We start from the raw sequence: 72089 nt of genomic DNA on the forward strand, positions 1-72089 counted from the left end.
AGAGTAAAATTGTTCTTTTTGGGTCCAAGGGCTGCAGACAGTTTGTGAGACGACCCCCAAACTCTGAATTCTAGCCACAGTTCACAGTGAAACAGTGACAAACATGGTGGTGCAAGCATCATGATATGGGCATGTTTCTCCTACTATGGTGTTGGGCCTATATATCGCATACCGGGTATCATGGATCAGTTTGGATATGTCAAAATACTTGAAGAGGTCATGTTGCCTTATGCTGAAGAGGACATGCCCTTGAAATGGGTGTTTCAACAAGACAATGACCCCAAGCACACTAGTAAATGAGTAAAATCTTGGTTCCAGACCAACAAAATTAATGCCTCACAGATGTGAAGAAATCATGAAAACCTGTGGTTATACAACTAAATACTAGTTTAGTGATTCACAGGATTGCTAAAAAAGCAGTCTGAAGATAATAATTTTGAGTTTGTAGCATCAACAGCAGATGCTACTATTATTGTGAACACCCCCTTTTCTACGTTTTTATGTAGCCGTAAGAGTGTGCATATCATGAATGCTTGGTCTTGTTGGATTTGTGAGAATCTACTGAATCTACTGGTACCTTGTTTCCCATGTAACAATAAGAAATATACTCAAAACCTGGATTAATCTTTTTAGTCACATAGCACTACTATTATTCTGAACACTACTGTATATATGGATGACACAAGACAGTGAAAAACACTTATTTCCATTGTGGTCCATTTAAAAATCAAATGACAAAATAGAAGTAATAATAATAGTGTGTATAATAACAAGAACCTAAGCAATTAATAAATATATTAAGACAGTAAATTAACATAAAAAATATGTAATTAAAAGGAAAGAGGAGTTGATTTCTTCCTCTAAAAATGGTTGTAGTCTAAGGTGGAAGGTTCTGAAAACATTCTGGACTCACACACCAGTCCAACTCATTATAGAAACGTGTTAATTTTTACCACACTTGAAAAATGTCAGCTACCTATTTTACAAACACTACCCAATCTAGAGCCTGTGGATCCCCACGGAAAACACGCTAGTTTAGATGTAATTCAGATTAAATTTAGATCAAAACCAGATCTAATTCAGTTCATAATTACATCTGATTCAGGTCCACATCAAATCTCAAACAGATCTAATTTTGGCATTTGAATTTGGATAAATAATTTCTAATTTGCATGTGATAACTAGTGATGATCTTTTTTTGTGACTGGTGTGAACATGCCAAATTAGTTTTCTTTTTATACTGATTTTAGCTAATTCCACACATGAGCCATTTACTGTATGTATTTATGTCCGCCAAGGACATCCAATCATTGGCATTTATTTATTTATTTGTCTGTCTGTCTTTGAGCAGGATTTGTTAAAACTACTGCACAGATTTTAAATTAATTTTTCACCGCAGCTAGATATTAGGCCATGAAAGAACCCATTACATTTTGGAGGTGATCTGGATCCAGGTTCTGCAAGATTTCACTTTATAGACTTTGAAGGATTACATCAAAACAACTTCACAGATTCTCACCCAATTTGCACCACAAATAGATATTAGGGCATGGAAGACTCCACTGAATTTTGGAGTTGATTCAAATCCGGATTGGCAAACGTCAGAAATCTCAGATTGCTTGGATTAGTGGTTAGCACTGTTGCCTCACAATAAGGAGATTGTTCCCACGATCAAAAAAGATGCTTGTTTAAGGTCTGTTCCTTTCTCTCCCTCTGACCAAGGCAGCGTCTCTACATCTGGAGTTGGTCCCTGGGCACCGGACTGTGGCTGCTCACTGCTCCTACTGGTTGGAATGTGTCTAATGGTAATTAGGATGGGTTAAATGCAGAGGACAAACTTTATTAATGACAAATAAAGGAAATTATAAATTATTATAAAAGGGATAAGATTTTGATCTGACTTAGAAAGCTGTATCTGATTTAGATCAGACCTCTGGTGATGTGACCGCTGTGAGAACAGTCACTTCAGATTCAGTTACTCATAAAAATGAACGTGTAAAGTCGTGACAACAGTCAGACCTGGCAAAATCCCTGATGCAGGTCAGTCCATTCTGGAATGTGATCACAGCACACGTTGTGTCCATAAGTAACATTCAAAGTTTTTTCCAGACTATAAACCTAAATGTATTAATTGAATTAAATTAATTGAAAAGAAAGTTATGACACTTTATAACTCAGGTCCAAACACTTTCTACTAATTCTAATGAATATTATGAACATATGACTTTGGCAATGTGTACTGAATCAAATACAAAAGCATTCAGGTAACAAATATGCAGAACCACTAGGAGAAGCACTCTTAAACAGACGGAGGCCATGATTCCCATCACAGACTTTGGTTACAGTGTGTTGCCTCTTGCCTGGGCAACTTTGGAGTTTGTCTTACGACACAAAGCATTGCAGATAAAATCACCGGCCTCGATAACTTTGTCAATGTTGACTCCCTGAAAAAACAAAATAAACACAAATATCGAAATGTTATATCTCTTGTGTGAACAAGTTAGGAGCAGAAATATTGCCAGAGATGCATATAAATATAGGGCTTTGAAAATGCCACAATAAAAACAAAACTGAATGACACTCAGTAGTGTGCGTGCCTCTTTTACAGTTGACTAGTGGAATCTGCACACAAAAATTAAATTCATGATTCAAATCACATGGGAGACTTATCGCCCGGATGACTCCCGGTAATAAATAAAGACTGCCCATAAAGGTAAATGCAACAGTTTGGTGTGTGTGTGTGTGTGTGTGTGTGTGTGTGTGTGTGTGTGTGTGTGTGTGTGTGTGTGTGTGTGTGTGTGTGTGTGTGTGTGTGTGTGTGTGTGTGTGTGTGTGTGTGTGTGGTGGTTGGGGACTTGGAAATGTTCATGTTTCCATCCCCCGACTTGTCTAAAGAAAACTGGCAATAAAACTGATTATTATTTACAGGTTTTATCACGTTTTAGAGGTTTGCTTTCAGTTTGAGTTTGGGGAAGATAATTTTACGAATTTTTATTATTTATTTTTGTATTTCTTATATTTAAAATGGCATAAACAAATTAAAATGTGTGAAATTCCAAGTGTTACAATACTTTTGGAGGGCACAGTATCCTGACCTTATGATGAGTGCAAAAATGAGTGTGGTATTATTACCTTTTTGTTTAAGAATGTTTAATTTTCACTGTTGCTGCACTTTGTGTCATATCGTATATCATATTGATATGAAAATTCAGTAATGTATATGTTCTATTATACATCGCAAATTTAAGGTAGAACTCTACTAGTGTTTACTAAGATACATCTAAATATCTTTTTAAAAAAAGAGAGTCAAGCCACTTAGGTGCCTGGTCTTGAGAACCAGGGATGGTAAAATGGTAAATGGAAAATGGACTGCATTTATATAGCGCTTTTCCATCTGCATCAGACGCTCAAAGCCCTTTACAATTATGCCTCACATTCACCATGATGTCAGGGTGCTGCCATACAAGGTGCTCACTACACACCGGAAGCAATAGGGGATTAAAGGCCTTGCCCAAGGGTCCTTAGTGATTTTGCAGTCAGGCAGGGATTTGAACCCATGATCTTCTTGACTCAAGCCCAACACCTTAACCACTAGACCATCACCTCCCCTAGGTAGGTTGAAAAGCTTTTTTATCCCATGGGAACTCTCCCTACCCACCTAAGCGGCTCAAGAATATAGACAGCATGTATATACGTAAGTGCAATTTACATGACAATTTATATGACAATATTGAGATACAATAATTTGGCCATATTGTACAGCCCTACTATCAACTAGCTGAAAACTTTGAATATTAATTTGCATCTACATTAAAAAAAAATGCTTAAAGTGGCAGGGGGTTAAGAGGGCTGTAATTAGGGGGGTCAGCTGAAAAGCAAAAAAAGAAAAATGCTTAAAAAGGTGGGGAGTATGGGGGGCGGAGCCCCCTCAGAAGCTGAAAGCTTTTTGTCATGCTCATGCTCATGCTCCCAAGAACCATTTTACTGAAAGAAGTCTGAAGGACCTAAAGGACATGGTTAGATGGCGAGGAGCTTTTCCAGGTATGTGAGAGGCAAATAAAGAAAAATGCTTAAAAAGGTGGGGAGTATGGGGGGCGGAGCCCCCTCAGAAGCTGAAAGCTTTTTGTCATGCTCATGCTCCCAAGAACCATTTTACCAAAAAAAGTCTGAAGGACCTAAAGGACATGGTTAGATGGCGAGGAGCTTTTCCAGGCATGTGAGAGGCAAATAAAGAAAAATGCTTAAAAAGGCAGGGGGGTTAAGAGGGCTGTAATTAGGGGGTCAGCTGAAAAGCAAAAAAAGAAAATTGCTTAAAAAGGTGGGGAGTATGGGGGGCGGAGCTCCCCAGAAGCTGAAAGGTTTTTGCCATGCTAATGCTCCCCTGAAGCATTTACTCAAAATAAAGTCTGAAGGACCTAAATGACATGGTGACATGCTGACGAGCTTCACTCATTCATGTCCATGACATATGTGTATTACATGTTATATTATTATTATTTTTTTAAACTTTGTAATGTTTTATCCATTGAGATCCCTGCATTATTTCTTTAGTATTTACAGTTTTTCAGGGTCTTCTATACTCTAAAACTGAGCCTAATAACTAACAACCATGATGCCACCAACCAAAGGAGCAAGACTATAAACATTATTTCCCTGTTTTAAAATCAATCACATTTTCTGATTATGAAAACCACACACACACACACACACACACACACACACTCATCCAGTCAAACATCAGAGTCTGCACCATGTGTTCTTTTCAAAAGCATTGGCATTCCATTTCATGAACTGGAGTCTTCACAGCTGAATCCAATCAACATACAATTCCCCAGGTCCACATTAAGGGTCCAAATTGCTCAAGTGCCAATCAGAGCCTTGGAATCGTTTAAAAAGGCCACTGTTAGTTTGCTTGTGTTGGAACAATAGATGCACAAACACCAGCAGTTAGAGGAAGAAGGCACAGGCTAGGAAGGGGAATGGGGCATGTACTGGGACAAGTAGCTCCTGGTGACGGAAATTATCAATATAATATGATTATACCCAACATCACTGACTTGTGAGTAGGGGAGTCACCATACATGTATTTGTATTGAACTGTATACACAGATGACAGTTTAGTGCACAGAACTGTACGACTCTGCACATTATACACACGTGTGTATTTGTTTCCATTAGTCACAGACATTTAACCAAGCTGCACTGCTCACGTCCACAGACTGTGTTCCTCTAGTTTTATACTTTGTGCAGGAGGTGTGGCCAGACCCCTCAGTCTGCAGTCTGTGGTTGAGGCATTGCCCACACAGAAATAGAACTTTTCCAATACAAATTTTTATTTTCTCATTTTCAAAAAGAGTTCTGTAAACACAGCACCATTTCAAGAAATATCTCCATCCACATGAAACCAAGAGGAACCATCTGAAAATCCCATAGTACATATTCCAGGCCTGTATGTAGGATTTTCTTAAAAAGAAGTATTAAAGTTAAGTGACAATTTGCCAGAAGGTACATATGAGATGCAAGTGTAGATTTGATGTTTTGAAGAAAGAAAATCGTTCTCTGTACCACTTCATCATGAAGCTGTATAAAAGGGGATACAAAATGCAAAACATGCACTGTGCACAATTTCTCCAATCACAGCCACAGAGAAAAATCAGAGCCGCCTCAAACACCTCATACAGAACGTCACTACAACCATTCGCGCACACCAGCAGCCGAAAGACAGCAAGTGCCCATTCGACTGCTCTCTCGGTAGGTGTCAACCAAATTCCAGGTGTTGCACATGAACACCCAACACCACTCACTGGACACTTAGAAATGACGGGGCTATTTACGCTCCCAGCACAAGAGTATACAGCAGCTGACCACATTCAAGCTGTTTGTGAAAATTGTCTAAGTACAACACGAGTGTGGCATAACCTAGCAACAAATATGTGACTGTGCTGAACTGAGGTGGGATGGATTATCTCGGCAAAGGAGAAATGCTCACTAACACAAATTTAGATAGGTTATATTATATATATTTGAGAGAAATAGGTCTTTTGTGTATGAACAGAATGTTTTAGATCTTTGAGTTCAGCTCATGAAAAAAATGGAGAAAAAACAAAAGTGTTGTATTTTGTTGTATTTTTGTTCAGTGTAAAATAATGTAAACATCCAAAATAAAACTGGTGTTGAAAATTCTTTGCTCTGTTTAAAAAAAAAAACATTGGAAAACTGAAGAAAATGTAAAATTTCATGGGGGACTAATAATTTTGTCTTCATCTGTACTTTGTCATTCCAATATTAAGTTTTACCAAAACACAAACATGCATGTGTAAAAGTTAAATGCTTAATATTGAAATTGATACTGTAGGAATATGCATGAAATAACAGTTTTTTTTCCGATGATGATACCACACAAGTGTCACGAGAATAGCTCACCATATTTATTGCGTAAACTTCTCCCCACTGGTTTGAGTTACATTTCTATGATGTTTACCAGTTTTCTGTTTTAAATGACATTTTCTTTTCACTTAAATTCAGTCAGTTTTAATCCATAACATTGATGTTAGGTCCAGTAACATGTGCTGATGCCACACTCCAGAACCTCTCTAGATCCTGGATGGCAACCACCTAGGTAGACATCTGGTCCATCCAAACCTCTCAAACGTAGCCATCTTTATTCCTCACATCTTCAGCTTAAAGTTTTCCAATAGTAAAACAGTTTAAAGAATAGTTTGCACACTTTTTCCAAAATTCTTAACACATTGTGTTTTACAGAAATACACTATAGAACCGGAAATACACCATGTGGTCTTGCATAGCTTTTTTTTGCAAAATACACAACAACCACCAAAACACATCATACCTTTCCCAAAAGTGAAATACGTAGACATAACGATTTCCTATGCTGTTCTCCAGCCAGACTGGGTAACAGCTGGTGTTTAACACTGACTGAGAGCAGCATTCATGGATTTCAAATCAAGTGGTGTCCGAATGCATTTTGTATCAAAGCAATTCAGAAGTATCCAGTTTAGTTCAAATAGTTTACTGATATGCAGATCACCTTATATGTTCTGAAAATGTTAAAATGATCTGAGACAAGTGTGAAAATGATTACAAAATGTTCTGTCAGCCACAGATCAACAGAATATTGAGGAAATAAAAATGGTGAAGACTGGCATATTGTTCATTCTCTAAAGAAGTTACACTGGGGAAAACCATAAGATGCACTATTCAATATAGTAACAGTTTAAAGTTGTGTTCTCGCCCCTGTGTAATGCCTCTTTATTGTGTGTGTGCGTGTGTGTGCATGTGTGTGCGCACACGCAATATTTGGCTACAAAATTTGGTTTAAATGTGAGTACCTGGTTTTGAGAGGAGAATTCGATTTTGACATCAAAGATTGAAAATAAGGGTTCATGAGTTTTGGAAAATAAAGTATAATGTCAATAATAATAATATAATAACAACAATAATAATAAAACAAGTCAAATTACATAATGTAAAAAAATTAAACTTTTATTCTGAATCTGCTCCAGTGATATCTGCTTTGGGCCATATGCCTTAAAATTATATATATACGAGGTCTGTCAATAAAGTATAGGTCTTTTTTATTTTTTTCAAAAACTATATGGATTTCATTCATATGTTTTTACGTCAGACATGCTTGAACCCTCGTGCGCATGCGTGAGTTTTTCCACGCCTGTCGGTGACGTCATTCGCCTGTGAGCACTCCTTGTGGGAGGAGTCGTCCAGCCCCTCGTCGGAATTCCTTTGTCTGAGAAGTTGCTGAGAGACTGGCGCTTTGTTTGATCAAAATTTTTTCTAAACCTGTGAGACACATCGAAGTGGACACGGTTCGAAAAATTAAGCTGGTTTTCCGTGAAAATTTTAACGGCTGATGAGAGATTTTGAGGTGATACTGTCGCTTTAAGGACTTCCCACGGAGCGAGACGTCGCGCAACGGTCCCAGGCGCTGTCGTCAGCCTGTGTCAAGCTGAAATCCTCCACATTTCAGGCTCTATTGATCCAGGACGTCGTGAGAGAACAGAGAAGTTTCAGAAGAAGTCGGTTTCAGCATTTTATCCGGATATTCCACTGTTAAAGGAGATTTTTTTAATGAAAGACGTGCGGGCGGATTGCAGCGTTGGCTCGCAGCCGCCGCGACGCTCCGCCACAGGAAAGCCATCAAAAGCCGCTTGGCTTTTACAAATGGTTATCAACACGGAGGTGTCCTGTGCCGCCGCACCGCGCCGGCTGCGTCCCGACGCGCGGACCCGTCCGCACGTCTTTCATTAAAAAAATCTCCTTTAACAGTGGAATATCCGGATAAAATGCTGAAACTGACTTCTTCTGAAACTTCTCTGTTCTCTCACGACGTCCTGGATCAATAGAGCCTGAAATGTGGAGGTTTTCAGCTTGAAACAGGCTGACGACGGCAGCTGAGAGTGCTGCACGACGTCTCGCTCCGTGGGAAGTCCTTAAAGCGACAGTATCACCTCAAAATCTCTCATCAGCCGTTAAAATTTTCACCGAAAACCAGCTTAATTTTTCGAACCGTGTCCACTTCGATGTGTCTCACAGGTTTAGAAAAAATTTTGATCAAACAAAGCGCCAGTCTCTCAGCAACTTCTCAGACAAAGGAATTCTGACGAGGGGCTGGACGGCTCCTCCCACAAGGAGTGCTCACAGGCGAATGACGTCACTGACAGGCGTGGAAAAACTCACGCATGCGCACGAGGGTTCAAGCATGTCTGACGTAAAAACATATGAATGAAATCCATATAGTTTTTGAAAAAATAAAAAGGACCTATACTTTATTGACAGCCCTTGTATATATATATATATATATATATATATATATATATATATATATATATATATATATGTGTGTGTGCGTGTGTGTGTGTATAACACATAGGTGGATTGATAACCTCCTTGTTCGAGGCAACATGCAATTAAATGTTTGACAAAATGTTAATATCATTTTATATAGCCATAATTATATTGTTAAGCTTCTTTTTTGTAAAAAAAAATTATCCTGTTTCAAAGTTTAATTAATTAAATAATTTGTTTCCCTTATTTTCATATTTATTTATGGCTTTTTTTATTTTACAGTGCCACTTTGGACACCTCAAATATAACTGGCACTGTAATAGAAAAGGTGACTGCGGTTCCACAGTCTACCAGCAGAGGTAGGGATTGTTAAATAAATTGAAACACGGTTCAAGGAGCTGTGAACTCATGTAACTTACACAAAGCCGGTGATATTGTAAAACAAACATTTGGAGCTGAGATTGCTTGCAGAATGTTTTGTTTATATGAAAGAGCTATGTGAGTGAGACCGAAGTGATGGGATTAGAAAGACTTAAAACCTGGCTGGTGTACTGCGCGCAGAAACACTCACTGTCTCAATGCCCATGCCGTGCAGCATGTAGAGCACATCCTCTGTTGAAACATTGCCAGATGATCCCTGAGCGTACGGACAACCTCCAAGGCCGCCTACCGCTGAATCCACTGTACAGACCCCCATCTGCACACAACGCACAACAGACACATTCAGCACATTCTCTTCAGGTAAAAACCGAGATGCGAATAAAGACCCTTGTTCTGTACGACAGCGGCGTGCCGTGCCAGGCCTGCGGACATGTTTTACAGCTGTTTGGGACGACTGTGGGCAGATGAGTGGGTAGAAAATGTCACAGTATTGCTTAGTCATCCTCTTTGTCAGTATCAGCCACACGAGCACCGCATAATTACAGCCGCGTTTGTACAGGAGGAACGTTGTAATTGCTGGACAGAATATTCCATATGTTTCTGATTCTCCTGGTTGCTGGTGTTTTCACAGTGTGTCTCTGACCGTGGTCACACAACGAAGAAGTGTTTTCTTTCGATGGTATTTTCTCCACTGTGCCAACAATACAGCACAGTATTTATGCAACACACATGCACAATTACCTGTGAACTGTCATAAAATAGTTCCTCCTAAGGAGGATATGTTATGGAGAGGACTCAAAAAGTCTTCAACCCATTTCTACGATCTGGTTTAGATGGAACCCACTGGATTTTTGTGTTTCACTGTATTCTGGGAGGGATCCTTGAAACTTGCAACACGTTAATGTACATTTTGTCACAGGTTAATTTTATTCCAAATTGTTTTTATATACATGAATATTTTTTATATTTTTTTCTTTTTTGTGAACAAACAAAATGTTCAGCACAACTTTGGCCTACACAATCAGTATAAAGAGCAACAGAAAAATAAGGAGAAAACAGATCCAAAAAAGACAAGACAGGCCAATGTAAGAGAGAAGGTGCACAAAGTGGAGTTCAAAATGAATCCAGAGTGTTAGAGTAATTATGCGCCTGACTGTATATCATCACAATATAATCATAATATCATCGTATTAACACCAGCACAACTTATATATTTATATTATGTTGTCCCAACGTATATTATCGTTTGTTCTGCATCACGTCATATGCATGCATATATCTTTTGCACCATGTAGTTTTGCACGTCTCTGTTGGGATTACGGCCTTGAAGCTGACAAAAGATTTGCTGGTCTCGCGTCCATTCATTTTTAAGTGTCCGTAAGGGGTAATGTGTTTTGACCCTGACACAGAGTAATACTCAAAAATACTGACACCACTGTAGGGTTTGAAAACTGAAGATATGGGGTCCATATCAAACATTGTTCATTATCCTGCCAATTTGCTTTAGTAGGAGGTTTATCATTAATCCATGACATAAAAATATTCTTCCTTGCAGCTTGTGAGTATATCATACAGTCCACCAACGCTATTGATTTGGATGACCCAAAAGCAGAGACAGTGAATTCATGCTAATTGCCACACAAAATATTACACTGGTCAACAACAACAACCACAAAACTATTTTCTTGCATGGACTTTGAGAACTGATTTAGGGTTAGGGCCCCTTCACACATAGCATAAATAAATACAAATCAGGGCGAATCACAGTGAAACAGCTCATATAAGCGAACCACAAAAACATCAAGCCGACGGGCAGGCGTGAACAATCCCACTGTGATGGTTTTGTGCACGCAACGTGTCGTGCACGAGCGTGTACGAAACTGTTGCAGCGGGAACACAGTGCAAGCAGTTGGAGCATGTGTAACCACATCACGCAGCTGCTGTGAAAAAAAATAAATAAATAAAAAACATGCCACCCACAGGATTCAAACCTGCAATTTACAAAAGCTCTGACTGCCAGCCAGAAACGTTACCACTGCGCTACCATAACTAGCCTGTAAAAGGTGCGGAAAAATGCCTGAAATCAACAAGGAGATGGACGCATTTAAAAAAAATAAAACCACACACTATAAAAAACCACCACATTTTATTGAATCCCTCTTACCAAGTGGACAATACAAGTATGAACCATATGTTCCTCTGTAGATGAGCAATGGTAACAGACGTACAGTCATGAAATAACATAAATGAAGCAAGGCGCTCTAATCATGTCCACATCTACTGGTCTGATGAGTCCAGCCCTGCAGCCCGATACACATGTCTTGTGGACAGCATGCTGCAAGACACACACCGTCTCATGTGGAACAGAGCTCACATGGGTGACGTGACATTCAGATCGCCCACTACGTGTTATGATCTTATGGTCCATATCACGTGGGGCAGCCTGTCAATGTGCGCACCGTGCTCTCACTCGCTGCAGCCTGTCACAACAGCAATATATGTTTTTATGTATGTCCACGTGAGGACAGCAAGCAGACACACGCGTGTCACAGTGGACAGATGTTAGGTCATGTCCATCCAAACACGATACGTGTTCTCCAGCCATGATGTCCAGAACCAGAGATCTCAATAGCAACTGCTGTCGGCAGACACACCCCCTGTCAGTTCAGCACACACAACGTGTCACTCTCTTCTGTGTTATGTCAGCTGTCAGTGAGTCTCTGGTCAGCAGCTGACAGGCACCTCGCTGTGCTGTGCGCACTCAGACCTGCCTGTCCAGCCCCCATGTGATCATGTCTGGGCAGCATACATATCAGTATTTTATGCAATGTCCCCCCACCCCCAGCACACCATGAGCCACACATACACCACATGTGTTTCGGGGGGGGTGTGTGACACGTGCAATACACATGCAGGCCACATGTGTGTTGCTTTTTGCAAAGCAACACACATGGGGGCACTTACACAATTTCACATCCAGCTCGAAAGTGATCGTCTGCTGACTGTTTTCGTGCTGACAGCATGAATGGCCACACATTTTCTAATGCTGCGTTTACTCATAGGCAGGACAAATGTCATATTTGCATCATTCTTGGTACATTCCTGACATTCTTAACGTGACTTAATGCATCTGAATAGGTTTCTTAATAGTGCGCTGGTGCGTGATATGAGTGATTTTTGTGGATCATGTTTTTGGCTGTCAAAAAAAATCTTCCACGAATGTCACGCACCACACTCATTTCGGCTCATGTCGTGGAGGTCACAACTGAGCACGTTGATCCATCTTGATTAGTGGTGATCCTTAATAGAGCATAACAGCGTTCTTCTCTGATGTGTGCACAATTAAACCCTATTGCACCGCATTCAGTTTCATTGCTGCAGTATGCTGAAGAAGGACAGTGACGCCAAGTCGGCTAACAGTTTTGTTCCAATGCTCCTCAGCGCACTCCTGCAGGTGTTCCTGCTGCTGCGCCTGATGTTTGGGACAACGTGCGAGACGAGAGTCACATGGAGCCACACATCTGGCTCTCTCTGTCTCCTCCTCTCTGCACCACTCCATGGCACAGAGCCCAACTAAGCATGGCAATCACAAAGTTTTTCTGCTGTGGATTTTGAGGAGCAAACCAGAGCAATCTGAATTGTTCAGCAGCTGATAGATGAATATGGGTGTGTGTGGAGACAATTCGCCTCATTCACAACAATGCGCAATAGCGCGCAACAGCACGGAACATTAATCTTGACCATGCGTTATGGTTCCTGATAATTCACCAGCAACATGTGCCATTAATTATAACACATGGTAACAGGTTGCAGCAGTTCCTGAGGACACCTGACACCTCTGCCTCAAATCATCACATTCGTGATCAGCGGACAAGAATGTATACTTCGTAGCATTCGTGACTTGTCATCGTTATGTGTAAAAGCAGCATAAGTGTCAGGTGAGTGGTGTTAAATGTTCATGTGTGTCACCTGGAATTTGCCCGACACCTGCCGCGAGAGGGATCAAATGGGCTCTCACAGGGCACACTCTGTCTTTCAGCTGCTGGTGTGTGCAAATAGTTGTAGCAACAGGTGTACCAGGCGTTGGAGGCAGCCCCGATTTTTCACAATTAGCCTGCAATTCATCCTTCGTGTGCTAGTCGACTTATATCATGGTTATGTGTGAAGGAGCCATAATTTTGGGGTGCTGAATCCGAATCTGAGCTCAGATTTCCTCTATTGCATCACATTTTTTTGCAATCTGCATGTTCCGTATCGATTGCTCATTCACTCATGAGTTTGATGCCACTAATCATACACAAAAGCAGCTTCAAAAGCATAGTTTTTAAACCAGGTTTGCAAATTGTGAACAAAAGCGTAATGCTATTTATGGCATCGAAGAAGTGTGCGAGACTGCAGCTTTTGCTTCAATGCTTGATATGAGAAATATGTTTTCATATCTCAAAAATGTGATCCGATTGCTAAAAACTAAAACCAGGTTCAGCTTCAGCACCCCCAAATTACCCCAAAATCCATTGAAAGACTCCATGCAAGAAAAATCATGTTGGCCAGTATTCTCATATCTTGCAAAATATCTTTGCAGTTTGTTTGAAATTCAGGAGAGGACCAGATACAATAAGTCCCCACTGAGATTTTATGTTTTAACCACAATGGTCTTCATTGGGAGAGACCTGCAGACAATGTAAGATTTTAACCTGCCACAGTCTAGCATGGATGTTGTCTATGCATTCTCCAATATCACATCCCATTGGTCCTCATCAATATTCACTCAGAGTTCACTTTGCCACACCCATGCCATGCCCTTCACATCCAACATCTCTGTTTTACTGAAGATATCATAAAAATGGATTATTGATTTTTTTTTTTTTTTTTTTAGCTGACCTTGAATGAGTACAACCCCTGGCAAAAATTATGGAATCACCGGCCTCAGAGGATGTTCATTCAGTTGTTTAATTTTGTAGAAAAAAGCAGATCACAGACATGACACAAAACTAAAGTCATTTCAAATGGCAACTTTCTGGCTTTAAGAAACACTATAAGAAATCAGGAAAAATAATTGTGGCAGTCAGTAACGGTTACTTTTTTAGACCAAGCAGAGGGAAAAAAAATATGGAATCACTCAATGCTGAGCAAAAAATTATGGAATCACCCTGTAAATTTTCATCCCCAAAACTAACACCTGCATCAAATCAGATCTGCTCGTTAGTCTGCATCTAAAAGGAGTGATCACACCTTGGAGAGCTGTTGCACCAAGTGGACTGACATGAATCATGGCTCCAACATGAGAGATGTCAATTGAAACAAAGGAGAGGATTATCAAGCTCTTAAAAGAGGGTAAATCATCACGCAATGTTGCAAAAGATGTTGGTTGTTCACAGTCAGCTGTGTCTAAACTCTGGACCAAATACAAACAACATGGGAAGGTTGTTAAAGGCAAACATACTGGTAGACCAAGGAAGACATCAAAGCATCAAGACAGAAAACTTAAAGCAATATGTCTCAAAAATCGAAAATGCACAACAAAACAAATGAGGAACGAATGGGAGGAAACTGGAGTCAACGTCTGTGACCAAACTGTAAGAAACTGCCTAAAGGAAATGGGATTTACATACAGAAAAGCTAAACAAAAGGCATCATTAACACCTAAACAGAAAAAAACAAGGTTACAATGGGCTAAGGAAAAGCAATCGTGGACTGTGGATGACTGGATGAAAGTCATATTCAGTGATGAATCTCGAATCTGCATTGGGCAAGGTGATGATGCTGGAACTTTTGTTTGGTGCCATTTCAATGAGATTTATAAAGATGACTGCCTGAAGAGAACATGTAAATTTCCACAGTCATTGATGATATGGGGCTGCATGTCAGGTAAAGGCACTGGGGAGATGGCTGTCATTACATCATCAATAAATGCACAAGTTTACGTTCATATTTTGGACACTTTTCTTATCCCATCAATTGAAAGGATGTTTGGGGATGATGAAATCATTTTTCAAGATGACAATGCATCTTGCCATAGAGCAAAAACTGTGAAAACATTCCTTGCAAAAAGACACATAGGGTCAATGTCATGGCCTGCAAATAGTCCAGATCTTAATCCAATTGAAAATCTTTGATGGAAGTTGAAGAAAATGGTCCATGGCAAGGCTCCAACCTGCAAAGCTGATCTGGCAACAGCAATCAGAGAAAGTTGGAGCCAGATTGATGACGAGTACTGTTTGTCACTCATTAAGTCCATGCTTCAGAGACTGCAAGCTGTTATAAAAGCCAGAGGTAGTGCAACAAAATACTAGTGATGTGTTGGAGCGTTCTTTTGTTTTTCATGATTCCATCATTTTTTTTCCTCAGAATTGAGTGATTCCATATTTTTTTCCCTCTGCTTGGTCTAAAAAAGTAACTGTTACTGCCACAAATTTTTTCCTGGTTTCTTAAAGCCAGAAAGTTGCCATTTGAAATGACTTTAGTTTTGTGTCATGTCTGTGATCTGCTTTTTTTCTACAAAATTAAACAACTGAATGAACATCCTCCGAGGCCGGTGATTCCATAATTTTTGCCAGGGGTTGTAGCTTCTCTACTTCTGAGGTCTCAGCATTAATTCTAAAAGTTGTTTTTCTCAGTATGAAGTCTTCAATATCTGAAAAAGTGATGCCTGGAGATACTCCATTTATGAGTATCCAAGTGATGCACCTACAAATAAATCCCTTTTTTAAATCCCATAGGATACCAACGCACTATACACATTGTCGATCATACCAGGCAAAAAAAATCTGGGTTACCTTGAATTGGGATCAAATCAGACCTCTGCTCAATTTTTTTCCTGGAATGAACCACGCCTTTAAAGAATTGCAGGCAATAGGATTGTTGTTACCAAGACTCCTAGCCGACTTTGTTGTAATGTATAGATGGTTTGCTGTGTCACTTTGGAGGATGGCCACCCAAACCCTAAACCCACAAGTTTCCAACATTTTTACCAACATGGCCTCCCTGTGGGAAATGCTCTCTTTTCAACTTTGGTCTCTGTAGCCATCAATAGAGACATCAAAGACATTCCCCTCCTCCTTAGCTTTCTGAATTTCCCAGAGAGAGAGAGAGAGAGAGACATCATCGACACTGATAGATACCCACAAGAAGATGATAAGAGACTGGCCAAGTGGAGTCATTAATGTTGACGTAGCTGTTGTATCTCAGTGAACTATGTGTGCCACTGAGTGTAGTCTTGTTTTAGTGATGCCTTTTGGGTAAAATGTGTATTTTTTGGTCTTCATGAACAAACATTACATACAATATAGTATAGGTCCCTTATAGGTCCCTCCTGAGGTTGTGTTTGTGATGCAGTTTGTTTGTTATTATTATTAGTAGTAGTATAATATATGTGGTGCCTGCGTCGCATTCTGCATATCACCTGGCAAGACAAGATCCCCAACACAGAGGTGCTGCACCGTGCCAACATGGACAGCATGCACTCCGTGCAGTGCGACAGGCGCCTTCGATGGCTTGGTCATGTAAGGCGAATGGATGCAGGCCGCATTCCAAAGGACCTCCTCTATGGCCAACTGGCAGAAAGCTCTCGGCGGGTTAGGCGCCCAAGACTGCACTTTAAGGACGTCTGCAAGAGTGATATGCAGAACTGTGGTATTGACATCAAGACGTGGGAGAGCCTAGCAGACGAACACTCTGCTTGACGCATTACTGTGAGGCAGGGTGTGAAAATTTCAGAGGAAGCGCAGAATACAACCGCCGCCCAACAGAGAGCCAGGCAAAAGGAGCGGAAGCAATCGGCACAACGGTCAACATCTTTTGACTGCACCAAATGTGACAGAGATTGTCACTCATGCATCGGCTTGCACAGCCACTCCAGGAAATGCAGCTGACCAAAGGAGCTACACCATTGTCTCTCGAGACGGACAGATGCCGACGATATTAGTAGTGGTATATAGTAAGATATTTCAAACACACAAACAGATTTCAATTATATTTCAACTTTAGACCAAGAAATAATGCATCACATTTCTGAATCAGACACAGAGCCCAAATTATTATTACTTAAACAAAGAGCACCTTTGGTTTTTCCATAAATTTTAATTTGTATTGAAACTTTACATTAAATAAAGTACATCTGATGTGCATTTCAAAATTATAACAAATTTTATTGCTGGTTGAGTTCTCATTTTGGGGGATTCCAAGAGAAATATAAGGATTTGTTTGCAGGCATATGAAGGAGAAAGCACATGTGAGTCTTATCTTGCATGTCCATCAGATATCCAGCAAAAAACATTTATTTGAAATATGTTAAAATATATATCCTAAGTTCTTCCCAGTGAAATCTCTGGTCACTTGTGTTGGCTAACTGTGTCTGCTGCTTTCTGTCTGTTGCATGTTTTCTGTCCTAAACACCCCCCACCCCCCCCACACACACACACACACACACACACACACAAAATACAGAAGTGTTGCCAAGGTATCTTGTCAACAGACAAATGTTGTACCTTTAACAGTTTCTCCAGTCACATCCGCACACTACTTCAGAATTGTGTGGATGTCTTGTTGGCTCACCTTTTTGCACCATCACTCAGTTTTTGAGAAATACGTAGTCTAAATTTGCCAGAGTATACCATACTGTATGTATTTCTTAATGCATGATGTAAGACGCATTCATTGACTTGAAAATGTACATGTATCCATCTCCTGAGTTGTCTCAAGAAAACTGGCTATAAATGTGATGGTTTGTATTAAAAGTAATCCCTTTTTTGGTCCTATTATTTATGAGCTTTGAAGTCTGACAAATGTTCATAATTCACAAATAGATAGACCAATAGTATTCCAACCCAGTCTCATGGCATGTCGTGATTCAGCAGCACGAAATATACATTAATTAATTGGTTCGGGATACTGTCACGAAAAGTGCAAAATGTTCATCATGGGAGCACAAATTTATTGTAACGCATTCCGTGACGGCTGCACGAAATTAAAAGTGAAGCGGGGGGTCCTGTGATTATGGTGAGGGTTGGGGGTAGGGTTAGTAATAGTGAGTTTAAAAAAACCTGTCACGAAAATTTTAATCATTTTGTGATGAAGCATAAAAAAAAAAAAAAACCTTGAGACTGGGCTGTGTAAAACCCCTTGAATTAAAGTGAGCAGTCCACACTACAACCACATCATGATTACTTAATTTCAGTTCTGCTGTGGTTGTGTACAAAATTACAAGAATCATGTCACTGTCATGTCACTGTCAAAAAAAAAAAAACCCAACAACAACAAGTGTGATGTTTTTCCTGTGAATGTGAACATTCCACTGAAACAAAATTACAGATTGCACTGAACCTCCCAGCCAGGGTAACCTTTGTCATCGCATCAACGTGTGATGATGCCTTCACTTTTCAGAGTCATTACAGAGAAAAAGGTCTCAGGATGTTTACCACATGTCTGTGTGCTTATCATGAGAATATTAAAGATGCTTTCAACTACCGTGGCAGGGCCAGATGTCAGAGAATCCCCACAGAGCGCCAAAATTAACACGCTAATCCTCTCCTGGAGGACTTTCATCCCCACCGAGCAGAATAGGCAAACAAAATTAAAAGAAGCTTTGTTTCTTTTTGAACAATGCTGCTAATTGGTGGCTTTGCCTTCAGACAAGAGCCCACTTCTTTTAGAGGCAGCCTCAGTCTGCCGTAATTGCTGTTTGTGTTGGCAAGGGTAGAGAAGGAGGAGGAGGTGCAGTTGTGCAGGGGGGATCTACTCCGGTGTGTGGACTCCACTACATTTCCAGACCTTGGTTCAAGCCAGAGCAGGATATTGTACTCGGCAGAATTTTTTTGTTGTATAAACACAAAGTTGTAATCTACCGTGCCAGTACTCTCGCTTTCCGCTGTAAGGCCACGGGTCTTCAGCGTAGTGTTTCTGAGGAACAAAATAAACCCTTCAGCCGCGCACACCATTCCTCCGGACGCTAATCACGCAGCGATCGGCGGTCAGCAACTCTAGTTTGCCAATGCTCAGTTAGCATCACGCTACCCAGAAACCACATGTGGGCTTACTAACCCATCGTCACTGAGCGTGTGGCTGTAGAAAAATAATGCATTCTTGCAAAAAGACACATTTTCAACATTGCACGGTTGGGGAGGTGTTCGGCGATATTCTATCCTTTAAGTAGATGAGCCCACCACTTTGGATGCATTTATTACAGCGATGTTTCTTTGCCCAGGAGGAAGGTGAAACACACAGACATATGCATGACCACATGATAAATAAACACCGGAGTCCAAAGTAGATGATGGTCGGTAGTGAGGATATAGGACAAGATTCAAATATATGCCGAATAAATAAACATTCACTTTTTTCGTTTGAGTTTAAACATTCTGCACTGTAGGTCACGTAATTTTCCATAGACATGTAGACAAAGAATGTCTTCATGGTTTGCTGAGTTGTAGTAATGCAGAACAACCAGTAAACTCAACACAAATATTAATGATTCTATCATAAAATCCTACAGTTTGGGTTTTTTATGTTGGTAAATGTAGATTAAATATAAATATTGTACACTACAAGCAAACTGGTGCTCATGCTTCTGTGCAAACAGTTTATACAAAAAATAAATAAATAAATAAAAATCTGTAAATAAAATAAATCATTTATGCTCCCAAAAAATGCAAGCTTCAAAATATTAAGTAATGTGTAATACAGAATGGTCAACACTAAAGGCTAAATAAAATTAATATTTTAATCATATAAAATTTGAATTATTTTGGGTAATTTATGACATGCTTTTACTAAAACAATATGTTGATTAATTAATGAATCATCATTAATGTGACCATTTGTTGCATTTGTGGAGGTATGCCACTGGAAACCTACAAAATATTACTGAAATATATTAATTTTATTCTTCTGCAAATGTATATTTCCTTCAAAGTGTTACTTTTAAAATGAAATAGAAAACAAACCTGTATTTAGCATTTCTTTTTTTTTTTTTTACATTTTGGAATGTGAAACCAGTAACATTTACAACTGTGAACTATAGTGTGAACTTGTATTGAAAACAGTTTATTATATTGTTGTTTATTAAAGATGGATTGTTCTTGTATTATAAATTGGTGGGTTTAGTCAAATGCTTTATTTTTGGAAAACAGCAGCACACCACGAAAATATTGTGTCTAATGCACAAAACACTCATAGTAATAGATTTGGTCATAAGTGGCTCATGCAAGTAATTATAAGACATCCCCCCATTCATCAATTTGCTATTATTTTGTTTGTTTCTGTAGGCACAAACAAACTCTACAAGTAATCGAAAGCTGAAGTCGGAGTCATGTCCAGCTACTCTGCTGTCCACTAACTATACTATTTTCACTAACTGATTGTATGTTTCATTACTTTGAAGCAGTGTTACTTTGAAAATTCTATTTAAAAATTACATTACATACATTTTCAAATGTAACATAAATGTAACTTTAGTCATATGTGACATTTGAAATGAGTGCAATATTTGTCTATGTGCAATATCCACTGCCACTGAAATATCTACAGTTTTGTACATACTTTTCTCCTTTTTATATGCAATCTCTTTTTTGCTACTACATTCTTATTTATTTTATTTTTTTCATTCTGGACATACCTCTTTCATTCCATTAAATTTCATGTTTTGTTTTTTCTTCTCCAGACCTTTCAAGTCTGTGTGTAGTTTACTCAGGTTTATATTTGCACTGAAAGGCTTGCACCTTACCTTTCGTTGGACTGGTAATGATGATAAAGAATCTGTATATAGTCTACTGATATCGTAAATTTAACTTCAGATATAATATTCCATTATTATTATCACAATGGGGAATTATGCAGAGCTCCTAAGCGTTAGCCCGGCCTCCACAAAACAACTTATGATCATATAATACCGTTTATCTCCTTGATGGAGGCTTACTCTTGACCTTTTCCCATCACAGACAGTGATAGCCTTGATGTGATGAGATTTTTATTCCATTATTTTCCATCATTTTGAACTGTTAATTTTTTTATTTGTGTGTAATTTTTTTATTTGTGTTGTGTAGTCCAGCTCTTGTACATCAATGACAGCACTAGGTTTGTTTTTGTTTTGTTTGTTTACTATTTGCTTGCTTCAGCATGTCCCTACATTCCACTTTTTAAACAGTGAACAACTAAATGGTCAATGGACTACATTTATATAGCGCTTTTCCATCTGCATCAGACCCTCAAAGTGTTTTACAATAATGCCTCACATTCACCCTGATGTCATGGTGCTGCCACACAAGGCGCTCACTACACACTGGGAGCAACTAGGGGATTAAGGACCTTGCACAAGGGCCCTTAGTTTATTTTCTGGTCAGGTTGGGATTTGAACCAAGAATCCTCTGGTCTCAAGCCCAACAGCTTAACCACTAGACCATCACCTCCCCGGCACGTTTTATTTGATGTTTCTCTTTTTGCACTGCATCAAGCTCTGATTCCTGATTCTCAGTGTTTTGATTAGACACCTCTGGCATACACGACATATACTATCAGTAAAACGTTTCAACACATTTTTCATTGGAAATGCGTGTCCAAACTTTTGATTGGTAGTATTTTACACACAGGTGCAAGTCACCATGTTTACAGTTGGAATTTACTCAATTTCTTGGATTTCGTAGCCTTTCCTGAATGTGACGTAGCACACCCATATGAACTCGTGTTATAAACAGGAAGAGAAATTTAAGAAAAGTTTTAAAAAATGTTGTTGCATGAAGCCCAGCATCTGGACAAACTATTTTAATTGTCACCTGTCATCTTGCCTAAGTGTCCACTAAACAGACAATGATGTTGATTAGACTGATAAAGAGATTGATTGATGGCATATCGTTGAATAAAAATTAAGGACTTCAAATCTGGATGAGGGCAACTTACGCCAGATTTTAGAAAAATGGTTTTCAAAACAAAGTGTCCCTGTGGAGCTCATTATTTTCACTGGCGAATGCTCGAGGGTTTAAAACACAAAAACGGAACATTCTGGAGCTGAAATTTGTTATTCGCATGAGCACAAACAGGGTTTTCTGTTTCCCGTCTGCAGCAGTGCACAATACACTGAAAATGTGTGTATGAATAAATACGTTTCCTTGCCAGGCCTGTGAAATCTAAGTACACACATTGTCATTGTGTGGCCTGTCAGGAGTGGGTTTGGAACAAAGCCCCCCCAGAACGTCTAAAAAAATGTACAAAGCCTGAGGAATGTCTTCATCAGAAAGAAAAAAAAAAACGTGAGTCAGGCCTGAGAGCCCTGGGGGAATTCATTTCTCTCCCAGCTGGTGGTGCAGACCTCTGGCACACAGTAATGAAAAGTAATGATAAAATCTTTCATTTCCATCTTGTTTATGGGTGAGCAAATGGTAAGCTAAGTATCCCTGGCTGCTATTATTTTCTGTGGTCTAAGAGCAGCTGTGGTGAATCATCCCGAATATGATCCACTCAGGAATTTCTGCGCTCCTCGGCACACAATTCACTCGGGAAAACAAAATTAAAGTTACCTTTAAAGTGTTTGCTGCATTACATTGAAACGATGAGCTTTTTTTCTTCAACACGTTAGAGTGTTGTTGGATTATAGGACGTGAATGAGGACAACGCATCAGAATGAGAGGAAATGAAAACCAAGTGGATTCTTTCATCTCAACAAAGTGTTGATGTTTTTCAGCCTGAATTACTTCATACAGAGAACTTTTATTTCATGGTAAAAATTGTTCATTTGTTGTTGATGTTTTCTATCACATGTGATTACTATGTATATGTTTGCAAAGGAATATCTGTTTAAGTTTTACTGGAATGAACTGCTACATTCTCTTTAAAAAAAAGACAAAAAGTAAAGTGCTACCTAGAGTTATTTCTCAGACTTATTAAAACCAGGGTTGGAATGAATGACTAATTAAAATGACTAGATAACTAGCCAGGTATTACTCATCAATTAGTTGGCAACTAATCCTGACAGCAAATTAATAAGGATAAATCTAAGCAGTGAAACTCCAAGTTGAATTTCATAAAAGTGGAGTTGGACATGCCCTAAATGCACTTGCACTATAGTTCATCAGCACAGTGCCCAATACGATAACAAGCAACAGTGGCCTTATTGTACGATCAAGTGAGATTAGTGAGTTAACAAGGTATGTTACACCTAAAGCCACAATTTTCGCATGATTGTAACTGTTTATTAACCTGGTTTGATCACTGTGGCTGTAAACTTAACCTTTTCCAGAGTAAGGTGTGTTCAAAGTTCCATCTTAAGGCAACTATAAAAGCACTGTGCCTTTACTAAACTCCAAATTGTTTGTGTGTTATTTTGTGTTTTAGTGCTTAATCAAGGTGGAAATTCCCAGCTTTAATACATAAAAGTCTTACCATGTGTTTCTTTAAGCCGATCTCACGCCAAGTTCATAATGGCATCACGGAAAAGGGATTTAATCTATTAGTTTGTAATACCGTCACAAAATGTGTTATATTTTTGTGATGCACTCACAGAATTTAGGGTCTGCTCCTTTCTCTGTCCCTAACCAAGGCAGAGTCTCCATATCTGGAGTTGGTCTGTGGCTGCTCACTGCTCCTAGTGGTTGGATTGTGTCTAACTGTAATTAGGGTGGGTTAAATACACATGAGAAATTTCACTGTATGAATGTACAATAACAATAAAGGAAATTATTACACTGGTCAAAACCATTTTTCTTGCATGGAGTTTTTCCAACGTATTTTTGGGTAATTGAGGGTGTTGAATCTGGTGTTAGTTTTTGCCAATCACATCACCTTTTTGAGATATGAAAACATATTTCTTGTATCAAGCCTTGAAGCAAAGGCTGCAGTCTCACACACCTCTTTGACACCATAAACGATATTACGGCTCTTGTTCACATTTCACAAACCTGGTTTTAAAACTATGCTTTGAAGCTGCTTTTGTGCATGATTAATGACGTCAAACCTGTGTATGAATGAGTAACTTTTACGTAATCCATCAACGCAGATTGCAAAAAACGTGATGAGATAGAGGAAATCTGTGCTTAGATTACCATAATTAGACCAAAATGACCATAAAACAGTTATCAAAGTCCATGCAAGAATTTATTTGTTTTGTTGTTGTTGTTGTTGTTGTTTTTATCCAGTGTTATTATATTATTATTATTATTATTATTATTATTATTATTATTATTATTATTATTATTATTAAAATTTGGGGTGACGTGGGACGGGCGTTAGGATTCATGTAAAGGTTTAAAACACAGACCTAATCTTGACCACGTCACGAAAATGTGACATTTTGTGATGTATCACAAAAAAAAAAAACCTTGAGGTTGCTTCTACCTCTGCACTTAAAACAGGTGATTTTTACTGATTTTACTGAGCTTATCTACATGCTTGAAGAGTGGAACTAATTACAATTAGATGGTTTAGTGGGTGGATGAAAGAAATATGTGGTAAGATTTTTACTCATTGAAGGTTTTCCACTTTTGGTGCTTAATGCTATATAATGTTTGAAATTGTCTGCATTTGGAAAATTGCGAATACTTATGTACATGTGATTTGTTATTTTTTATTTTGAATAAATTTGAAAAAAAATTTCACATTGTCGTTATGGGGTATTGTGTGTAGAATTTTGAGGAAAATAATTAATTTCATCCATTTTGGAATAAGGCTGTAACATAAAAAATGTGGAAAAAGTGAAGTCCTGTGAATACTTTCAGGATGCACCGTACCACAACCTTTTTGTAAAATATCAAGCAATTTGAACAACACCAAACAAAATGTTACATTCTTCTAAAAATGGCAGGTGCAAACATTTGTAAAAATAAATAAAACAAATGATAATAATAATCCAGGATATGAAATTAAGTGGTTCGTGCACTTAGTTTCAGTGTGGAAGGTTCCCAGTTCAAACCTCACTCTTGCCACATTTCTCCATGTAATGTGGAGTTGCATCAAGAAGGGCATCTGGCATACAACTTGTGCCAAATCAGCATGCAGATCCACCTCAGATCTGCTGTGGTGACCCAGAGTGAAAACAAGGGAGCAGCCAAAGAGATTACTTAGTAATTGCAATCTTTGAGCATCCTGAATAATCTTCAATTTATGCGTGCAAATTTTGACTTGTTTTGGCCTCATTTGAATGAAAATATACTTCTTTGTAATATCACTCAACCATGATAATGGTAGCCTAAATAAACGTGTATATGCCAATTCTTGTAATGCCACATTAAGCATAATCCAACAATGCCCTGATATACAACCCCTGACAAAAATTATGGAATCACCAGCCTCGGAGGATGTTCATTCAGTTGTTTAATTTTGTAGAAAAAAAAGGCAGATCACAGATATGACACAAAACTAAAGTCATTTCAAATGACAACTTTCTGGCTTTAAGAAACACTATAAGAATTCAAGAAAAAAAATTGTGGCAGTCAGTAACGGTTACTTTTTTAGACCAAGCAGAGGGAAAAAAAATATGGAATCACTCAATTCAGAGCAAAAAATTATGGAATCACCCTGTAAATTTTCATCCCCAAAACTAACACCTGCATCAAATCAGATCTGCTTGTTAGTCTGCATCTAAAAAGGAGTGATCACACCTTGGAGAGCTGTTGCACCAAGTGGACTGACATGAATCATGGCTCCAACACGAGAGATGTCAATTGAAACAAAGGAGAGGATTATCAAACTCTTAAAAGAGGGTAAATCATCACGCAATGTTGCAAAAGATGTTGGTTGTTCACAGTCAGCTGTGTCTAAACTCTGGACCAAATACAAACAACATGGGAAGGTTGTTAAAGGCAAACATACTGGTAGACCAAGGAAGACATCAAAGCATCAAGACAGAAAACTTAAAGCAATATGTCTCAAAAATCGAAAATGCACAACAAAACAAATGAGGAACGAATGGGAGGAAACTGGAGTCAACGTCTGTGACCGAACTGTAAGAAACCGCCTAAAGGAAATGGGATTTACATACAGAAAAGCTAAACGAAAGCCATCATTAACACCTAAACAGAAAAAAACAAGGTTACAATGGGCTAAGGAAAAGCAATCGTGGACTGTGGATGACTGGATGAAAGTCATATTCAGTGATGAATCTCGAATCTGCATTGGGCAAGGTGATGATGCTGGAACTTTTGTTTGGTGCCGTTCCAATGAGATTTATAAAGATGACTGCCTGAAGAGAACATGTAAATTTCCACAGTCATTGATGATATGGGGCTACATGTCAGGTAAAGGCACTGGGGAGATGGCTGTCATTACATCATCAATAAATGCACAAGTTTACGTTGATATTTTGGACACTTTTCTTATCCCATCAATTGAAAGGATGTTTGGGGATGATGAAATCATTTTTCAAGATGATAATGCATCTTGCCATAGCGCAAAAACTGTGAAAATATTCCTTGCAAAAAGACACATAGGGTCAATGTCATGGCCTGCAAATAGTCCGGATCTTAATCCAATTGAAAATCTTTGGTGGAAGTTGAAGAAAATGGTCCATGACAAGGCTCCAACCTGCAAAGCTGATCTGGCAACAGCAATCAGAGAAAGTTGGAGCCAGATTGATGAAGAGTACTGTTTGTCACTCATTAAGTCCATGCCTCAGAGACTGCAAGCTGTTATAAAAGCCAGAGGTGGTGCAACAAAATACTAGTGATGTGTTGGAGCGTTCTTTTGTTTTTCATGATTCCATAATTTTTTCCTCAGAATTGAGTGATTCCATATTTTTTCCCTCTGCTTGGTCTAAAAAAGTAACCGTTACTGACTGCCACAATTTTTTTTTCCTGATTTCTTATAGTGTTTCTTAAAGCCAGAAAGTTGCCATTTGAAATGACTTTAGTTTTGTGTCATGTCTGTGATCTGCTTTTTTTCTACAAAATTAAACAACTGAATGAACATCCTCCGAGGCTGGTGATTCCATAATTTTTGCCAGGGGTTGTAGAAACAATCATAGTTTAGAACAGGGGTGGCCAAGTTTGGTCCAATGAAAGGCTCATTAAAAGTCTGCTAACGAGTCTTTCATTGGATTCAGGTGTGTTGGAGCAGGGAGACAACTAAGAGTGTCAGGAAGGTGGCTCTCGAGGACCGAACTTGGCCACCCCTGGTTTAGAAGAATAACAACACAAAATGGTTTTCTTTGGAGAGAGAGCAAGTATTTAGAAAGCAGAGTGATGTGTCAGGTTTTTTTTCTAACAATATTCCACATGGAGCGATAGATTCTCAGCCACGGGAATACCTTGCTTCTGCAATATGTGGGAAACACAAGTTGATGGGGAAAAAAGTCTTCAAATAATACTGGGATTTTTTTTAACTGTGTATATCTGTTTATGGAATAGAAACAAACAAACAAAAATGTATTTAAAAAAATTAAACAAATTAAGTCTATTGGTTATTTATGATAATAATTTCAGTTTCATTTGACAAAAAGGGATTTCCTTTTTATGGATGATTCTGTGCATTCACTGGGACAGAGTCAGACATAAATACACTTCTTCATTAGGATATAATTTATAAATATGCAATATCAGGTTTAAAGTTTAAGAGCTCTGCATGTAGCAGGCAATGAGTGGCAAAATAAATATATTAACTTATAAACTTACATGATCATGAATTACATAAAATTATGACAAATAAATAAATAATTACATGGGCAGTGACTGGTACATTTTTGTGTAAGAAGAGTAAAATCATGCATTGTGTACCCTTTTTTATGGGAACACGTACGCACCCTTAAATTGAAAGCCACAAATCAAACTGATAATCCTTGTCATGGTACGAACTCTGATCATGACTCCAGGATTTGTCAAGTCAGCTCACTCAAAGAAAACCTGGGTATGTTGATCTCTCTTCATAGTCCAACCATCACAACTCAATGAGCATCAATGCTGCTAGGTTAGCTGATAGACAGTTTCTCCAAATCAACACCACCACACAGCCAGCATGAGACAGAGGAAATTTGTTAACAATTCAAGAAATGTGAAATTTTAAGCACCCCAAATTTTGATTAAAGAATGTGATTTTTAATTGTTTTATTGGCACCAACTTTGCCTGCAAGGTGCAACCGTTATTTGGTTCAGATCTGCTTGAAGTTCCTAGACGACGGCGTTGTGGCAGCAGCACCAGTCATCACATGTTCAGCAGCAAATGAACGGATCGTTTTGCACTGGCCTTTAAGCGCACCATTGTCAGAGCGTTCAACAGTCAAGCGACAGATGAGTTAGGAGCCCCCCAGGGCCCTTCGATCCACCTAACTCCGGCTTTGTCCCACAGACACTGAATAGGTGAGCCTTTGTGCTGACCTCCTCACATCTGTTGACCCACCCCACCCCCTAAGAGCGTTCTTTTCTGCAAAGACAATGCGCCCCAGAGAACTGATACGCTCATATCTGCATTACCGCTGCTTTATGTCTGGATTTATGTCATTTTTGCATTAGCTATGGGCAACCTGTGGGGGAGGGGGGCATTCAGAGACAATTGCTCTTCCAGATGGGTTCACAACCTAATTACTTTTCTGTTTCTGAGTTGTAGCAAAAGCGTACTTCCCCGTAAAGTTCTTGTTTGTCACAGGAGGGCCCATTGGAAATATCTTATGTTCATTAGGATTCTGGAATTTTTTTTGAGTGGGCAGTTTGTGAATCATCTTGCTTTGTGGGCAGGATTAGATCATGTTTCTTAATACCCCCTCTTCCTCGTTGACAGATTGTTCCTGGGTTACTGTGCATTTTGTTTTGAGAATAGAGGATACATTCACACTGTCAGAATCTGACACTTGGTCATTAAAGTTTTGGGTTTTACAGTAAGTATTTGGAAAGTCACGCATTGAGACAAACACTGACTACCCATAGGCTTATATGACAGCAATTTAGTGATGTCAAAAATTGCATTTATATAATTTCAACCATCCACAAAGCTCGACTGTAACTCCCTCATTAATTTTAATTAATTCTGGTGGATTAATCATGGAATTTTGCATTGTTAGCAGCAAAATTATATAAATAATAAAAATATTTGGAGTTTCATTTCTGCAACAGCTACAGAAAATTCATGAAGCATCCATCCATCCATCCATCCATGCATTTTCTATACCCACGTACTCCAATTAAGGGTCACGGGGGGGTGCTGGAGCCTGTTCCAGCAGTCATAGGGTATGACGTAGAGTACACCCTGGACAGGACGCCAATCTATCGCAGGGCCACAGACAAACACACCGACACCCATACTCACATCTATGGTCCATTTAAAGTTTCCATGAAACATCACCTGTTAAAATATATTTTATGAACAAACAAACCCAAATTGTTAGACAAACAAACACAAAACTCCCACGCTAGATCAGCCACGAGAAAATGTGTGTACTAACGGCTTACTAATAGGGTGTACCAACGTGCCCTTAATTAAGACACCAATGTGCCAAAACTGCTCCTTACTGGATGATGTGACCTCATCACATCACCGTCACATGAATGATGGAAAAAGATACAGAGAAAGAACAAAACTTACAAAGCTACACAACAGGGAAGTCAAGGTGAAGTAAAACTAAACTTGCCATTATACAAGGCCCCTTCACACATAGTGCGAATATGTACAACTCCAGGGCGACACCTGTCGGAGCAACTGGTATGTGTGCACGATGAAACATCACACCAACGGGCAGGCGTGCAGGATGCTGGTGCGATGGTTCATGCATGTGGGAACACAGTGCCACCAGCTGCACGATGTGTAACCACATTGTGCAGCTGGTGTGAAGAAAAAACAAAAAATTAAAAAAATACATGCTGCAACAGTTCCGTGCATGCAGAAACACAGCAGCTTTTCCCCAGCAGCTGTGCGATGTGTAATACGTCACTCATGGGATTCGAAACTGCACCATCCAAAAGCTCTGATTGCCAGGCAGATGCTTTACCAAGTGAGCTACCATCACTGTCCTGTAAAAGGTGCTGAAAACTGCCTCATATCAGGAAGCACATAGACATATAAAAAAAATTAAAATGACGCACCATATAAAAACATTGCATTGTATTAAATCCCTCTTATGAAGCGGGCAATATAAATATGATCCGTCTGTTCCTCTGTAGATGACCCATGGTCACTGATGTACAGTCATGAAATGACATGAATGAGAAGCAGTTTGCTCGTCTCATTCATGTCCACATCTGCTGGTGCGTCTCTAGCCAGTCCTGCCTACACATGTCTTGTGGATGGAGTGCCACAGGACACGGCGTGAAACAGAGTTCACATGGATGATGTGACACTGAGATTACCTGCTGCGTGTTATGATGTGACAGTCCATTTCAACCTGGGGGCTTCCTGCCCATGTGAGTGCAGTGTGCCCAGTGCGCGCTTGCTGCAGCCCGTCGCCACAGTAACATATGTTTTTATTTATGTCCACTTGATGACAGCAAACAGATATACATGCGTCACAGTGCTCAGTTGTTAGTCCATGTACGTCCACACACAGTACTGTCCAGCTAGGATGTCCAGAATGATAGATCCCCACAGCTGCTTCTGTCATAGCCACACTTCCTGTCAATTCAGCGCACACACCAAATCCACACTCGTGGGGAACTTAGACAACTTTCACTGCCAGCGCGACAGTGATTGTCTGCAGTCTGTTGTCATGCCAAGAGTACGAATGGCCACACATTTTCTCAGTGCCATGCGAGCGGTGTTAGATGTTCATGTGTGTCAGCTGGAATTTGGCCAACACCTGCCGCGACAGGGATCGATGGGCTTGCACAGCGCACACTCTGTCTTTCAGCTCCTGGTGTGCACAAATAGTTGTAGAAACAGGTGTACGAGGCGTTGGAAGCAGCTATGAAATTACACAGTTTGCATATGATTTGTTCATGCGCACTTAATGCACAATTCGACCAAACTCGCATTATGTGTGAATGGGTCCTAATGGTTTCTTTCTGTATGTGTTGTTTTAATTGTTCCTGTTTTTTATATTTTGTTTGAGTAATTTCCTTTTGTATCGTTTTGTTGTTGTAAAGCATTTCCTAATGGTTGCTTCAACGGTGCTTCTCAAATACACTACTACTACTATTGTATTATTATGTTGTATGATTACGGAGATAGAAGTATTTTAAAAGTTCCTCTCCCAAGGAAATTCTCTCCACAAATTTTGCTAAAATCTGTTCTCAATTTCAGCAATTTACAGAATGTGTGTGTGTTTTCCAATAATAATTAGAACAGCATCAGCAACTCACAACTGAATACTTAACACTTATGTCACATTCATACTTGAAAATCATTTTTCTCAAGCACTGTACAATAAAGTGAACTGGAAAAAAACCCTGATTGTCATCAAATTTCATAATGCTAAGTGAGTGTGTTTGGGATGTGTTTAAAATTTGACCATGATCAGGTTTTACCAAGACCCTGTAAGGACTTTACTGGTGCAATGGGGTTTGCAGCCAATTCATTTTGAGTGCCGGTCTCAAGCCAGGATAAATGAGAAGGGTTGTGTCAGGAAGGGCATCCAGTATTAAAAAAAGCTATTTCAATTTATTTTAATTTATATAGCGCCAAATCACAACAGAGTTGCCTCAAGGTGCTTCAAGCCCCAAAGACTATACAAGTCACAAATCAAAATTCCATAATGGATCAGTCGAGGCCTAGGTTAACAATGGCTGCTACCTGTGCTGTTGCCCAACAGGGTGTCGATGGAAATTGGGCTACTCCGGGGTGAAGAAGAAGAACATGTCAACAGACAGTGGAAGTGGAGAAAGGTCAGAAAAAAGGGTAAAAGTGAGAGTCGGGACTTTGAATTTTGGCAGTATGACTGGTAAAGGAAGAGAGCTGGCTGGTATTGTGAGGAGAAAGGGTAGACATACTGTGTGTGCAAGAAACCAAGTAGAAGGGAAGTAAGGTCGGGAGCATTGGAGGTGGTTTCAAATTGTTGTCTCATGGTATGGATGGGAAAACATGTGGTGTTGGGGTTATTTCAAAGGAACAGCATGTTAAGAGTGTGTTGGAGGTTAAGTGGGTGTCTGACAGGGTGATAAGTGTGAGGTTGTAAATTCAACGGGGTATGATGAATGCCATCCGTGCATATTCCCCACAGGTAGGCTGTGAGATGAAAGAGAAAGAAGATTTATAAATAAAGTGGTGGAGAGTATGCCCAAACATGAAAGAGTGGTGATTGGAGCAGACTTCAATGGGCATGTTGGGGAAGGGAACAGAGGTGAGGAGGAAGTAACGGGTAGATATGGTATCAAGGATAGGAATGTGGAAGGACAGATGGCAGTAGATTTTGCAAAAATGATTGAAATGACTGTGGTGAACACTTAAAGAAAATGGAGGAGCACAGGGTGATGTATAAGAGTGGAGAAAGGTACACACAGGTGGATTACACTCTTTGTAGGAGATGCAACCTAAAAGCAACTGGAAATGGTAAGGTGGTGGCAAGGGAAAGTGTAGCTGCACAGCAACGGATGGTGGTTTGTATGACGACTTCAGAGGTGAAGAATACGAAGAGAGTCAGAGCTCAACATAGGATCAGATGCTAGAAGCTGAAGGAGAAAAGCTGTCATCTGAAATTCAGTTAGTAGGTGAGACAGGCACATGATGGAGGTAAAGCAATTTTGGACAACTGGAAAAATACTGCGGATGTGGTGAGGGAGACAGCTAGGAAGGTGATGTGTGTGCCATCTAGACAGTGGAAGGAAGAAAAGAGACATGGTAGTAAAATTAAGATGTTCAGGAAAATATAAGGACAAAGAGGTTGGTGAAAAAGAATTGGGATAGTCAGAGAGATAAAATAAAGTACAAGGAAGAGTACAAGGAGATATGGCATAAGGTGAAACAGAAGTGGCGAAGGCTAAGGAAAAGGGATATAGCGAGCTGTACAACAAATTAAACGGTAATGGCCCCTTCACACATAGTGCGAAGTTTGGACGGCGTTTGGACGAAAAGGGCAAAACAGTTTGAAATTAGTGCATGAAACAACGCGCCAACGGGCAGGCATGCACGAACCCGGTGCAAGAGTTCATGCATGCACCGGTGTCCGTCAAGCAAGAAATGAAAACCAGCTGGTACGTGTGGAACCACATCGTGCTGCTTATGTAGAAAAAATAATAAAATAAAAACCAGCCGGTGTCGCCAACCGAATGGTCGCCCTAAAAATCGGTCACCCATGATGACGTGGTTCACGGATTAACACCTCGTTTCTGCTTCAAACTGCAAACTAGTCATCATCTATCTCAGTGACAGATATCTGAAGCTTTTGTACAACAATCATTTCCATATACGAGGTCTATTAGAAAAGTATCCGACCTCATTTTAAAAAAAAACATATGGATTTGAATCACGTGTGCTTGCGTGAGCCAACCTTGAACCTTCATGCGCATGCGTGATTTTTTTTCACGCCTGTCGGTTGCGTCATTCGCCTGTGAGCAGGCTTTGAGTGAGGAGTGGTCCACCCCCCTCGGCGGATTTTCATTGTCAGGGAAATGGCTGAGAGACTGCTGCTTTGCTTTGCTGATGTCCACGTCTTTTCACAATTCCTGTGCTAGTCCAGACGATGTCCTGGATAAAACACAGCGTCCAGTTTGGAAATGAACGGCACATTCCACTGTTACGAGGAGTTTTTGTCATGGAAAGGAGCGGACACTTCGCGCGTCATGACGACAAGCGAGACAAAGAACACCTCCGTTTCAGAGTGCCAGAAGGACAAGCTGGGACATGACTTTCAGTGCTTACCAGTCGAGTGAGTATCAGAGTCCTTCTGACGTGCGATGCCGCGACACAGTGGACAGTTGTTTGTCCATGACTATCCAAACACAGTAGGTGTTGTCCAGCTGGAATGTCCAGAATGACAAATCACCACAGCTGCTTCTGTTGGAAGCCACGCCTCCCATGAGTGGAGTGCACACACCCACATGTCAGAGTGTGTGTTTGCAAAGTCACACTCATGGGGAACTTTGATAAATTTCACAGCAGTACGATAGTGGTTGTCTGTAGTCTCTTGTCGTGCCAAGAGTGCGACTGGCCACACATTTTCTAAGTGCCACGCGAGCAGTGTTAGGTGTTCGTGCATGTTACCTGGAATTTGGCCGACACCTGCCGTGAGAGGGTGCGATGGGTTCGCACAGTGCACCCTTTGTCTTTCAGGTGCTCGTGTGCGCAAATAATTGTAGCAACAGCTGTACAAGGCGTTGGCGACAGGGACGACATTACACGGTTTGCACATGATTCCTGCGTCATGTGCACTAAGTGTGCACTTCTTCCAAACTTCACACTATGTGTGAAGGGGCCCTAAGGAATGAGAACAGGACTTGTACCAACTAGCTAAACAATGGGACCCAGCTGGAAAAGAAGTGCAACAGGTGAGGGTGAAAAAGGATGCGGATGGTAATGTGCTGGCAAGCAACGAGAGTGTGTTGAGAAGGTGAAAGGATTATTTTAAGGAGCTGATGAATGAACAAAAAGAGAGAGAAGAAGAAGAAGGCTAGATTATCTGGAAATGAGGAAATGCAACAGATTGGTAAGGATGAAGTGAGGACAGCTATGAAGAGGATGAAGAGTGGAAAGGCAGTTGGTTCAGATGACATTCAAGTGGAAGCATGGGAATGTTTAGGAGAGATGGCAGTGGGTTTTATAAACAGATTGTTTCATAAAATCTTCTAAAGTGAAAGGATGCCTGAGGAGGGGAGAAGAAGTGTGCTGGTTCTAATTTTTATGCTGCATTTACACAGACAGGACGCGTTAAGAATGTCATATTTGCTTCATTCTTGGCACATTCCTAATGTGATTTTCTTTCTTAATAGTGCGTGTTATTTGTGATTTTCGTGGAACATGTTTTTGGCTGTCACAAAATCTTACACGAATGTCACGCACCACCCTCATTTCGCCTTATGTCGTGGAGGTCGCAACTGAGCGTGTTGATCCATCTTGAATAGTGATGATCCCTAATAGAGCATCACAGCGTTCTTCTCTGATGTGCGCATAATTAAACCCCACTGCACCGCATTCAATTTCATTGCAGCAGTATATTGAAGAAGGACAGTGATGCCAAGTTGGCTAAAAGTCTCGTTCCAATGCTCCTCAGCATGCTCCTGCTGGTGTTCCACCTGCTGCTGCTGCTGTGCCTGATGTTTGGGAAAACGTGCAAGACGAGAGCCGCATGGAGCCAAACATCTGGCTCTTTCCATCTCCTCCTCCTCTCTGCGCCACTCCAGAGCCCAACTAAGCATGCAGTCACAAAGTTCTTCTGTTGTGGATTTTGAGGAGCAAACTGAAGCAATGTGAACTGTTCAGCAGCTGATGGATGAATATGGGTGTGTGTGTGTGGAGACAATTTGCCTCACTCACAACGTGACAGAACTCAGCTGGCAATCTGAATGTCACATCACCCACGTGAGCTATGGTCCACATGACACAGTGTCTCCCCATTGGCTTGCTGGACATGCGCGCAGTGCCAGCTGGACACCGGAACAGCAGATGTGGACATGATAAGCGTGCACTACTTCATTCATGTCATTTTCTATGACCATGGGTCATATACAGAGGAACAGAAGGTTCATACTTGTCTGCTCGATAAGAGTAATTAAATATTATAAATTGCGGTGCTGTTTTATGGTGTGTGGATATTTTTTTAATTTTCCCCACAGCAGTGAAATCTGCAGACAAAGGGGGCACGTGTCCCTACGCCCTGCAGCAGTTCAGATATCTGTGCTTGCAAGTCAGCTTGCTGTCCTCACGTGGGAATAAATTAAAACATATCGCTTCAGGTGACCGCCACGTCTAGGCACCACAACCCTGATGAATATTGTGCCATCCTGAGAATCACCACTAGGCCCGTGTCACTGCGGGATTTCTCCACATTGTAATAATTATAGCACATATCACATTTGCAATGTGGTCACCAGCTGATCACTGCTCGCTGGACACACCATGCTGGCTGATGTGTTCATGACACGGAAGCCGGCTCTTCATGAGGAGAGCCTGGAGCACATCAGGTAATTCATGTAAAACATAAAAGGGAGAACAGTAATCCACATCATTTCAATACTTCCTGGTGTACGTCTAGGCAGAGGCTAACTCCGCTCTTTCTAAACAGGAATTAAGTATAATAAATTGTGGTGTTTTACTTATTTATTTTTTTGCTCCGCTACTGTGTGCGCAACTTTCCACATGTTCACACTGTGTTCATGCACTTGAACATGAGCGTGCATGAAACTGTTGCTGCGGTATTGTGCACGGCTGTCCAACCATGCGTCCCTCCCAACGGCAGGTGGAACGTTTCGCAGTTCCCCATTTTGTTTTCGGTTTGCGGATTTTCTTCCAGTTTCTGCATCTTTCGTGTTTTATGTGAAGGGGCCCTTAAAATGGCCAAGTACCAAAGAAATAGAGTTGCAGAAGGTAGACAGTATGTGAGTATTAAAGTATATTATTAATCAAGTTTTATTTTTAAGAAACCCAATTCCAATGTGCTATTGTGGTTAGGTCTGTCAGTAACACAGCTGGCTCTTTTTATTAATATCTCCTTATTTATCTGCCAGTGGTCAAGCCAACACCAATCCAGTTGAAAGTAATGGTACAAATTATGGGCGAGGGGTGCTTGACACAGAAGTGGGCCTTCTTGCGGGTTTTTTTTTTTGGACCCAAGTATTAATACCCAGTACTTATATTAATACCAGATACAGCTGAGAGAAATTTGACAACTGCAACTGAAGTTAAAAAAAAAGAATGTGCTGAAAACTTTTAAATTGAACGTTAATTAAAACTGACAAAAACACAGACAATTCATGGGTTACTGAGGTCATGTTTTCATTTCCTTAAGGCAGAAGATGCATTTTACTTACTAACTCATCGTGTCTCTGCTACGCTCTTCCTTCCATTAATTTTTTTTGTTTTCTGTGCTCTGTGTCTACATGTTGATTGTCCTTATTGCAGTAGCATCTGCATAATAGAGAAATGAAGAAAGACGGCTTTCTGATGAAATTCTATTCATCATAGCAAAGCTAAAACTATGTGCACTGGATATGAACGCAGGATGAATGTGATTAAAAGTGTTTACCACAGCCTTGCATAACTAAAAATGCACATATATTTTGTTAATTATTGCTCTGTTTACGTGTTTTCACTCATTCGTGCCTCTACTTGCACAGTAAATGGCAAGTTTGTAATTATAAGTAAAGTAAGTGGAGAGAATGAAAACAATCAGTAACCACTCACATGTACTTAATATTCAGTTCAGAATGGATTTTAATAGCCTGTAACTGCAAAGACATTCTTTCATGCTTTAGCAATGCTGTCATTATGAAATCCTCTAAAATAATGTTGGCAGACTGTAGAACTCACTTGTCTTTGAAGCCATTTCCCTAGCGACTGACTCGCAGTAGCTGAGCTATTCTGACTGCAAGGCAAACAGTGATAGATCAAGGTCAAATCATTTATGTACAGAGACATAACTGTTCACATAAAAGAAACATCTTCATTCATGAACGCAAGTGAAGATGTTGGGATAACTTTTTTTTGCAGCCTATGCTGAATTTTGCTGTGTGAGAAAGTTCAGAAAGGGGCATGGAAGAAAGGGACAAAGATGAGACAGGAGACAAGAGTGAGCAGTGAGACAAAAGCAAAGCAAACAGAATCAAGAGAAATCTGTGACAGAAACACCAACGGTGAATAAACAAAACCAAAGGCTTAATAAATATTAACATGAACAGAACAAAGAAGCAAACTAGGAAAGAAATAGACCTGAAAACTGCATCAAAAGAAAAAAAAACAGAGACTAAACTACAACAGAACTCACCACATGCCCGATGTATAATACACAGAAAAGAGATAATACCACCAGTGACAAAAGTATGACCAATAGATAATCAAAGACCGAGGATCAAAGGGCAAAGTGGACATAGACAGGGGACAAAACATGATACAGGACAGGCCAGTGGTGAATCCTGATAGAAAATGCACTTTACAAGTGATAACTGAGGACAGATTTCTAGTTATTGTCTCATGTTATGTAAAAAAGAAAAAATAAATAAACTCATTCAGCAATTTAACTTTTTTTGTTTTGTTAAATGAATCTGTAGTTGGTAGTGGTCACACACAATAGTTTTTGGCTGATGTACAGTATCCAGTTGATGCTGTGTCTCCTCAGTTCTTACCTGAAGTGCAGTGAGGATGTTGGGCAGTGCTTGACCGTATGTGTCATGACAGTGAACTGCTAAAGTGCTGCTGGGCACCTCGTCCATCACACTGTGCAGCATCTTCATCATTGAACCAGGAGTACCAACGCCAATGGTGTCCCCAAGAGAAATCTCATAGCAGCCCATTTCATACAACCTCTTTGCCACCTGAAACAATCAAACACTTTGTAAATATAAAGTGAGCAGCTCCATTCACAAAACATATGCTGTATAAATTTAGTGTTTTGCAATCTCAGTTGTAAGTGCTGTATTCCGTAGCATCAAGCGGATGACTATGACCACAACTCCCCCAGGACAGGTCACCAGTCTGCCACAAGTTCCTTCCCAGCCATAGTGGTACCCATTTACAGCAGGGTGGAGTGCTAAATTGTATGCAAATTCTAAAATTCTGCACATTGGGCTAAACATTTTGTATGTGATTTGGTATTATATAACGGGTGAGTGGATACTTGTCATTGGATTGGTGCTCTCTATGTCACATGACATGGATTAAATTCATCCCATTTGTTTTGCATTGCATTTAGAGTGCAGTTTGGTTCCATTCAGAGTGCAAATTTGGTTCCATATGTTTGGTACTATTGCACTCTGCACACATGCACACACGCACGCGCGCATGTGCTCGCACACACACATGCATGCGTGGCCACACGTGTGTGCACGCACGCACAAAACAAATCCACTGCACTGTCTGGAGGCTGTTAGCAGGAAGAAAGACTGAAAAGCTGGACTAATTTCTGACATGATTTTTTTTTCGCGGCACTGAAGATGTACACAGTCATTTTTTGGTAGTACATGTGTGCACAAGTGCTGACCCAGTTGCGTGTGTGTGCGCACGCGTGCGGAGGACAGTGACTCTGACGAGATGATTTGACTGAGTTAACTGACGCTGCTGTCTTGTAACACACACATACACAAAATGTACTCCGCTGCAAGGCGTCTGGATGCATGAAGAGCTGTTTAGATGAAAAGCTGATGTGAGTTTTGGCTGGACTGAGGAACAACACTAAGTCTTTTTTTTTTCTTTTTATAGAAGTCCAAAGTCAATGCATAGCATCACTGGACTACACGTCACAATTTGGACTTTAGCAGCAGTGGAACACCAAAATGTAAGTCCCTTTTCTGTTGTTTATACATTAATAAAATATCAAATGACAAAGGTCTGTTTTAGCCATTATATAAAACAAATGAGTGTTTTTACATTCTTTCAATGGAACAAATATTTCATGAGGTGAAAGCTGGAACATACCATTCAACGAGGCGAAGCCAAGTTGAATGGTATGTTCCAGCTTTCACCTCATGAAATATTTGTACCATTGAACTCATAAACATTCATTATTTGTATAACATGACATAAGCGGCTGTATGTAAATTTTGTATGTGTTAATGACCATAAAATGAAAAATGAAATACAATAAGCCAGTTGCAGGAATGTGCAAAATAAGGCAAACACACACGTTTTAAATGAAAACGTTATTTATTGAACATTTACCAAATGAGTGGGTGAGATGGGTTTGTCTGCTATTTCACAGGAGATACGTAGCATGAATCAATCCTAAGCACTACTGAATACTTTCTGGATGCACTGTGAATCACCATCAGCACCCAACTTTCAAATGTGCAAAATACAGACACAACAATTAGCCCCTTAAATTTCTTTTGGGTTTGATAAATCACTTTCTTCTTAATTAACCTATCTGTGAGTTATTTTCCCAGTATTTTGCACACACCAGCAGACACACACTACAGTGCATATTCATTAATGCAAACACATTAAATGGACAGTATGTACTTTTTTCATGTGAAAGACACAACCCTCAGTGTGTACTTTTAACAGAACAGCTTGTTCATTTGTTTGCAGGTGATACAGAATTTATACACAAGCAAAGTTTTAGTAAATCAGGCCGTAAGTGTCTTCTCCAAGAACACAAACAAGAAGCATGTGCAAGATTCAAACCCAGATCTACATATTGGCAGGCTTGCTCCATGTCCACCGAGATAACTGCTCTACAAGTTACAGCAATCATCTTTACAACCTTAGTCATGCAAAAATGGTCGCAAACTGGCCTCTAAGTGTTTATACTCATTTTTTACATTTATGCTCTTTTGAGATTTCCATTCACAAGCTGCTTCCCCATCATTGTACACAGGAAAGGAATGAAGCCAACCTCCTGCACAAAAGGGAATGTTCCAAGTGACTTGAATTTGGTACACAGTGATAATATGGTTTATTTGTCACCGTAGGAAGTGGAAAAAGTTTTAAAGTTTCAACATCAAGTAGTGTGTGGTTGCTGCTTTTAGGGTCAGTGGGAGTGGAATCTCCACGGCTCTCCATTCAAATTAATTGAGGGCAGTTGAAAGAAAAGAATTTAGACACCTCTGCTCTCAACATATGTGTTATATTGAAGTTACATGTATCTTGAAATGAGGTTATTGGGGGGGGGGGGGGGGGGGGGGGCTAAGCCTAAAACTGGCTGTAGCCGAGTTCTATGCAGAAAAGGCTTACAGTGAGGCAAATAAGTATTTCATCCACTGTTGATTTTGCAGGTTTTCCCACCTACAAAGAATGGAGAGGTCTGTAATTCCGAAAGCACATTGTATGATTTTTAAATAATTAATTTGCAGTTTATTGCATGAATTAAGTATTTGATCATCTACCAACCAGCAAGAATTCTGGCTCTCACAGACATGTTAGTTTTTCTTTAAGAGGCCCTCCTATTCTGCACTCTTTTCTTGTATTAATTGCACCTGTTTGAACTCGTTACCTGTATAAAAGACACCTGTCCACACACTCAATCAATCACACTCCAACCTATCCACCATGGCCAAGACCAAAGAGCTGTTTAAGGATACCAGGGACAAAATTGTAGACCTGCACAAGGCTGGGATGGACAACAGGACAACAAGCTTGGTAAGAAGGCAGCAACTGTTGGCATAATTAGTAGAAAATGGTAGAAGCACAAGATGACTGTCAGTCTTCCCCTCGCAGGGTAAGAATGATTCTCAGAAACCACAGAACTACACAGGAGGACCTGGTCAATGACCTGAAGAGAGCTGGGACCACAGTCTCAAAGATTAGGGCCCCTTCACACATAGTACAATTTTGGTTGATTTGCGCATAAAGTGCGCATGAAGCAGGAATCCTGTGCAAAACATGCAAAATCGTAGTTGCCTCGTACACCTGTTGTGACAACTATTTGTGCACACCAGTGGCTGAAAGACAGAGTGTGCGGTGTGCAAGCCTATTGATCTCTCTCGCGGCAGGTGTCAGCCAAATTTCAGGTGACACACACAAACATCTAACACCGATCATTTGGCACTTAGAAAATGTGTGGCCATTCGCACTATTAACATGACAACAGTCAGCAGACAATCTTTGTCGAGCTGGCAGTGAAATTTGTCTAAGTGCCCCATGACTGTGAAGTTGCACATGTGGCGTGCCAGAGTGTTAGCTCCCCCCACAACACACGTGTGCGTGTCTCATCTGGCATCTCTCATCTGATCACAGAGTGACATCTTGGTCTGTGCGCTGACAGGACAGGGGGCGTGACTGGCTGCTGAGACATCTCCGGTTCTGAACATCACAGCTGCAGCACACATCTCGTGTTTTGACGGACACACGTGTGTTTGTGCTTGTGTGGAAATGCATAAAAACAGACCGTTAGTTCATGTGTACATGCAGCAGGCAATCTGAATGTCACGTCTGACAGGACACAGGTGTTGGGCCATGAGGGCTGTGAGCGGTGCACCGCAGGACCAGGACAACCCAACAGTATGACAAATACGCAACCAGGTCTCACAGCAAGTCGTGATTCAGCAGCACGAAATATACATTAATCTATTGGTTTGTGACATTGTGACGAAAAACGCCTCATTTTCATCATGGCAGCACAAATTCATTCTAATTCATTCCATGATGGCTGCACAAAGTTAAAAATGAAGCGGGGGGTCGGGGTGGTTATGGTTAGGGTTGGGGGAAGGAATAGGATTAGGTTATGGTTAAGGTTAGGGTTGGGGGTAGAAGTAGGGTTGTTGTGTGGGCCACCCGAAGAGGAGGTACTGCTGGCCAACGCCAGAGGGCGCCCTGCCTGTAGTCGGGTTTCAGGCACCAGAGGGTGCAGTCACTACCCAGGAGCCAGGACTGACAGCTGTCAGCAATCACCATCATCACCACTATAAAAGCCTGGAGGAGACACCACATCTCTGCCGAGATATCAGTTTACCACTCAGGTAATTCTCTCAGCCGTTGTTTCTGTGCCGAACGCACATACCTTGTTTGTTCTGAACTTTTTGCAGGAGTACCTGGAACTCTACTTGCAGCTGGAGCTGGGTTTGTGGACGGTTGGGGGAGTGACGATCTTCACTCCTCATTCCACTGACGATAAGTAGTAGTTCAGGCTCTGCAGCTAACTGGTTCCAGAGTTGGAGGTGGAGGTGTTCCCTCCAACTGGATAAACATTGTGAGTTGCTGACTGCTTACTGGGTGTCCACACACCCACCATTAACCTGTTTTTGTTCCTGCCAGCAGTACCGGATCTGACAGCTGAAGCAGAGGCCACCTGGGGACTCGGGACTTGGCGGCTTCAGTGTACTGCAGGTCTTCGTTGGCGGCGGAACCTTGTGGGCCCCGGCTCTTCTCTGGATAGGCGTCTCCTACCCTCAGGCCTGCCCACACGTCACCTGTTGTATTTTGTAATTGACTGTCTAAAAGCAGTATTCGACCTGTTGTGCATATTTGCCACAATAAATTGTATCTATTGGATTATCTATTGACCGTTCATTTGCGCCCCCTGTTGTGGGTCCATGCATTACACTTTCCCCAACAGGATATCTCGGCCAACGTCATGGATTCCGAGGGGCACAACCCACCCGTTGAACAGTCAATGGAGACGCAAGGTGCACAGGCTTCTGCAGGAGGAATAATGGGTGAGTTGCAGCAATTTTTGGCCGCCTTCACTGCTCGGTTGGATTTGGTAACCGAGCAGAATGTACTACTCAATCGTAGGATGGAGGCTCTCACCGCACAGGTGGAAGCGCATGCACAGGGCGCGGCTGCCGCTCCTCCTCCTGCCGACCTGTTGCAGAACAGGGACCCTCCAGTGGTCGTTCAACGGACCCCCCCCCCCCCATCCCCTGAAGCATACATAAGTCCCCCGGAGCCGTACGGAGGCTGTGTTGAGACGTGCGCGGACTTCTTAATGCAGTGCTCGCTCGTCTTCGCTCAGCGTCCAGTAATGTGCGCGTCAGACTCCAGCAAGGTGGCTTATGTTGTCAGTTTGCTTCGAGGTGAGGCACGCGCCTGGGCTACGGCGCTTTGGGAGCAGAATTCGCGGCTCCTAACGACTTACACTGGGTTCGTACTGGAATTCAGACAAGTGTTTGATCACCCTAATAGAGGCGAATCTGCTTCCACGCTCCTGCCTTCACCTGGTCGGATCGGTGCGAAGCCGCGTTTAGGGAGTTGAAACGCCGGTTCTCTACTGCACCAGTTCTGGTGCAGCCTGATCCTAGCTGCCAGTTTGTTGTGGAAGTAGATGCCTCTGACTCAGGGATAGGAGCCGTGCTGTCCCAGAGCGGGGAGTCCGATAAAGTTCCCCACCCCTGTGCCTATTTCTCCCGCAGGTTGACCCCAGCAGAGCGGAATTATGACGTCGGCAGTCGGGAGCTCCTGGCGGCGAAGGAGGCCCTGGAGGAGTGGAGACACTTGTTGGAGGGAGCTGTGGTTCCATCCATGGTTTTCACCGACCATCGGAACCTGGTGTATATCCGGACCGCTAAGCGTCTGAACCCCAGGCAAGCCCGTTGGTCTCTTTTTTTTTTGGCCGTTTTGACTTCAGGATCACCTATCGCCCCGGGACTAAGAACCAGCGGTCAGACGCACTGTCCCGGGTGCATGAAGAAGAAGTCAAAGCGGAGCTGTCGGATCCACCAGAAAACATCATCCCGGAGTCCACTATCGTCGCCACACTGACGTGGGACGTGGAGAACATCATCAGGGAGGCCGTGACGCGTCACCCGGACCCCGGCGGTGGACCACCTAACCATTTGTACGTCCCACCAAATGCTAGGACTGCAGTTTTGGACTTCTGTCACGGTTCTAAGTTCACCTGCTATCCAGGGGTGCAAAGGACCGTGGCAGTCATCCGGCTTTGGAAGCCGACGTCCGGGAGTATGTCTGGGCCTGTACCAGCTGTGCCAGGGGCAAGGCAATCCACCAACCGGAGAAGGGACTCCTCCAGCTGCTGCCATTGCCTCGTCGCCCCTGGTCCCACATCGGCCTGGACTTCGTCACGGGTCTCGCTGCGTCCCAGGGAATGACAACCATCCTGACGATAGTGGACCGGTTCTCCAAGGCGGCCCACTTCGTGGCCTTCCCGAAGCTCCCGACGGCCCAGGAGACTGCAGACGTCCTGGTCCACCACGTCATACGTCTGCATGGTATCCCTGCGAACATCGTCTCGGATCGTGGTCCCCGGTTCTCCTCGCAAGTCTGGAGGAGTTTCTGTAGGGAGCTGGGGACCACCGTGAGCCTTTCGTCCGGGTACCACCCCCAAACCAACGGACAAGCAGAGCGGGCTAATCAAGAGCTAGAACAGGCCCTACGGTGTTTGACTTCCGCGCACCCGAAGGCCTGGAGTTAACATCTGGCCCGGATCGAGTATGCTCATAACAGTCAGGTGTCGTCAGCAACTGGCCTCTCCCCATTTGAAGCATGTTTGGGGTACCAGCCCCCATTGTTTCCGGCTGTGGAGGGAGAGGTCGGGATTCCCTCGGTCCAGGCCCACCTCAAGAGGTGCCGTCGGGTGTGGCGTACAGCCCGCTCTGCCCTGCTGAAAGCCCGGATGAGGGCGAAGAGCCATGCAGACCGCCGACGCACCCCGGCCCCAGACTATCAGCCCGGGCAGGAGGTCTGGCTTTCAACCAAGAACATTCCTCTCAACACGGAGTCACCAAAACTCATGGACAGGTACATCGGACCCTTCAAGATCACTAAAGTCATCAGTCCAGTGAAGCTGAAACTCCCAGCTTCACTGCGGATTCACCCCGTGGTTCATGTCTCAAAATTGAAGCCGTACCACACCTTGGACCTCTGCACCCCCGGACCGGCGCCGCCTCCTGCCCGCATCATCGACGGTGAGCCTGCGTGGACAGTCCGCAGGCTCTTGGATGCTCGCCGGAGGGGTCGGGGTCTCCAGTATCTGGTGGACTGGGAAGGTTACGGACCTGAAGAACGCTCCTGGGTGAAATGGAGCTTCATCCTGGATCCAGCCCTCCTGGCCGAGTTCTACCAGTGGCACCCCGACAAGCCTGGTCGGGCGCCAGGAGGCGAAAAGGAGGTACTGCTGGCCAATGCCAGAGGGCGCCCTGCCTGTAGTCAGGTTTCAGGCACCAGAGGGCGCAGTCACTACCCAGGAGCCAGGCCCTTTTGAAGTTCACCACTGACCATCTGGATGATCCAGAGGAGGCATGGGAGAAGGTCATGTGGTCAGATGAGACCAAAATAGAGCTTTCTGGTATCAACTCCACTCGCTGTGTCTGGAGGAAGAGAACAACCCCAAGAACACGATCCCAACCGTGAAGCATGGGAGTGGAAACATAATTTTTGAGGGTGCTTTTCTGCAAAGTGGACAGGACGACTGCACTGCATTGAAGGGAGGATGGATGGGGTCACGTATCAACAGATTTTGGCCAACAACCTCCTTCCCTCAGTAAGAGCATTGAAGATGAGTCTTCCAACATGACAATGACCCAAAAAACACAGTGAAGAAGAAGCATTTCAAGGTCCTGGAGTGGCTTAGCCAGTCTCCAGACTTGAACTCAATATAAAATCTTTGGAGGGAGCTGAAACTCCAAACCTGAAAGATCTGGAGAAGATCTGTATGGAAGAGTGAGCCAAAATCCCTGCTGCAGTTTGCGAACTTGGTCAAGAACTACAGGAAACATCTGACCTCTGTAATTGCGAACAAAGGTTTCTGTACCAAATATTCAGATCTGTTTTTCTATTGTATCAAATACTTATTTCATGCAATACTTATTTGCCTCACTGTATCACTCTCTGATGGACAGCTACGTCTGCTTCTACGCCATCACCAAACCAGCATCCACTAACCATCCACCAGGTAGCAGACACATCTGCAAGATAGGTTTGTCCTCATTATATATCTTCTGTAAATTTGGTGAGTTGCAAGATGATGGGTGTGTCTATGTCTGTGGATAAGACAACATAAAAACAGCCAGACGGAGTTCATTCAAACTTAGTGGAAATATTAGTTGGATAGATATATAGAAGTGACTCGATTTGGAGCAATTTAGTTAAAGGTGAAGGTCAAAGAAAACATGATCCGCAACTAAGAAGCCCAGATGGGTTGTCTAAAGCATATTATCAAAATACTTGTGTTTGGTTGGTACGAATAACTTAATAATAAAGTCACACAAGTCATATGATGAAGTCATACATAGTCAAAAACACCATTACAGACATCTTTACACTTGTGTATTTATATCATGGTGTGTAAAGTGGGCAGGTGTGCATCAGCTCTCTGGTCTCTGTCATTTTGAGTTATTGTGTTAATAAACTGAAGGGGGTGAATTCATGCAGCTGTGCATTCACCAAATTTTAGAAGTTATATTCCTCAGCTTTTTCAAATCCTTGTAACTAGACGGCAGTGAAATATTCAAATGGTAAAGTCAGTGATGACTTTGCCATTTGAATATTTCAGTGAACAGGAAAATTGAGAATGCATTAAAGTCTGTCTTACCTCTGCAACTTTGGGGGGATCAATGTGTCCCTCATGGGGGCATCCGAGCGCACAAGAAACGTAACTGAAAGGGAAAAGAAACACTTCTGAGAATGTTACTAAGCTCCTGTAACTCTTGACAGCATAAAATTTCCAAATAATCACACAAACCTCTCCAGATGTATTGTGGTAAACTTTATCCATCACATTGTTGTTTTCATTAAGGGCATGCTCTACTCCTGATAACTCTTTAGGATATGGATTTATTGATTTGCAGTTAAATAATGCAGCTGATTTATAGCCACCACACTGATTTGTCTGAATCTGGACCTTCATTTTCATACTGTGCTTTGATTGGCTTGCTGAAATTTGCAGTGGTGGTCAGAGATCCACTTGTGTTGTTCGTTTTTGGGGGGTTTTGTCACTGACATGCTAATTATCAAAGCTGACTTTTTGTTAGCGGATTCACTTTTCAGCTAACTTTGACAAACCATTAGTGAAGCAATTAGCTCCTAAGTTTAGGTCCACTGTCACTGTGAAATACGGTTTAATGGTCAAACACTTTTGAAAACCAAAAATCATATTTGTTCCTGTTGAGTTTATAGATCGTTTGCAGCAATGTTTTCATTTTACTGACAAAAATTCCATTTTCAGACAACAGTATTTATCTATAGAGTTTACATTTCTGCACCATATTTGTTTGTTTGTTTTGGTATTTTTATAAAGTTATCCTTTGTGCTTACTGGTGTCTGTTCCTGCCATGGTGATAGCATCCTGCAGTGCTAACCTCCCTTACAAAACAAAAAATATACTTAAAGTTTATTTTCTTCCTCAGTATACTTTATAGTGTGCTTGCAAGTGTACAATTTCAATGTTTATCATAAGAAATTGAATTAAAATATGTGTTGTAAAGTCTGAGTACACAACTGGTTCTCTTATTACAGTGCCAGTGAGCTTATAGGTACTACTGTACTTGTAGCCCACTTTTTAGTTTACACAATACCCAAGAGAGTTTAATGACGTTCCAACCTGGTCAGGATTTGATCCACGGAGCCTCAAATCACAAGCTGACTTCTGTAAACCCTACACCGTAAAATACGGCTTTATCTCACCTCATTTAAGAAGTGAGACACTTGAAGACACTTGCGTCTTATAGCTCCAAATATACTTGTCAGTATACACAAAGTATATTTAAATTAGGCTGTATATTTGTCAGCAAACAGGATTTATATACAGTACTGGGAATTTTCTGCATACTTTTCAATATATGTCAGGTGTCAAGGGTTTTTATCAGGCTGGATGGTCAGGAATGGCAGGACACAAATGCACGGCTCAAGCAGACAGCACTGGTTTTCGGAAGACTTTATGATTGTGGTTAGCAGAGGTCAGTACACAAGTAAGCACTCCAGGAAAAACAACAGTACAAAAATCATCAGGCAAGCAAGCATGGTCAAAGCAACAGGCAGGAGGCCAGGTACACACAAGGAGACAGGCAAGACTATTATAGAACGCGGATACAGAGCTGGAATGAAGGCACAGGGCACGACAAACTGGCGAGAGACAAACAACCTCAGTGAGCTTATATCACCCCAGGTGGCAATCAGCAAATCAGAAACAGGTGTGCAAGGAAAGCACCAGAACCAGGGTATGGCCAGAGAGAGAGATCGAGACAGACAACCCCAAGCAGAAAAACCCAGCAAGAGAATAAACAAACCAGGCCCAACGAAATACACAAAATAACAGAACAAAATAAAACAGACAACCAAAAATGAATTCCCCGGTGGTGTGATTGTTTCTGAAAGAATATTTTAGCCATATTGTATTATCTTTAATAGACCCCTTTACATGTAGACATTCTCAGTTTAGTGTTATCACAGTTAAGCCTTCAGTTAACGGATTAGCCATTATCCAAGCTTACTTTTCGATTAGCTGTACCCACCACTTGAATTTTATGATGCAGCTTGTCTGTAAGTAAGTAAGGTTTATTTATATAGCAACTTTCAAGATAAAAATTACAAAGTGTTTCACATAAGAACAAACATTAAAAATTGTTTGTTTGTAGTCCCTCAGACTAGGTAGAGAGATTATATCTCCACACTGGTCTGGGAATGCCTTGGGATCCCCCAGTCAGAGGTGGTCAAAGTGACCCAGGAAAGGGAAGTCTGGGATCTCCTGCTGGAGCTGTTGCCCCCGCAACCCGATCCCAGATAAGCGGTTGAAGATGAGTGATGAGAGAAACATGAAACCACATAAACTAAGTAAAAGTCAACTTATAAAAATGGGTCTTGAGCTTCACTTTAAACCTTTCAATTGAATCCACAGAACGTATGTCCAAAGGCAGTACATTCCATATTTTAGGTGCCACCTCCTCGAAAGCACAGTCTCCCCTGGTCTTCAGTGTTGTCCTAGTCACAACCAACAGGCCCAGATCCCAAGTCCTCAGACGCCTGGTTGTCACATATGGATGTAATAGCTCGGCAATATAAGGTGGCATTTGACCATGCAGCGCTCTAAAATTCAGTACCAGAATTTTAAATTGGAGTCTAAAATGGATGGGGAGCCAGTGGAAAGTCTGCATTACATATGACCTTTTTGATGACCCTGTCAGAAGCCTTGCAGCTGCATTCTGGATCATCTGTAAGTGGCCTAGAGAGGACTTACAAGGCTAAAAAAAAAAACAGAGCTACAGTAATCCAGATGTGATGAGACGAATACATGAATGATCATCTCCATCTCAGCCCTAGACACAATCCTGCGCAGATGGGCAATATTACGCAAATGAAAAACAAGCTTGTGCCAGGTGGGTAACATATGCATAAAATTGAGGGATTGATCAAATGTAACACCCAGATCCTGACTGCTGCGTGAGCAAAAGGGACCAGAGAACCAAGGCTCCCAACCACAGTGAGAACACTCTTCAGAGGCATAAACAAGGATCTCAATTTGTGCTGTGTTAAGGGACAAATTTATTAGCCACCATCCAGCCACCAATAACCTCAACACAGCTCTGAAGAGCAGATACCCTAGAAACCATTTTAGGAGTGAATGACATATACAGCTGGATGTCATCCGCATAACAGTGAAAGGAGACATCTTTAAAAGAGCTCAAACATGACCAAGTAGGAGCAAATAGAGCAAATAATATAGGTCCCAGAACAGAGCCTTAAGGCACACCACAGGATAACATGGTAGAGGAGGACATAAATTTATCAGTAGCAACAGCGAAAATCCTGTGTGAAAGATAAATACCAGGACAGAACCAGAAATGCCCACCCAAATCCTTAAACTCTCAGTTAAAACCCCATAATCAACCACATCAAAAGCTGTAGAGAAATCCAAAAGGACAAGTACAGAATATTCACCTGCATCTCTGCATATTAAAATATTGTTTGAAACTCTGAGAAGGGCAGTTACCATACAGTGCAAGTGACGGAACCCAGACGGGAATTCATCAACAATATTATGTTTGGTTAAAACCTTCTTAAGTTGTTTGGTCACCACTTTTTCTAAAACTATAGAAATAGAAGGCAACTTTGAAATTGGTCTAAAATTTTGAAGGAGCAAAGGGTCAGCATTAGGCTTTTTTTTAAGAGGGTGAATAAACTGCCTGTTTAAAATATTGGGGGACACAGCAAGAGAGCAGTGATCTGTTTTTTATCAATGAAACAGCTGGACCAATAGAAAGGATGACCTTTTTAATTAGGGAAGTAGGGACAAGATCAAGTGGGCAGGAGCAGGAGGAAGGTTTCATCTTGTCAACAAGACCTCATGTAACTATGTATTATCAAAGCATAAAAACACTTTTTTTTAGTAGAGTGAATGTTTTGCACTATTAAATGTACTATTATTCGTGAAATGCATTTCCATATTTAATAAATAAAATGTGCAACTTTATTAACGGTGCTTTCTAGTGCTTATTATTAATGAATTCTAATTTTTTCCTGCTAATAACCCCAAATCATTAAAAGTCGAGATGGTAAGCAAAATGCAAATACACTACCCACCCACCCCGACCCCCACACTGCAGTGATGCTTACACTTATAGTAACTTGTATTTCACTGAGACAGTATGAACTTAAGACATTTCATGATTTGTGTGGACAGCTTCAATGCAGAAAAGAACACTGAGATTTTTAGACGAAAATATGCTGCCCTCAAGACGACATTTTTTTTACAGGTACGTCCGTGCGCTGTTCAACAAGACAATCCAAAACCACATTCTCCACACATTACAAGTGCATAGCTGTGGAAGGAGAAGGTACAGCTAATGGTGTAATGAATGAATATGGTGTAATGAATGAATATATTAGGATATCTTCTGCTCCACCCTGGAAATGCCCCCCCCCCCCCCCCCCCCCCCCCCCCCCCCTCGAAAGGCAACATTCCTACAGGGCAGGACTGATTAAAGCTTACCCAAACCTTGATAAGGATAGCACAACCTTTAACTCCATAAACTTCATGGATGTTTTATGGTCCCGGATGAAGCACAGTTTGACAGTGACCAATATTGGTATTCTTTCTGTATGTATCTATAGCTATCTACAATAGTAATATTTTGAAGTACCTTTAAATCTCCTTTCCAAATATACACTACAAAAATATGGACCTGATTGACAACCTGAAATATGATAGAACATCTGTCCATGATGGAGTATTTAATATATAATATATAGAATAGTTGATTATGATACAATACAAACCAGGTACAAAGCAAAAAAACAACTTCTACCTCAACATGTCCAAAATCTGTGTAAAATGAAGGACTCCAGTTATATATTTGAGAGGAACATTATATTTGTTAATAATAATAATTAATAATCAAACTACTGTAAAAAGTCATTGTGTTTCTGTAAAAGGTGTAAACATTTGGAACATCTGTCCTGAACATATTAAATTATGCGGTACTCTCGTCGGCTTTAAAAGACTGTATAAAAATAATATAATTAAGTTTATTGATTTGGTATTATTTCTTTTGGAGTGTGCACTATTATTTTTTGTTGTGATGAGAATATATATATATATATATATATGTGTGTGTGTGTGTGCGGGGTTGGGGGGATATCCAGGGTGGGGGGTAAGATATCCTAGGACAAGATATCCAGGGGGGAAGATATGTTGTTACACCAGACCCAGAGAAGTGGCAGAAAATGAATGAAATGAAAAACTGAGTGAACTAAGGTAAGCACATCATCATGAATTCTGACTTATTAAGTTTGATCATGATGAACAGATTGTTTACAAAAAAAATATGGCCTTTTCTATCAGTGTGTAAAACTCTACAATTACAGCTGATGAAGTAATATACAGGTCATGCATCATGCTTATCATAAAGTATCAACAACTAATTTTATATCTATTAAAGCAAATATTAAAAATGTTGTACAGTATTTTCACATATTGTGTTTCTTTTGGGAAGCAAAAATGTACTTTGGTGTTTGGCACTATATCAAATTAGGCATTATTCACATACATTTTGCAATTTTCTTTAATGAAATTTTGAATGCCTGCAGATAGTACTAACCCAGAGGTCCATGGCCACTTTAACCCTTCCCTGCTTCAGATATTTTTAACTTTTAAGAGACTATGCAACATACAAAATACAAACCCTCGGACCGGAATTTGTCTCTCTTTGGCTGCGATAATGACTTCCTCAAACCTCAGCATGCTTTCAGCAATAGAACAGTTGATATTTCTTTTACTGAAGGTTTCTGATGCCGATCCAAACACTGCTACTTCAGTGGCACCAGCTGCAAGCTGGAACAGGAGAGAAAAGCTTGTAAAACACTTTTGCAGATTGGACGCACAATTACGTAACTCCAGCACTAATGTTGGGAGACAAAAGCCAAGTAATACAGCAAGCCAAAAGCATCATGGGTATGTTGGCTTTTGGCAGAAATCATGCTGAATTGAAAATGAATGCTCACAGCATCTTGGAAGCCCTGCAGGTTTGGTGTCAGCACTGGGTATCGAACATGTGGAGCTCTGTTGATTCCTGTGAGTACCTTAGTGTGGTCTGCCATCTAAATGGAGACAGAAAAAAAAAGCATTATAAAACTAAACCTTTAGCACCACCTAGACATGAGAAATCATCACCCTGCACAAGATTACGTTTTCATTTGACATGTCATTGAATAAACAAACTATGGGTAATATTCATTCCTTCTTAAGTTGAAGTATAATTTATGCTCAAAAGACTGACTATATGAAGAATATCTTAAAGGTGGACTCACTTTTAATTTTTCAAAAATCTTGACAAACTTTACGTTGTAATCTAGTTAGTATTATAGACTACCTTTATTTCTGTGGTATGTCACAAAATTATAGCCAATTTTATTGCTGGTATGGTTTTTATTATGGAGTGGTTCCATGGAAAATATAATGAGTTTGCTCAGTGAGATCATGCAGATGGCGTGAAGCAGGGATTGTGAGTGTGCATGCACAAGGTTTGATGTTCATGCTGTATTTGATGGAAACTTTCAATTCCCAACCTTTAACCCAGAATATCTGGAATCTAATAAAGCTATGACAAAATACTAGTCTTCCCTCATACCAAGGGAAATAATTTTAATTTATGTTAAACAGTGGTGGGTACTCATCAGCTAATCCAATAACCGATCAAAGCTAATGTTTTTGTTAGCGGATTAGCTTTTCAGATAAGTTTTAAAACCATCATCGGACCAATTATCTTCCAATAAATTTAGTTCTGATAACTTTCAGTCCACTAACATTTTTTTTTTTTTGCTGGTAAAGTGAGCAAAGTTTAACAGTCAAAAACATTTGTAAACCCTAAAATCAAACATTTTAATCCCTGTTTTGTGTAGATCAGTGGTTTATGGCAGACTGGCTGTCGCTTGTTGATGACATTATCATTAAGCACAAGATGTGATTGGCCGATCCACGCAGTGAGCATTATGGGTAGTGTAGTTCAGGTTCACTTTGGATGTTACACTGCTGCCGTCCATTCAATACAAACAAAACGGACTAATTTTAACATTATTTTATTTTACTTCTTTCTGGCTGACTGGATAATTTAATCGCCAAGACTCTGTGGGATGAGAGCCAGAGTCTCATCAGTGCTTTTTGCAGATGATGTGGTCCTGTTGGCTTCATCAGCTGGGGACCTCCAACACTCACTGGATCGGTTCGCAGCTGAGTGTGAAGCAGCTGGGATGAGGATCAGCACCTCTAAATCTGAGGTCACGGTTCTCAGCATGAAACCGATGGATTGCCTACTCCAGGTAGGGAATACGGCCTTGCCCCAAGTGAAGGAGTTCAAGTACCTCGGGGTCTTGTTCACAAGTGAGGGGACGATGGAGTGTGAGATTGGCCAGAGAATCGGCACAGCAGGGGCGGTAATTGCATTCACTCTACCATACTGTTGTGACGAAAAGGGAGCTGACCCAAAAGGCGAAGGTCTCGATCTACTGGTCAGTCTTCGTTCTTACTCTCACCTATGGTCATGAGGGTTGGGTCATGACCAAAAGAACTAGATCACGGGTACAAGCGGCCAAAATGGGCTTCCTCAGGAGGGTGGCTTACAGATAGGGTGAGAAGTGTGGTCATCCATGGGCAGCTCGGAGTAGAGTCGCTGCTCCTTCGCGTTGAAAGGAGCCAGCTGAGGTGGTTTGGGCATCTGGTAAGGATGCCTCCTGGGCGCCTCCCAAGGGAGGTGCTCCAGGCACGGCCATCTGGGAGGAGACCCCGGGGAAGACCCAGGACTAGGTGGAGAGATTATGTCTCCACACTGGTCTGGGAACGCCTCGGGATCCCCCAGTCAGAGGTGGTCAATGTGGCATGGGAAAGGAAAGTCTGGGGTCCCCTGCTGGAGCTGTTTCCCTCGCGACCCGAACCCGGAAAAGCGGTTGAAGATGGGTGATGAGTGATTTGTGGGAGAGAGGAGATCTCACGCCGCAGCTGCAAGGACTTCTCTTCACGTTTACACACCGTTTTGGATAAACAGGACGCTTTATGCAGAATATTTTCTTCAGAATTTAATGAATCCCACTGAAACTAACAGGTAAGAACTTATATTTACTATGTGTCTTTTACTCTGCCAATCAATGCATTAATGGATGTATTTTGGTTGTTTAAGTCACAGGGTTCAAAGCGTGTGAAAAAGCAGCAGCTTTTAGTTTGTAAATGATGGTGTGTATAATACTGAGATAAACTCTGACTTGTAATACTGTGTTTTACTGCTTTTGAAAGATGATGACAGTGTTTGGGGTTTTATTTTATTTTTTTTTATTCATTCATTTTCCGTGCGTTCTTTTTGTGTTTGTGATCCTTGAATTTACCCAGAAGCCCCTGCAGCACTTAAAGTGAAACTGGTTTATCAGACGCTGACAGTGTAATCTGATGTGGCCGCGTCCAAATAAAAGTTATCGGTTATCGGTTATCTGTAATAAAGATACTTTTTTAGCAGTTTCTCGGTTTAGAGTCATAAAAGATAACTTTTCAGTTATCGGATTAATGATTATCAAAGGTAATGTTTTGGCCCACCACTTGGTTAAACAACTGGCACAGTAGACCAGTGTAAGTGTTGTCTTACCTGTCCAACAGGTATCCAGCAAAACATTTGTGTGAAATTTCTCCAGATTTTATTTGGAATTCTTCCCAAAGTGAGCTTTGGTTGTCTGCGGTTGCTAGCTGTGTCTGTTGTTTTCTTTCTACTTGAATTTTAGGTCTTTTTCTTTTTTTTTTTTCTTACTTTTCTGGCACTGCATTTGAATTGGTTACTGTGTTTCTTCAGCTCCATACTGCTAACACTAGCATGGGTCAGAAAATCCCCTGATGCCATCTTAAGATGCCACCCCAGATAGTGTGTCACGGCATCTTGTTGCTGTATTTTAACCCACGTGTCTAAATCCCAAATTGTTTCCACACGAGATGAATTTTGATTTTCTTGACAGTATAAGATTGTGAATCATTATTTGAATACTGAGGTGCAAAAAAAGTTACGTTACCAAAGAGAATCCTTTTTTATGACCTAAATTGCAAAATAAAAATCAAAAAATGAACATTTGCTGGTCCAAATAGAAGCTGAGAAGAAGACATCTAATAAATCACTCAGCGCTTTTTTTGAGGTGAACAAAGAAGAGTTATTACCTGCGGTACCCACTTTGAAGAGACAAAACTGGTGGCCTCGATCACAGGCAGGCCTGTTCCTGAGAGCATGTCTATCAGCTGGATTTTCACTCCTGTCGGAACAATTTCCTGGGGAACAATGAAACTGAGACAGCTCTGTTTGGATTTGATTCCGCTCAAGATGGGAGGTACTCACACAGATATCTGGCTGAGTTTTTGCCGCATTGCTTGACAGTCTAATTGATGTGTGTAGTATAAAGTACAGAGTACACACTGTTGTAAATAAATGGGTTTTGAGTTAAATTGGTGTGCAGCAAGGAAATGATGAAACTGTGACATGCTAAAAAGGGAAAATCCTCTATAGAGTGTTTCATATTTCCCACTGAATTAAAAAAAACAGAAATGCGAAACATATGTAGTGGAAAATCAACCCATATGTTACTGGTTACTTTATTTAAGGCAGATGCAAGAAGCTTTTGTCTCGGAAAGAAAAATATCATATACTGCAATTTAGTGGATATAAATACAGGTGAAAAAACAGACTGTATTTGGCAGTGCTTACCTTTTCATTTTGTAGTCCGTCTCTTGGCCCGACCTCCACAATTTTAACAAACTCTGGATACTCGTGTGTTGCAACACTCTGTGAAAAAAAAAAAATATTAAAAAGGAACATTAATAAATTTTAATCAGAAACACAGTCAGATCATAATTACAGACTTGGAATTAGTTACGGTGCGTCCAGAAAGTATTCATAGCGCTTCACTTTTTCCACATTTTGTTAAGTTACAGCCTTATTCCAAAGTGAATTAAATTCATTTTTTCTAGTCATTGCAATGTTTTGTTTTATGGCCTCCCATTAATAACATTAGAGGTCTTCAGATGATTCTGAATGCAGCCACTCGAAGTTTGACTATAGCTAAGAAAGTTGATCATATTACACCAGCTATAGTTTCTTTATACTGACTACCTGTTCACACGAGGCTGGATTTTAGGGTTCTGTTGTTAACCTGAAAAATACAGAGTGGATGTGAATCTTTTTATCTGGCTGAGCCTGCAACTACCATATGATCTCAGGAGGCCAGTTTGTTCTGTGTTGTTCAGACTGAGAGGAAAGCAGGTGGTAGAGCGTTTGCATGTTGTGCACCAGTTTTGTGGAACACCCTGAACTTAAGCAGTTATGTTCTGTATTATTACGTCCAGACACAAGACGTGTTTAGATACAAAATATTTTGTTTTGTTTTTTATTATTATTTTTATTTATTTATTTTTGCTCAATAGGTTTTTGTGTGCATTGTTGTGTTATAGTTTTTAATTTTAATATTAATTCTATGCACTTTGATTCCAGAGAAAGTGGTATATAATAACCTTATTATTATAGATGAAAATCTGTACTACAAGTACATAGTGATTGTTTCATTTCAGTCCATTGTGAGAATGTAAAGAGGCACAATTACAAGACATGACTCACAGTCTAAATACTTACAGACAAGACTTTACATTTCAATGTAGTGGGTTATCTTTTGGCCTTAGGTGGTCCAGGCCATAATTTTTCAAGACTATACTCTCAGGTTTACATTTCAAAACATGTGGAAACTTAAGAACCAAATATAAGTCTGTCATGTCATTACGATGCAAGAAGGTGAGGGTAACTCCATGGGAACCACAAGGGATATTCTGAGGAACAGGGTATTTTTTTTCATGTTGGAACCTGATCATTTGAGAGATAAATACCACGTTGAACTTTCTTGTAAAACCTCAACACACATTATAGAATGTATGGATTTTTATTCTTAGTGAAACTAATGTAAAACATATTGAAGGAAACAACATGACTGAAGCCAAAATTAGATGGATTGGATGCCTCTGCCAAGGCAAAAAAAAAAAAAAAAAAGGCTTACAATTTCCTGGCTCTATTCCTTTTTGAAATATTTCTCCCTTTCTCTTCTCTCTCATAGCTTGGGTCACTGGACATATTTATTAAAATGTTTTCTTGTGTAGTTAACAGAATATTCACATTTGTTCTTCAATACTGTTTAATCTATGGCAGTTTGCTGTGGTTATGAATAACACAATGGCCAACCCATAAAAGAGTAAAGAGGTGGGCAAAAGTCCGCATGACCTGGGTTGGACAAAATGACCATGTCCATAGTTACAGAACAAAGCTAACAGGCTAACGTTAGTTCAGAGGTTACTGTTTTATTCACGCATATGTTTGAATAGGCGGTGGCTTTATTCAGTGGATGGCTTTTGAATTAAGAATTATGACAAGATTATTGCTTCAGTAATAGTGGACCTTTGGGGTTGGTGTGAAGTTGAGTAACAACAGTTAAACTATGGTAACTGCATGGTAACTAACAGAAATAACACTAAAATTTTACTCTACGGGAATACTGGGGCATACTGGTGATGATCGATTAAGAAAATTAACTACACAAGTCATATTATTACAGATGTTTGAAATAAAATGCTGAGAAAGGAGGCACTCATGCTAACATTAGCTGGTAGCACTGCATTATGTGATGCTTGCGACTTCAAAAAGACAACGCTGACTGCAAAACATGTCAATGATAAAAATCCATCATGAATCACTGCTTTAAGGCACTTGTCTTAAAGCCTTCATTAGGTGACCAGCCATAGTTTGAAAATAAACTTAAAATATCTAAATAAATAAAGATAAAACGTCTGCTCTTCTTCTTTGTATTTATTGGTGGATCACAAACCAGCTTTATGTATATACCACTATCTACTGTCACGGAGTGTGTAGAATCATGGTGTTAATGATTTTAAGTCAATATAATATAGAACGTGAAACGATATAAAAAATAAAACATGCAAAAAATATCAAGACTATTTGGATTAATAGTTTTAGCACAATCATACTTTCTCCAAAAGCAATAAATTAAAATGCATCACCCACAAAGTCCATACTCCCATCAAGGAAAAACACTTGTAACTCTGGAACTGCAGGATGTAGGGGGAAAAAGCATCAACATGGTCAATTTAAGCTATAAATAAACAGAGCCTCAAGGTCGTGGGGTTGAATTTGAAAGAGTCCGTGTTCAGCCAAACCCATATTGGCTGCTTGTGAGTGGGAAATCCAAGAAATCTTCATGCACTCTGCAGTGATGGAAAATCTAAGAACTTGCTTTACCTTTATCCTGAAGTTCTGCAAAATTATCCAGGAAGTAAGTCCCTTTGGCTGCTCATTTTTTTCACTCGAGTGTCACCACAGGAGCTCTGAGATGGATCTGCATTTTGATTTGACAGAAGTTTAATGCCAGATATCCTTCCTGACGCAACTCTGTATTTCATGGAGAATAGGCAGGGGTGGTCTTGACCCAGAAATTTCGCACTGTAGAAATAGGGGCACTAATCGCTTGACCACCACACCACACATTTATTGTTTACTTATTAATTATTGACTTATTTATTCTTCACCTGGTCAAAGACAGGCATATATTCTATGTTTGAATATAAAGCCTGTAATCTGTATAATTAGTTAAATGTTCAAATTAAACACTTTTGAGCCAAAACATTCACAGCAATTTAACATTTGTATAAAGTTGTTTACTATTGTAGCAAAAATAACATAATTATTTTTGCAATGGAAAAAAATACATTTAAATTCATATGAAGGGGATTATAGCCAGCCATCAGTGGTTCCTGAGCCTCCCCTCCCTCATGCATTATGCAGCAGAGTAACGTGCAACAGATTAGAAACAAAACAACCAATGCCCACCTTCTCTTCTGCCAGCCAGCGTTCCAGCCATGGGAATTCCCGGATGAGTTGCTGGTAGCTCAGGCAGTGTTTCACTGTCGTGGGTACGTTACCCATCCAAACGGCTGCTGTTCATCCTGTGGTGACACCACCGTGTTGTCCGCTTCTCCAGAAGACAAATCGGCACCACCAGCTCCAAATGAAACAGTAAAATGACGTCAAATGAAGCAGCAAACCTGTATGAGAATCTATATAATGGAGGGCCTCAGTGCAGGAGATGGAATTAGAGGTCAGCTGAGAGGATGACTCAGCAGTTGCCATGGCAGCCGCATCCTAAGCAGAGATGGGTTGGGGTAGGGAGAAGTGTTTGTGTTAGATACAGGAGAGGAAATTGTCTGAAGTGAAGTGGCAAATTGTGTGGCGCTCGAACAAAAAAGGAATGAGAAAAAAAATGAAAGAGGAAAGTAGAGTTTACGCTACGGAACATTCGCCAAAAATATCATGTTCAGTGTAGTGTTTTAACCAGCAGTGGCTGAACTATCCTCCTGTTTAGAGTAGATGCACACTCCCTCTTTTATTGAAAATTACAGGCTTCAGGGACACAGGCTGCATTGAAGGATCTCCTGTGACCTGAACAGTTGAGCGGTTTTTCATTTTCCAGACGTGCCACTGCTGCCAATGTCAACTGCATGGTGTAATAAAATCCCTTGTTAAGCCAGGGCAACATTTAACAGAGAAAGGCCCATTCTTCTGAGCCCAGATGTTAACAATAGAGGGGCTTAATGAAGACTCAGCATTCAACCATCTCACCGTACTAAACTGCTCTGTGATGAGAGACTCTCGGGGGAGGGAGGGAAGGAGGCGACTCATATGATCAGCCCTTGGTGGGGGGGGAATCAAGGTTGATTTTTATCAGTTGTCATCCTCTCTAAAAATTTAAATTCCACCCGGTGCATTAGATGCAGGCACTTATTCACGGTCCCCTTTTAGAAAAACAAAAACGAGGAATGTCACATGAGCCGCTTGTTTTGCTTTTTAATAGCAAAAAAGATCAATGCTGATAGTAATTTGTGTCATAATGAACAAAGGAAAATGACTATCACATTTCTTTACTTGCCTCCAAATCAGCTTTGTACATTAAATTGGAACAATTTCATGCCTGAAGAGGTTTGATTTGCTTTAAATTGTTTTCAGAAGTAGTCAGAAGGTATATTTCAAAGGCGGCACAAACACAAATAATGAAAAACAGGATTTCACAGCTGTTCAAAAACTGCTGCAAAATAATCCTGCCATAATTATCAATGTTCCTTAACAAGACTGATGCAAAAGTCTTTTAAATTTTATGCAATCCCTGTTTAAGTTTGGTTGTACGTTTGTATTTCTCTTTTCAAGGAAACTCACCAGGAACATATTAACCTAACTATCTACAACCTATATATATATATATATATATATATATATATATACAGTGGCTTGCAAAAGTATTCAGCCCCTTGGTATTTCACGCATTTTAATTTGTTTATGACGTTTCAAATACAAAAAGTAAATCGGGCTTCTCAATATAAAAATTTCTAAAATGATCTTCCTTAGACTCAAACTGAAAGTAAATCTCTACAACTTGATATAAATTAATTAAAAATATAAAAGCCAAGAATCAATCACAGCCACAGAAGCCTATACCTTCTTGTGGGTTGTCTAGGTGTCTTAGCAGCTTTCCTCACTCTTCTCCTCCTTGCACAGTCACTTAGTTTTTCAGAACTGTCTACTCCACACAGATTTACCATAGAGTGCCATATTGTTTGTATTTCTTCACAACTGATGTACGTAGATAAAGTCCAAGTCATATTCAGTGACTTGGAAATGTTCATGTATCATCCCCTGACTTGTCTGAAGTAAAACTGGCAATAAAACTGATTATTTACAGGTATTATACTAAATTATGCAACCCATCATCTTGGCTTTTATATTTTTAATTAATTGATGTCAGGTTGTAGAGATTTACTTTCAATTTGAGTTTAAGGAAGATCATTTTAGACATTTTTATATTGAGAAGCCTGGTTTACTTTTTGCATTTGAAATGTCATAAACAAATTGAAATGTGTGAAATACCAAGGGGCTGAATACTTTTGCAAGCCACTGTATATATATTGCCAAAGTCAATCATTTGGGCCAGCATCATTAGGCTCAAAGGTAAAAAATTGTACTTTTTCAGTCCAATTTGCACCATACTTGGTTCTGGTATTGCTCAGCAAGATCAAATTTGCTAAAGGTCAATCATTGGGGTCATGGTCTTATCTGGCTGTCTGTTTGCTGTCTCCTACCTACTCCTACCACTACCTACTCCTCCTACCAAACTTGATATATCAATGAAGGTTGACTACAAAACTTCCATTAAAGAATTCATTGTGCCAAATGTCAACAAATTTGATTTTCAACTCAATTTGGACTAAATGTGCTGTACTCTTTGGTAAATTCTGGCAAGGTCAGCCAGAGGTCAATCACTTGGGTGAAGTTGAAGGTCATCGGGATCAAATGTCAAGTTCCATAGCCCTTACTGACTTCATGACCATGGGTAGCATTACCTAATGTTTTATTAAATATTAATTAGCAAGAGAGCATTAAGTCTGTTGAGGTTTCAAGCTTATACAACACAGACAGGACCAACAAGGATCAATAAGAATCAAGATCTTTGTTCTCGGGGTGTCTAATGATGTGATCCAGTTTGTTTTAAAATAGGTTGTATCATGTAGTGGATGTGTACTTGATTGCTACCTGCATCAACCACTTCATGGGACTCCTTTGGGACCCAGCACGTAGAGTGTAAACATTAAAATTATGAAGGCCAAATACATAAAAATCTATTAATGTAAATGTTACTACATTTTCCTGCTCTGGAAAAGTTATATATTAAAACAGAGTTTTCTCTTTTGTGTGCTAGGAAAGAAACAGATGTGTAATATTCTGTCGACTGCAGGTTTCGGTCGGCATGAAAGAAGGTTTAAGCTGTCAGATAAATATAGAAAACTAAGTAGAAGACAGAAAACAGGAACTGGATGAAATCAATTTTCAACCTCCATCTGTCTTCAATTGCCTCATCATTGACTGGACTGATCTGTGAAGAACCAACGGGTCTCTGGACAGAACTGAATATGCCATGATGCAGGTTCTCATCTGTGAAGCAATAAGACACAGTGTTTGTAACATCAGTGGCTGCTTGGACTACAGATGTTTTAGAAGACATACAGAACATGATGTTTCGGAAAAGCCTATTCTAAATTCTGAGGGATACAGACAAAATTCTCAAGTGCCAAAGCTGCACTTCCATGTTGGTGGATTGTGGCATTTGAATGGTGTGTCCAGTTGGTTTCAGAGGACAGTGGATACCACCACTACTTTGGACAGCAATGCACTGCAAACTGTACAATGTACCATCAAAACCTAAGGACAAATTATCCTCAACAATAATGAAAGACAACCAACAAGGGAAGAATTCTTTTTTTTTTTTTTTTTTTTTTTTTTTACAGATATGCCCAGTTTTGTGTTTCGTAATCCATAAACAGGAATGAATTTAAGTGATGACATCACTAAAAGTGGATACTGTGAGCAACAATCAGAGCCAGAGCTTCCTGGTTATATGCCCATATGTTGTTGAGCAAAATGCTCAACATTGTTGCAGCTTCTATTTAAGTTAATAACTGCTGATCTAATTAAAATTTCAAAGTTACTTCATCATTTCCATATGCAACATGCAAATAAGAACAATTCTACTGTAATGGGGTTTACCTACAGCATTTTTCCACCACCAATGTGTACAATAACTTGCTTTATAAGCTGTGTGCGCATCAGTTTGCAGCGGTTACAAACCTATGCTGCATAATCAAATAATTGAGTGAGACAGGTTGCACAATACTTTCTGCAAATTCACAGTCAGTTTTGCATTTGTTTGACGGAAAAAGTAAAAAAAACAACAAAACAATAAAATGTTAAGCCTTTGACATTCATATTTAAATAAATGTTTAGAGAAGCAGTGTACCTGAGTGTTCTTTGAGAAGACAGGCTGCTGTGAGCCAACTTTCCACAGTTCCCTCAGAGACGGCATGTGTGTTACAGATTATCCTCACTCTGCACTGAACCCTGCGGCTTTTAGTGCCAAAAGCCGCTGACCTGTGTATTGGTTTTGTAACCACTCATGACTGTTTGCAGCACGGCACATGGCCTGCTCGGCTGTGTTCAAAATGTGAAGGAAAATATATATATATATAATATATATATATATATATATATATATATATATATATATATATATATATCTGTCAATCTGTCAAAATCGCTCAATCATTAACATCTGATCATACAACCAAATCTGCCATAATAAATGGTTTGAATAATAATGCATTTTTTATAACAAGTGGTTCTTGTGTAGTGTTGATTTTATATTCAAATATTTTAAAATGCAAAGAGGGTTCCAAATGACATGTTCAATCACCAATGCTGCATTGATGACGGGTAACGCAGACTACTATAGGGTTGTGACTAGCAAGGACCTTTATTGTCATTGTATACAACGAAATTTGTCCTCTGCATTTAATCCGTCCTGTTACACTTAGACACAATCCAACCACTAGGAGCAGTGAGCAGTCTGGCACCAGGGGACCAAGTCCAGATGTAGAGACACTGCCTTGGTCAGGAGCAGAAAGGAGTAGACCCTAAGCAAGCGTGTTTTTGATTGTGGGTGGAAACTTGAATACCAAGAGGAAAGCCATGCAGACATGGAGAGAACATGCAAACTCCACACAGAAAGGACTAGGCAGGAAGGGATACCAGGACCCTCTTACTGTGAGGCAACAGTGCTTAATACCAGTTATAGAAGGTGATGACTGGATGTCTATGGTACCAGGTCTCTTGTAGGATCTTTTGGTAGCTCTGGAGTGACTTTCACGTGCATTGTGAGGGAGTGTCAGATTTAACATTTTTACCATGTGGTACATTTCTCTGTCTGTGATCCAGTACATAGGTGCCTGAGTGTTGAGGACCCGAGTGGCTGGAGAAGGCCAAGGGGATGCATACGCTCCAGCTCTCCGCAGCAGGTTACTTTCAAGAGTCGCAGATGTACCAGTTGTCTGCTTGGGTGGTTGCCATCCAGGACCCAAGGCCGTTCCATACTGCCATGGACGCAGCAAAGCTTGGCACCAGCACATGCTCCCAGATTTGACTTGATCTGACTAGAAATCAGACTGTATCAGGGTTTTCAATCAGCTGTTCCCAAATGTAAGTACGCCGTGGCCAACTATGACATCTGAAAATCTTCTGGGGCCCAGCCGAACCCCTTCATCACAATTTTGATAGACACATGAGGCTAAGATGAAGTGTTTCTAAAGTAAGTAAGTAAATTTTATTTATATAGCGCCTTTCACAGACACAGGTCACAAAGCGCTTCACAGGTTAAAATGCAATAATAAATAATAAAAAAATACATAAAACAAAGGATAAGGTTAATGATTTGTCAGTTCTGAAAGCCTTATTAAAGAGAAGAGTGTTTCAAATGCTTCTTAAAAGTCTCAGCACATTCCAGGAACGCAGGGAAAGTGGCAGTTCGTTCCAGAGATGAGGAGCTGTGGCTTTAAAGATCTGTCACCTCTGGTTTTAAAGCAGGTCCTAGGAACCATCAGCAGGTTCTGGCCTGAAGACCTGAGACTACGGGCAGAGGTATAAGGCTGAATCAGATCTTTAAAATATCCGGGAGCCTGACCATGAAGGGCTCGGAACGTCAGGACCAAGATTTTAAAAGTGAGTCCAGACTCAACTGGGAGCCAATGGAGAGACTTTAGGACAGGGGTAATATGAGCTCTCCTGTTTGTACAAGTCAACAGCCTCGCAGCAGAGTTTTGGACATACTGTAGCCGGTTAAGGTCTTTTCTATTAAAGCAGGTAAACAGGCTGTTACAGTAGTCCAGTCGTGAGGAGATGAAGGCATGGATGATTGTCTCCAGCTCATAGCAAGATACCACCTGTCGCAGCTTGGCAATATTCCGCAAGTGAAAAAAACAATTTGTAATTAATTTATTACAATGCTCAGAAAGAGACATTACTTCATCAAAGATAAGGTCACCCAGCTGCCGCTTGATGCTGGGAATGACATCATCAGGGGCAACAACAAGTGTCTCAGTTTCCTCAGAGTTCAATTGAAGACTGTTTCCATTCAGTCACTGCTTCACCTGTGACAGGCAATTCATTAAAAAGTTCAGTTTCCCAAGTTCCGTAGTTTTAAAAGAGCAATATAGTTGTATGTCATACAGCATACAGCATACAGATGATAGGACACATCACTGAAACGCTGAATTATCTGCCCAAGGGGAAGAATACATAAAAGAAACAACAGTGGCCCCAGCACTGAGCCTTGTGGTATGCCACACTGCAGGTGAGCTGACTCAGACCTAACATGATTTACTGAAACGCTAAAACTCCTGTTTATCAAATAGGAGGTAAACCATTTCAGCACAGAGCCCGACATCCCCACCAGATCTCGCAGCCTATTGTCCATGATGGTGTGGTCGACCGTGTCAAAGGCAGAGGACAGGTCTAAGAGGACCATCACAGTACACCACAGTACAGTACACAAGTTTCTATACATACGAGGTCTGTTAGAAAACTATCCGACCTTTTTATTTTTTGCAAAAACTATATGGATTTGAATCATGTGCGCTTGCATCAGCCAAGCTTGAACCTTCGTGCGCATGACTGAGTTTTTCACGCCTGTCGGTTGCGTCATTCGCCTGTGAGCACACTTTGAGTGAGCAGTGGTCCAGCCCCCTCGTCGTATTTTTATTGTGAGGAAAATGTCTGAACGATTTGGAGCTTTGCTGCATCAAATGTTTCCAGAAACTGTGAGAGACAGCCAGGTGGAAACCATTCGGAAGATTCAGACGGCTTTCAGTAACGATTCTATGGGGATCACACAGATTAAGGAGTGTTACAACCGGTTTACAGATGGCGCACAATGGCGGAGGGTCCGCTGCGCTCCGAGTGGCGATCGACAGGCTGAAACGACCAGATCATTTCCAAAGTGAACGCTGTGTTGATTCGGGACGTCGTCTGACTACCAGAGACATGGCAGAAGAGGTGGACATAGCACTTTTCAGCACATTCCACTGTTACGGGAGTTTTTGTCATGAAAAGACGTGCGGAGGAATTCGCGCGTCGGGACAGAGCCGCTAATGGCACGGGACAAAAAGCAACGCCGTGATGAAGCCTCACAAGACATGTTGTGGCATGTCCAGCTCGTCCACAATTTCTCGGATAGTCACACGACTGAAAAGCCACCGAAAGCCGTCTGAATCTTCCAAATGGTGCAAGAGCTGGCCATGTTACAACATGTCCTGTGAGACAAACACAGAGGTGCTTTTGTCCCGCGCCATTAGCGGCTCCGTGGCGAATTCCTCCGCTCCTCTTTCCATGACAAAAACTTCTGTAACAGTGGAATGTGCCAAAAAAAGTGGTATGTCCACCTCTTCTGCCATTTCTGTAGTAGTCAGATGACGTCCTGGATCAACACAACGTTCAGTTTGGAAATGATCTGGTCGTTTCAGCCTGTCGATCGCCGCTCGGAGCACGGCGCGCCCTCCGCCATTGTGCGCCGTCTTTAAACCGGTTGTAACACTCCTTAATCCCCATAGAATCGTCCCTGAAAGCCGTCTGAATCTTCCGAATGGTTTCCACTTGGCTGTCTCTCACAGTTTCTGGAAAAATTTGATGCAGCAAAGCTCCAAATCATTCAGACATTTTCCTCACAATAAAAATCCAACGAGGGGGCTGAACCACTACTCACTCAAAGCGTGCTCACAGGCGAATGACGTAACCGACAGGTGTGAAAAAACTCATGCATGCGCACGAAGGTTCAAGCTTGGCTGATGCAGGCGCACATGATTCAAATCCATATAGTTTTTGCAAAAAATAAAAAGGTCGGGTAGTTTTCTAACAGACCTCGTATATTAGATGGTCTATTGACTGGACTGGACTGGATCCCTTAAACATAATACTGATTTCATCTGAAGTCATACTGTCCCAGTTGCTACGTCTCAAACACACGCACACACACACACACACACACACATCTCGTCCTCCTGTATGCATTTTTAATGTATCAATCACCATTTTGGTGAGAGAATTTCACTTTATTTCTCACTCTGAAAGGCTGTCTAGTACACACTATTCACAAATTTCCCTACACCCTATTTACGTTGGTTTTATGACAGAATTTTGCCATAGTTGTGCTGCTACACTCGATCAAATTAGCAAAACGCTTGAGGAGCTCAACATATTGAATGTATCAGTCATGAACTTGGAGATAGAGTTTCAATTTACCTCTCTCCAGGACCAATAGTTGACTCCACCTGCACCCTCATATATATATATATTCCATGGGCAATGGAATTTCTACTTAGTTTATGTTCTTCCATCAGTAACCTTTTTAATGGTGATGGGTTTAGCTTGAGAGTTACACGGCATGGAAGCTGACCAAAGAACTGTATTATTCATCTTTACATGCCACTTCATGCACACCACAGTACCACCAAAATGTCTCAAGGACCTACATCAACAAATCCATACACGGTAAAATCACCAGTGTAAAACTAACATAGACAGTGTTAAATTAACACTGCCAGTGTGCATATGGTCCTACTCTGGACAGAGTGGGGCCATATGTTCACTGGCAGTGTCAATTTAACACTGGTGATTTAAAAAATGCAAACTGTAGTTGTAAAAATGAAAAACATTAGATAGATAGATAGATAGATAGATAGATAGATAGATAGATAGATAGATAGATAGATAGATAGATAGATAGATAGATAGATAGATAGATAGATAGATAGATAGATAGATAGATAGATAGATAGATAGATAGATAGATAGATAGATAGATAGATAGATAGATAGATAGATAGATAGATAGACACACATGGTACATTAGGGAGCTGCGGCCCATACATTGGTAATCGCTGCTTCATGATAAGGCACTGAAAAAAATGGAACTTTTTTCAATGTTTTTATTTTTAAACACATCAGCCCACCAAGTTAAAGTGCAGTATTATATTTCTTTCTTTTCTTTGTACTTTCTGAAGTTTCTCATTGTGCTCAAACTTCTGTTTTTCATGATGTACACAGATTTGGCAGCAGATTATACACCAGATTGAAAGATTAGTAATGGAGTATAATGAATATAGACACATTAAAAAGTTAATATCCTGTGCACATGCTTTGTTTTTTTAATGAACCTTTTTCAGTTTTATCTCTTTGACGTAAATTGTACAATGGATTGGAAACAGGAGGACATAATGAGTCTAGATAATTACGCAATAACCACAAGAGACCGGTGCAGAAAAGAACAAAGCAGATATTGTGAGCACGTCAGGAGCTTTATTTTAGCTGAGACAAACATTATAATTAAAAAACTCAAATGTTTTTTGTTTTGTTTTTTCTTGATTTTCATCATTTTCATTGTGTTGGCTTCTATTCTGGACTGTTGGTTTTTCAGAATATTCCACAATAGCCAACAAAAACATAAGACATTTATATTCATATTTTTCCTACATTGAAGTCAAAAATCAAAGATTTCATCTATGCTCACAAAACACATATTTCTCACAAATTTTTTCTACAAGTTTGTTCAAATCTGTGAGCACTTCACCTTTGCAAAGATAACCCATCCACCTGGCAGGTTTGGCTCATCAAGATGCTGATTAAACAGCACAACTGCACAGATGTGCCTTTGACGGGATCACAATAGAGGGTCACTGTAAAGTGTGCAGTTTTATCACATGATCAATGCCACGGTGTGGAGGCAACGTGCAGTTGGCATACTGTACTGAATCTTCATTTAATCACGTAAGCAGCCTCTGATGTCATTTCTGAGAATATGGCACTTCATCCGACCAGCTTCACAAATGCCAATGCTGGACTACCACATCCTGCTTCTTTATGTAATTAAGATCATTTTTGAATGAATGAATGAATTTATTCAGCACACACAGATCCAAAACAACAAAAAACTTACAAAGAAAGAAAATAATCCAACAATGCACCCATGAGCCCGAAAGGGTGTAGGCAGAAGCAAAAGCTTGTAAATGGCTGCCCCTTTAACCAAAAATAAAAATTATACATATGTATATAAAATTATATATATACCCATGATAACTAATACAAAGTAGAATATTATATTAAGTATAAATATTTTTCAAGATCAACTGCCTTTTATTGTGACCAGTCCAAGATACATCTGTGCAATAATCATGCTGTATAATCAGCATCTTGATATGCAACACCACAGACGTGGACAGATTATAATATGGCAAAGGTGAAGGACAGAAATTAGTTTAAGGTGTTTTGCATCTAAACTCTTTGGATATTTTAATGCAAAGTCAGATGATATGCGCATGAATGTAAAAAAAAATAAATAAATAAATTCTGCACACACGTGCTGTTTCATTCGCCCTTTTCAGGATTCAAATCCCGCAAAACCTCGGAGAGGTCGCCGCTCTGCAAGATCTCAGGAACATTGAGACCTGCATTGAGACGCTCTGATCGGGCTTCACTTTAACCGCTGCACACAGACAACAGCATTAACATCGCAACATAAAACTATTTTTAAACTATTGTGCCTAAAACTCTCATGACTATATTCTCTGGGTTTATAGACGATGTTATTGTGTTTGTTTTATGTAAACATGCGAGAATCACAGTCTGTCTCTCCGTTATTTTCAGTGGGAGCTGCTGTGAGCTACGCTCGCTTCCTGATCATGTCGTTCTGGGGGAAAGTGAAGTTTGCTCTTTAACATCTTGATTATTGCCCTTTACAACAGTGTTTGTCCTCTTTGTTCCAGACTAATATATACGAGGTCTGTTAGAAAAGTATCAGAACTTTTTTTTTGCAAAAACCTGATGGATTTGAATCACGTGTGCTTGCATCAGCCAACTTTGAACCTTCGTGCACATGCGTGAACTTTTCCACGCCTGTCGATTGCATCATTTGCTGGTAAGCAGCCTTTGTGTGAGGACGTGTGTAGTGCGCTCGGCGGATTTTCATTTCAAGGATTAAGATGGAACGACTGGAGCAGCACCACATCAAATTTTGCCAGAAACTGGGCGACAGCCAGGTGGAAACCATTCGGCTGATTCTGACGGCTTTCGGTGATGATGCTATGGGCATCACGCAGATTAAGGAGCGGTACAACTGGTTTAAAGATGTCTGCACAACGGTGGAGAGCGAGCCACGCTCTGGTTGGACATCAACATGCTGAAATGACCAGATCATTCCAAAGTGAACGCTGTGGTGATGCAGGACCGTCGTGTGACTATCCGAAAATTGCGGAAGAGGGGGGCATCAGCACTTTATCGGCACATTCCACTGTGACAGAAGATTTGGCCATGAAAAGAGTGGCTGTGAAATTCATGTCGAAGCTGCTAACGGCGGAGCAAAAGCACCTCCGTGTTGAAGTCTCACAGGACATGCTGTGACATGCCCACCTCTTCCACAATTTCTCAGATAGTCACATGACTGAAAAGTCACCGAAAGCCGTCTGAATCATCCGAATGGTTTCCACCTGGCTGTCGCCCAGTTTCTGGCAAAATTTGATGCGGCGCTGCTCCAGTCGTTCCGTCTTAATCCTTGAAATGAAAATCCGCTAAGAGCACTACACACGTCCTCACACAAAGGCTGCTTACCAACAAATGATGCAATCGACAGGCGTGAAAAAGTTCATGCATGCGTACGAAGGTTCAAGGTTTGCTCATGCAAGCACACGTGATTCAAATCCATCAGGTTTTTGAAAAAAATAAAAAGGTCCGATACTTTTCTAACAGACCTCGTATAATTTGTGTGAAATTCGGTTTGCGTTTATTAAATTCCACGCGGGTTAAACCTAGCAGACACGGATTATTTGTTATAATTGTTTTAGCAAGTTTTCAGGGTATCATGCATGCAGTTTCTTAACGTGACGAAAAGCATAAAAAAATTACATTTTTGTAGTATAATATTCATTTACAATTGTCATCATGTGCATTCTCTATGTTGTTTTGACGGCAGCGACTCTCTGGCGTGCAAGGGATTATGGGATACATGAAAACCCTGAATAGGGAATGACAGCTGAGCTGCTAAAGAGCTGATAGTCTGACAACGGACAAGCTGACATTCCACTGTGCTTTTCT

The 72089-nt window shown here is 40.7% G+C and overlaps 1 protein-coding gene across 2 annotated transcripts; it reads right to left on the bottom strand.

Annotated features, from left to right (window-relative positions):
* Positions 1-2213: 2213 nt before the first annotated feature.
* Positions 2214-60311, bottom strand: hmgcll1 (3-hydroxymethyl-3-methylglutaryl-CoA lyase-like 1). 2 transcript variants are annotated; one of them, XM_034185254.1, is made up of 9 exons: positions 59907-60298; positions 56730-56807; positions 56189-56296; positions 53008-53103; positions 52689-52837; positions 47105-47168; positions 38307-38495; positions 9392-9517; positions 2214-2444 (listed from the first exon to the last, which is right to left on the bottom strand). In XM_034185254.1, exons 1-9 carry the CDS (start codon positions 60000-60002, stop codon positions 2340-2342), a joined length of 1011 nt encoding a protein of 336 aa, XP_034041145.1. In that variant the 5' UTR covers positions 60003-60298; the 3' UTR covers positions 2214-2339. The 2 variants fall into 2 exon arrangements, with proteins under 2 accessions (XP_034041145.1, XP_034041146.1); XM_034185255.1 differs by lacking the exon at positions 9392-9517 and having other exon boundaries at positions 2325-2444; positions 59907-60311.
* Between the last annotated feature and the right edge of the window lie 11778 nt (positions 60312-72089).

This window comes from Thalassophryne amazonica, chromosome 13 (assembly GCF_902500255.1).
Source record: "Thalassophryne amazonica chromosome 13, fThaAma1.1, whole genome shotgun sequence".
NCBI lineage: Eukaryota > Metazoa > Chordata > Actinopteri > Batrachoidiformes > Batrachoididae > Thalassophryne > Thalassophryne amazonica.

Coding starts and splice junctions, on each gene's coding strand:
- hmgcll1 (XM_034185254.1), bottom strand. CDS start 60,002: ATGGGTAACGTACCCACGACAGTGAAACACTGCCTGAGCTACCAGCAA. Junction 56,297..56,729: donor ACGGACTACAAAATGAAAAG/GTAAGCACTGCC, acceptor ATTGTTCCCCAG/GAAATTGTTCCGACAGGAGT. Junction 9,518..38,306: donor ACATCCTCACTGCACTTCAG/GTAAGAACTGAG, acceptor CGTTGTGTGCAG/ATGGGGGTCTGTACAGTGGA.